General features: G+C 47.1%; 1 protein-coding gene and 2 long non-coding RNA genes across 3 annotated transcripts in view; 2 read left to right on the top strand and 1 right to left on the bottom strand.

Annotated features, from left to right (window-relative positions):
• The window catches only part of LOC129033059 (uncharacterized), a 16,727-nt gene extending 6,147 nt beyond the window's left edge, over window positions 1-10,580 (top strand). The window contains exons 2-3 of the long non-coding RNA XR_008501518.1: window positions 1,532-1,681; window positions 8,280-10,580. This is a non-coding gene — a long non-coding RNA (uncharacterized LOC129033059). The remainder of the gene's footprint in view (window positions 1-1,531; window positions 1,682-8,279) is intronic.
• A 12,097-nt stretch (window positions 10,581-22,677) lies between these two features.
• LOC129033058 (uncharacterized) lies at window positions 22,678-52,456 on the bottom strand. The gene is made up of 5 exons (XR_008501517.2): window positions 52,270-52,456; window positions 49,772-50,911; window positions 28,176-28,392; window positions 27,187-27,314; window positions 22,678-25,733 (listed from the first exon to the last, which is right to left on the bottom strand). It is a non-coding gene; the product is annotated as an uncharacterized LOC129033058 (long non-coding RNA).
• Window positions 52,457-53,851: 1,395 nt separating this feature from the next.
• MAGEF1 (MAGE family member F1) lies at window positions 53,852-55,586 on the top strand. Its single transcript, XM_054481039.2, has one exon. It carries the CDS (start codon window positions 54,126-54,128, stop codon window positions 55,053-55,055), a length of 930 nt encoding a protein of 309 aa, XP_054337014.1. The 5' UTR covers window positions 53,852-54,125; the 3' UTR covers window positions 55,056-55,586.
• Window positions 55,587-71,323: the final 15,737 nt, after the last annotated feature.

Below are 71,323 nucleotides of genomic sequence, written 5' to 3'. Positions count from 1 at the left end.
GACACCACTGCCACAACACACACAGAACTGCTTGTGTGGAGACCTGTATGCCAGGCACTGTGAGACATCCCAGGAGGGAGAGCTCATTTTCCGATGATGGAATCAAGGAGGGCTTCATGAGAGAGGTGACATTTGTTGTGGGCTTTGAAGGCTGCATAGAAATCCAGCAGGCAGAGGGGGTGGGAGTGGCTTTCCAAGCCAAGGGAACTGTGGAGTTGGGAAAACACGAAGCATGTCTAGGCAAGTCCTCCAGTCTAGCTGAAGATAAAGCTTCAAGAAGAGGATGAGAGGGAGGAGCCAAGGGTGGGAAGGTAGTTTGTGACTTGACTGGGTGGGGCCTTGAGTGCCAAGCTGAGGCGAGAAGTAATGAGATTCTACTGACAATTTCTGAGAGGTGGAGGGAGAGCTTTCGGAAGGTCAGTCATGGAGAGGATTGAATGAAAAAGATACTGAGGTCAGGCCGGGCGCGGTGCCTCATGCCTGTAATCCCAGCACTTTGGGAAGCCAAGGTGGGTGGATCATATGAGGTGAGGAGTTCGAGACCAGCCTGGCCAACATGACAAAACCTTGTCTCTACTGAAAATAGAAAAGGTAACTGAGAATGGTGGCACACACCTGTAGTCCCAGCTATTCGGGAGGCTGAGCTAGGAGAATCGCTTGAACCCGGGAGGCGGAAGTTCTAGTGAGCCGAGATCACGGCACTGCACTCCATCCTGGGAGACAGAGCGAGACTCCGTCTCAAAAAAAAAAAAAAAAAAAAAAAGGAAAGATACTGAGGTCAGAAAAACAGTGAGGAGTCCGTGGTAACAGACAGGGCTAGCAAGGACCCCCCTCCTGGCGGGGATATTGGTAGACCAGGAGAACAGGAGGAGTCTCAGGATAGGAATGTGTGCATCCACCCTTTCCAGATCACCACTACCATGAAAACCTTCAGGGGCAGCTGTGCAGATACCCTCAGCTCCTCACCTGAGAATGGGTGCCAAGTGAACTCCATCTCCAGAAATTGTTTGGGGAAGTGAAAGAGGAAACTGAACTCAAAATAAGGGTGCCTGACTCACTGTCTCTCAGTGACCATATGCAGAAAAATCCTCTGAGCCTGCCGCCAGCCACCTCCTCTGTCCACACCTTACTTCACAGGAACTCAGACACCAAGAGGGAGTCCCACACATGAAACACCTGGAGATGTGAAGAAACAGACTCAGCCCTACCTCCCTCCTCCCTCGCTGCCAGGCCTTAGGCAATCACTGACATATTTCCGGGCCTCAGTTTTCTCATCTATAAAACGATAATAATAACCATCACTACCCATTTGTGGGAATTTTATGAGATCAAATAGCCCAATAAACTCAAAAATGCTTAAAGCTCTTTGGAAGAAATGCAAGGTGTAATTGTTGAAGTTGTTATGTAATTGGATATTACTATCGCCACTACCGCTATAAACTTGCATATCTCTTTTCTCTGAAGAGGTCAAATGCTGTTCATGGTGTTCTTCTTTCATGAATAATTTCCAAACACCTCCTCTTGTTTACAGGTGGGCCCTACACTAGAAGGTTCCACAGATACTGCCGGCCTAAAGTGGATCTTGAGTCAGATCCTACGAAAGCCAGAAGGAGGGCATGACGGAGAGCACCTTGGAGAGGCAGAAAAAGGGGAGCTGACTCAACACTGCTCTGTTGGGAAGGTGCGGTGTCCCGGGGAGGGAAAGGCAGGTGACTCAAGGTGGAACTTTCTGGGCACAGAGGAGCTGGGATCTCTCATCCAATTCATGCAAATCCTTGGCTGCATCAACCCAGATCCCACCCCTCCCCATACGAGGCTACCTTCTGGTCTCACTGCCTTGAAATCTAACAGTGCAGCCAACGTGACTCACCAACCATGTGGCTTGCAAACATCACTAAGCTTGTCTCATTTTCCTCAACTGTAAAATGGTTTAATAATCTCTGAGCTGCCTGCCTTCCAGGGCTGATGTGGGGAGGAGGAACCCATGGACTGAGGATGTAAGAATGCTTTGGTGACTATGAGGTGTTGTACCAAGGTAAAGGGTTGTTTGAGGGAATGTTTTAAGATGATTTCTGGGTCAGGTGCGGTGGCTCACACCTGTAATCCCAGCACTTTGGGAGGCCGAGGCAGGCAGATCACCTGAGGTCAGGGGTTCGAAACAAGCCTGGCCAACATGGTGAAACCCCGTCTCTACTAAAAATATAAAAAATTAGCTGGGCGTGGTGGCGGGTGCCTGTAATCCCAGCTACTCGGGAAGCTGAAGCAGGAGAATTCCTTGAACCCGAGAGGCAGAGGTTGCAGTGAGCCAAGATCGCGCCATTGCAATCCAGCCTGGGCAACAGAGTGAGACTCCGTCTCAAAAACAAACAACAAAAAAAAGATGACTTCTGGCCTGGGGGTGGTGGTGGTGGTGGCAACTGGAGGCTGCTCTGGAGTGGTTAGGGGAGTTGTTGGGGGAATCCCAGGAAGCCAGACCCAAAGTTCCAAAGTAGGGAGAATTCTCTTGAACATAGGTTTAGAGTATCTCTTAGTATTCTGGTACAAAGTTCCTTCTTCCCCCAAAAAGCAAATCACAAGACCAGGACAATGTGTGGGGATCACGATCTTCCAGCAGCCCACAGCTTGGCTGTTGCACTCTACCTGAATGCCTCTGGACTTTCTAGACAGAGGCACGGAGCTGGTCTGTGACAGTCCCTCCAACCGGACTGTGATCACACTCCCAAACTCAAGCCCACCAGGCTGACTGATGTTGACTTCTACCAGTTGAAGGCCATCCTTAGCCACACTTTCCCTCCTTGGTGTAGTGGCCATAGACTCCAGAACTAGACTGTCTGGGTTCAAACCCCAGGTTTACCATTAGCCAGCCATGTGTGCCCTTGGGCATGTTATTAACCCTTCTGAGCCTTCACTTCCCCATCTGTATTTGTGGCTAATAGTAGGGCCCATCTCATAGCCTTGTTTTAAGAGTCAAATGTATTAACAAAGTGCTTAGCACAGTGCTTGCCACCAAATAAGCAGTATTTCTGTACTGGCTCCTTCTGCCAAGATTGGACTGAAGGTCTGTTTTTTGTTTTTGTTTTTGTTTGAGACGGAGTCTTGCTTAGTCGCCAGGCTGGAGTGCAGTGGCGCGATCTCGACTCACTGCAACCTCCACCTCCTGGGTTCAAGCGATTCCCCTGCCTCAGCCTCCCGAGTAGCTGGGACTACAGGCACACACCACCACGCCCGGCTAATTTTTCTGTATTTTAGTAGAGATGGGGTTTCACCATGTTGTCCAGGATGGTCTTGATCTCCTGACCTCGTGATCCACCTGCCTCGGCCTCCCAAAGTGCTGGGATTACAGGCATGAGCCACCACACTTGGCCTTAAGGTCTATTTTTGAGAGGCCTCTGTGACTGCTTTCTGCTGTATTGCCTTCCTCCACAGTTGCCTTTGTCCCTTGTCATGTTGGTGCTTCCTGGTCACACAGAAGCAGAGAGCCAGCATTCATCCTTCTTGGGAACTCTGGGTCCTCTCCACTTGCCTGGGTTTGAGATCCTCCTCTACAAAGTCATGTCCCTCTCATCATTCAAAACTCTGCTCAATACCCACGTCCTTCATGAAACATGGCAGTGGTGGCCACAGTGGGAGAAGCATAAACTCTGGGATCAGACAGACCTGGGTTTGAATCCAAGCCTAACCTGTCCCACCAGCTGGGTGACCTTGGGCAATTACTTTACCTCTCTTAGTCTCAATTTCCTTACATGTAACATGAGGTAAGTATCTCTTCCTCATGGATGAAGATGAGGATGACACCTGGGGCAGTGATGGCACATAGTAGGTGCTCAACAAATGTTACTCTTCCCTCCTCTCAACCTTGCTCTGATAGCAGTTTCTTCTCTCTCCTCCAGCCCTTAACAACATTTTACAGCCTCAGTAAGAGGTGGAAACATACATACACACCGTGTGTATGTTCTTAGATATTTATCATGTGTTGGCTCTTCTCTCATTCATTCAACATTTATTAGGCATTTGCTATTTGTCTGATGCTCTGCTAGGCCCTGGGGAAGACTAAGACTGAATCCTTTCCCTGATGAGCTCACAGAAAATTGAGAGGATCATCCTAAAGTCAGGAGTTCGAGACCAGCCTGGCCAACGTGGCGAAATCCTGTCTCTACCAAAAAAATATGAAAATTAGCCGGGTGTAATGGCAGGCGCCTATAGTCCCAGCTACTTGGAAGGTTGAGGCAGGGAGAATTGCTTGAACCCGGGAGGTGGAGGTTGCTGTGAGCCAAGATCATACCACTGCACTTCAGCCTGGGTGACAGAGAGAGACTCCGTCTCAAAAAAAAAAAAAAAAAATTGAGAGGATCAAATATATGTATGTTTAGATAATCTCAGAGTCTATGGTCAGTGTTCTAGTGGGGGCGTGTCTGCACGGCACTTTCGATTACAGTGTATGGTGCAACTAACAAGGCTCCTTTCAGCAGTCAAAGGCCTTCAGTTCAACTCAGCCAGTGTTGACTGGGCCCCTGCTGTGTGCCAGGCACTGTATTAGGTACCAGGGGTTCAGGATGAAGAAGACAGTGCTTCCACCCTCAAGGAGTGAAGGATCCAGTAGGAAAGACAGACAGAGGATATAAGGGTCACACCATGTGGACAGTGCCTCTATGCCCAGGTGTGGTCATGCAGGAGGGAGACAGCTAAGCGTGAGGGGTAAGGACGACTTCCTGGACGAGGTGGCATCTAAGACTTGGAGGGCAAGTAGGAATTGGCTAACAAAGGAGGGACAGAAGGTCTTTCCAGGTGGAGGGAAATAGTCTGGGAGGAGCCAGGCCGGGCCTGGGGCTCAGGGAGTTAAAAGTAGTTCTGTAAGGTTGGACGCATGCACAGGAAGCTTGGAGCCTCCAGCAAGATCCTCTTTTCTTCTCTTTCAGCCCCCAACACACTTTCCCTGGTCACATCCCTCAGCCCCAGCTCCAGAAGACTCCTTTTCCAGAGGCTTCAGCCTCTTTGATGCTAAAATCTATCCTACCTTGGGGGCTATGCAGCCCAGGCCCTTCTGGAGGGACAGACAAGCTGTGGAAGGAAAACGGGATGGGGAGCTGAGAGTGGGCAAGAAAGAGGAGAAGTCCCCACCCCTCCATGCAGGGACACTGACCAGCATCCGGGGTGATCCCTGTATTGGGTCACTGCATACTCGTGGCGACAGCTGCTGGGTGTCAGGGGAGATCCTGCTTCCTTGGCTGAGGCCTCCCCACCCCAGCGCCTGCTCACCTGTTCTGTGCTAAGCCTCCACACGTCCCCTCCTCCTGCCAAATCAGTTTCCGCTAATTAGGTCAAGGTGAAGGTCATCTCCCCTCCCTGGAGTTTGACCTCGCAGCCAGCAGCCCAGGAGAGTTCTAGCACACCCCACACTTGCCAGAGGACATGTGTGCAGTTACCACACTCACGTGCACACATGCGCACACCCCCTCCCACACGCCAGCTCACAGTACCCACGCTCACACACAGACACTCACACCACTTACCCACGCATCTGCTTAGAGACACACTTGCACGCACGCCAGAGGGCCCAGCTTGCCTCTGCTCTATAAGCTCCCTTGGGAGAGAAGCAGACCTCCAGAAGGTTCTGGGCCTCCAGCCCAGGGATGTCAAGCCCCATGCCAGAGAACCCTCCTATCTCTTGCTGAGAGGTTACCAAAGGGTTAAGAGAGAACATTTCCAGGGAGTTTGCCTCTTAATCAACACAGTTAATTCTTTTCCTTTTACAAATATAAATTCTTGGCAGTCAGTAACCAAGAAAGAAAGGAGAAAGAAAAAAAACTTAACCCAACATTAGTCAAATCTTTGCCTCTTCCTATTTTTTTTCAAGTTAAGACCCAGAGGAATTCAAAGCAATGAGACAAATCCCAGCCCAGATGGAATGTTTTTGCTAATATACGTCTGCAAGTTATTTAAATGTATGTTTAAGTGTGTGTGTGAGAGAGAGCGAGAGAGAGAATATGAGAGCAGGCAAGCATCATTGAGCGGTGTGTGTGCCTCTGTGTGTGTGCGTGTGTGTGCACACATGTGTGTGGCTAGAGCACACAGCAGAGCAGAGGAGCCACCAGAATCCCTGCCTGAGCCCCAGCTACCCTCTGGCCCTGGCTCTCTGGTCTGGACCTGGAGCAGTACAAGGGCATTGCCCGGAAGGCTGTCCTTGTCCCTCAACGTGGGGTCTCCTGGGACAATAGCCCCTGTTCCTGCCCCTCAGCCCCAAGGTGGCCTCAGTGACACATTCTGCTAAGGAAAACCCACCCACCATACGCATGTCTTGCCCTCGTTTCCTGCTTAGCCAGAAGGTTTGGGGCTGGAGTTTCCAGGCCTGGAGGGGAGGGATAGTTGAGAGGACCAGGCCCCACAGCGCAGAGCTGCTCCCCACACACCCCCTCCAAGAGTGGACCTGCCTGGACTTGAAATCTAGGCTTAGACTGTGTTCCTGGCCTCTGTGTATCTCCTCTCAGACCCCTCTCAAGATCTTCAGCCCCCTGTGGTATTCCCTCTCACCCCAACAGAATCCTCCATGGATGACGGGGTCAACCCTTACCCACGGACTGCACCTCAGCAGGACTCCCCACCCCCTGCCCCTAGAAGCACCCTCAGTCGGGTTCAGGGTGCAGGGGCCTTGCAGACAACCCCTGAGCTCCCCACCTGCCCCGGGCTCCCTCTCGTCTGCTCCCTTCTGAGTTGACTTTAATTCTTTTAATCTTTCCTCTGAAATCGCTCCTCTGGCCTCGCCATCAGCTGTGTGGGTTCCAACTTCCCGATTTCCATAGGGAGATTAAACAGCTTTCTCCATCCAAGGCAGTTTGGATGTCTGGGCCACCCCCTGGGCTGGCTAGACCCCTCTCTGCCGAGGGGGCTGCTCTCGCTCTTTTGAGCCCTGGCCCACCCTGAGTCCCGGGCCTTCCACATGGAACTTCCCACGCCCCCTCCCTGCCCCCACAAGAGATTCCAGCCCTCCCATGTCTTCCCTTTCACAGAGGCCTCTCAGCATCTTGAGCCAGGCCCAGAGCCTGGAGTGCAAGACTTCCTCCATCAGCAGCTCTTGGGAAGCAGGCAGGCGGAGAACAGGGTCTGGGATCCGCAGAGAGGATCCCCTGCCTGGATACTCTCCCCATGCCCCAGCCTCTCTCCAGGCTTCTCTGCTCCTTCCACCACTTGTGCCCTCCGAGGTCCTTTTCTGAGCATGTGGCCATCCACCGTCTGTGCTGGCTGCTGAGGGGACAGGACTCACCAGCTCTCAGTGTCTTCTGCTCTGCTCATCTGTGGGTGCCAGCTCAGGACCTGGTGCTCAGCTGAACCTGGCAGGAGACAGAACAAAGTGGAGTCAGGTTCAGGGGACTAAGTAGGAAGGGGGTTTGGGGAGGGGCACAGAGAGGGTGTCCAAGGGAAACTAGAAATTTTTTTTTTTTCTTGAGACGGAGTTTCGCTCTTCTCACCCAGGGTGGAGTGCAGTAGTGCAGTTTTGGCTCACTGTAACCTCTACCTCCCAAGTTCAAGCGATTCTCATGCCTCAGCCTCCTGAGTTGCTGGGATTACAGGTGCATGCCACCACACCCGGCTAATTTTTGTATTTTTAGTAGAGACAGGGTTTCATCATGTTGGCCATGCTGGTCTCGAACTCCTGACGTCAGGTGATCTGCCTGCCTTGGCCTCTCATAGTGCTGGGATTACAGGCGTGAGCCGCCACGCCCAGCCTAGAAATGAGTTTTGGATGGCATGTCATTTGAGCTTGCCCTGAAATGTAGCTAGAGGATGGGGGAAGCTGAGATCTGACTTCAACATGGGAGGAACAGTTGCTTAGAAAGGAATCTCTGAGGCAGAAAAGGGGAAAGAAGACCTTCTGTGGAAAGTGTCCTGGAATGCCACCTTGTCAGGGCTATGATTTGCCTCTGAAATGAGTGGGGTCCTGGGGCCTCCACACATGGACACCAGCTTCCCAAGGCCTAAAGATGCCAGATGGACTCTTGGGTCTGTCCTAGACTGAGGGCTTCCGGGAGTCCATGAATCTCCTGACGTTGTGTGCAAAGTATTGTGGATCTGGGCAGCATTACAGGACTTTAATCATGTTCTCAAAGGGTCTCTCATCTCAAGAAGCTAAAAACCACTGTGCTGGAGGTTAACACAAAGGTGACCCTTGAGGCTGGCCAGAGTGACCCAAAGGTCACGCCACAAGTGGCACCAGATGACTTCTGGCTGAAACAAGTAGACTGGGTCAGGCTCAGGCAGTCACATGAGACACATCTCATTTCTAGATGTGGGGAGAGATTCTGGAGATGACCTTGGCTCCTGGAGATGGCATCTTAAAGCAGATCTCTGCCAGGCGAGATCCCGTGGCCCATGGGACACACCTTCACTGGGCCTGAGCTGTCTGTCGGCTTCATGTACTGGGACACTGGCAGGTATTCACAAGTGAGACAGCAAAGGTGACCCACGGTGGGCCCCAGGTCTTCCGGTGTCGGTGAAAAGTGCACAGAAGGGTCTGGGCCTATAACTTTCACAATGTGTATGAAGGTCATCTGTCTCCAAGGGAAAACAGCGGCCAGTCTCCAAGGAGCTATGAGTGTGCCCAGTGCTGATGTGGGCAGCTCAGGGGATCAGAGACAGGGCGGGGAGGTCATTAATGCCAAGGGGGCCATGCCAAGGAAGCAGTGCTGCATAGTGAAAGGCCCTCAGCCCACCTCCACACTAGCCTCTCTGCACGGCAGCTTCCTCCTGGGGGAGGATGGAGTTGGCCTACAGGGTTTCTGAGGGCCCCGTCAGCGCCACCATCCTAGGTTTTAAGAAATGTCCCTCCTGGCCGAGTGTGGTGGCTCATGCCTGTAATCCCAGCGCTTTGGGAGGCCGAGGCAGGTGGATCACCTGGGGTCAGGTGTTCGAGACCAGCCTGGCCAACATGGTGAAACCCCATCTCTACTAAAAATACAAAAAATCAGCCGGGCGTGGTGGTGCATGCCTGTAATCCCAGCTACTCGGGAGGCTGAGGCAGAAGAATTGATTGAACCCGAGAGGCGGAAGTTGCAGTAAGCTGAGATTGTGCCACTGTACTCCAGACTGGGTGACAAGAGCGAGACTGCCTCTCAAAAAAAAAAAAAGAAAAAAAAAAAGAAATGTGCCTCCTCCAGCTCCCTGGGCTCCTGTTTGTGGGGTGGGGAAAGTAGAGATTATCCAAAAGCCACAGAAGTTTCCCAACCCTCTCCCCATTGCACTTCAGGACCACCCACCCAGGGCCTGCCCTGGGCTCCCTCCTCCCAGAAAGTCAATTTCCCTACAAAGGAGGCTGGGGAGCGAGAAGGGCTTTCTGCTTTCTCTTTTGGTTTGCTTGTTTGCTTGCTCTCCCGCTCACATTGTGCATACGCAGGGGACTAGCTAGTTCTCTCGGTCTCATAAGAGGAAGAGTGGTGACCCTGGCTCAGACAGGTGTGGAAGGAGCATCCTAGCACCGAGGGACATTGGCTGCTGAGCCAGACAAGGGGCAGGGTGTGCACTCTCCTCTGGGCCTGCAGAGGCAAAGTCCAGTCTTTGCTGCTCTAGAACAGACACACTGCAGTCCTAGATAACCCCCTAAGCTCTCTTTCTAGAGCCCGATGGCTGCAGAATGTTTTCTCCTGGCCGATGCGTGCCTGTGTAGTTTATATACATGTGCGTATGTCTGTAGATATGTGTGTGTATAAATATAGATAGACGGATATAAATCAAGGGTTTAGGAGGTAGGCGGCAGCGCTGACGGCAGCCAAGCCACTGCTAGTTCTTCCAAGAGGGCAGCTCGGGTGTCTCCCTGCACTCCTCTCCCGTCACTTCCGCCTGTGGCTCCTGGTCCCCACTCCCAAGCGTCAAGCTGTCATCATCACCAACTCCTCCCTCACTTCCCCCCACAGGCAGGCTGTTGCTATATCCTCACTCATTCCTCCGCAGCAACTCTGAAATCTGTTTCTTTCTGGGTCTCACCCCCTCCCTCAGCAGCCCCCTCATTGTGTCCCCATCTCTCTTTCTGCATCTCCTTGCCTCCTGGCCTGTGTTTCCTTGGCTTTTCACTCTCTCTGACTCTGAGCTTGTCCATCGCCCTGACCCGCTCCTCTGTGCTTATTCTATGGACACACCGAACTCCCAGCCCCCTCTGGATCCTGTGCTCCTTCCCTTCACTCTGCCTGTCTCTCTGTCTTGTCGTGTGTGTTTCTCTCTCTCTCTATTCATCTCTGTGTCTCTCTCATCAAGTAACACAGCCAGGCACTTTCGTTGGGGAAGGTGCGTTTCTAACCTTTTTTCTAGCCTCACTGTCAAGTGCACGTTTGCCCTGGCCTGGGCTCTGAGCAGGGGCAGCACAGGGAGGAGAACGGCCCCATGGCTCCACCTCACCAGCTGTGAGAATCTGTGGGCCTGGGGAAGAGCAGCTGGGCCAGGAACCAGTGATGCGGCCCTCTCTGTAATGGAAACAAGACACAGGCCTGGCTCATTTGCATGTCAGGTCTCTTTTACATAAATCTGCATGTCAAGCTGGAGGCCCTGGAGCCAGGTAATGCAAAGTGATGCAAAATAAATTAATCAGTGTGCCCTGCTGCAGGTGTAAGCCGGCCCTTTCTTCCAGCTGACAGAGCAAAGCCAGATGAGCTAGTGTCCTTATAAGGCTGGAGGTGGAGGGTGGGGTGGAGCAGGGTGCTAGCCCTGAGCTGCTGCACCTACCAGCCCCACTCGAGTGGCTCTAAGAGAGAGGATGGGCCCCAGTGGCTGACCAGGACCCTGAAGCCTGCTAGCCTGAAAAGGGGGGATTAAGGCTCACCTCCTCCCGTGGGGAAACCTAGGTGCAGGAAGTAGGGGAGGAACTTTTCCAAGGTTACCCAGCTGCCTGTGGCTGTGCCAGATCAGAAGCGTACACTTTGGCTCTCAGCAAAGTAACCTTCCTGCTTCTTACTGCTGGCTAGAAGCGGGTGAATTTCACCACTTCATTTGAGCGTCTTCAGTGACTTTGGGGGATCAGAGATGAGACTCTTCCCTTCTCCTCCAGCCCAGCCTTCAGGGAGCACTGCCCTGACTCTAACCACTTTGGGATGCCCTCCAGCCCTTCCTGGCCCACAGACAGGGCCCTGCTTCCCCTTTAGGAAAAGGCAAAGTGTGAAGGAGCTACTAGTAGGTTTTCCAGCCTCTGGAAAGTGTGACTTCTGGGCTTCTCTTGGATTGGGAAATGGCTCATGAAGGTCCAAGGCTTCCTCCACATGAGAACAGGAGGGGCAGGTCATGAGCTCCAGAGCCTGCTCCAGAGCCTGCCCCAGACCCAGCTCTATTCCTCCCATGTCAGGCAAGGATGAGCCAGCCCTGGGAGCCCAAACACTCCCAAAGCCCTCACGCTTCTCCAGATGGAACCTGCAGCTTGTTTTGAGGAGATCCGCAGCACATGGCATGTGTTCTGTGACTGCTCTCACGCCCCTCTGCTGCAGGAAGCCGACCAACAGAACCTCTTCCTGCCACTGGAGAGTGTAGGCTGACTGTGTGTGCCGATGGCCATCTCAGGAGGCAGGGCAGCCGGTGGTCTCAGCCAGGGGCTTTGAAACGAGCCACACCTGTCCTGGTGCTACCACTCGCCAGCTGTGTGACCCAGGGCAAGATGCCTGGCCTCTCTGAGCCTAGTTTTCTCATCTGTAAAATAAGAGTTTCTACCTCATAGGGTTTTTTTGTTTTTGTTTTTGTTATTTTTTTTTGAGACAGAGTCTTGCTCTGTCGCCCAGGCTGGAGTGCAATGGTGTGATCTCAGCTCACTGCAACCTCCACCTCCTGGGTTTAAGCGATTCTCCCACTTCAGTCTCCTGAGTAGCTGGGATTACAGGCTCTCGCCATCATGCCTGGCTAATTTTTTATTTTATTTTTAGTAGAGACAGGGTTTCACCATGTTGGCCAGGCTGGTCTTGAACTCCTGACCTCAGGTGATCCACCTGCCTCGGCCTCCCAGAGTGCTGGGATTACAGGTGTGAGCCACTGCACCCGGCCTCCTCATAGGGTTCTTATGGGGCTTAAACAAGACAAAGCATGTACCATGTCCCACACTGTGCCTGGCGCCACGTAAGTGTCTATTAATGGTAGCCATTGTCATTGCCCCTGCAATGACAATGTGTCCTCACAACCATCCCAGCCTAGGTCAGAGGAAGGGATTGGGAAGCAGAACTAAGCCTACTTGGAGTCTCTTTCTCCCACCCCACCTTCTTCTCCCACCACCTTCTTCTCTCACCACCTTCTTCTCCCAACACCTTCTCCCATCACCTTCTCCTTCTCCCATCACCTTCTCCTTCTCCCACCACCTTCTCCCACCACCTTCTCCTTCTCCCACCACCTTCTTCTCCCACCACCTTCTCCCATCACCTTCTCCTTCTCCCACCACCTTCTTCTCCCACCACCTTCTTCTCCCACCGCCTTCTTCTCCCACCACCTTCTCCCATCACCTTCTCCTTCTCCCAACACCTTCTCCCATCACCTTCTCCTTCTCCCACCACCTTCTTCTCCCACCACCTTCTTCTCCCAACACCTTCTTCTCCCACCACCTTCTTCTCCCACCACCTTTTTCTCCCACCACCTTATCCTTCTCCCACCACCTTCTTCTCCCAACACCTTCTCCTTCTCCCACCACCTTCTTCTCCCACCACCTTCTTCTCCCACCACCTTCTCCTTCTCCCACCACCTTCTTCTCCCACCACCTTCTTCTCCCACCACCTTCTTCTCCCAACACCTTATCCTTCTCCCACCACCTTCTTCTCCCACCACCTTCTTCTCCCAACACCTTCTTCTCCCAACACCTTCTTCTCCCAACACCTTCTTCTCCCACCACCTTCTTCTCCCACCACCTTCTTCTCCCAACACCTTCTTCTCCCACCACCTTCTTCTCCCACCACCTTCTTCTCCCAATACCTTCTTCTCCCACCACCTTCTCCTTCTCCCACCACCTTCTTCTCCCAACACCTTATCCTTCTCCCACCACCTTCTTCTCCCACCACCTTCTTCTTCTCCCACACCCCTCCCCATCTAGTCTCCACACTTGCACCAGAGGAAACATTCTAAAACACAAACATTATCATGCCACTTCCTAGCCTTTACTCCCTTCTGGCTCCCTATTGTGTTCAGGATAAAGCCCAAGCTCCTCGACACAGCCTTAGAAGGCATTTTGGGATCTGGCTTCTGCTTATCTCTCGAGCCTCATCTCTTATCTTCTTGCAGCCCAGCCTTCCAACACGGTTGGCATGTTCATGTTTGCACTCACCTCCAGGCCCTGCCTGGGCTGCTTCCTGACCCAGCTACTCACTGCCTCTCCTCTTAGCGTAGAAGCTGCTTCCTCCACAACGCTTCCATTCCCGTTGCTAAGGATCCAAAGAGAAGGGCCTACGGGGCTCCCAGTCCCAGGAGATTGTGCCTGAGAGGTCAGTGCAGGAAGGACCCCTGAGATCATCTAGTTCAACCTCTCCTTTGGCAGAGGAGAAAACCCAGGCCCCTGAGGGAGGGGGTTTCCTCCAGGTTCCACCCAACCCCTCTCCACAATTAGCACAAGAGGAAAGCCAATCAGTAGGCCTCCTAGGCACCACAGGCCATTCATCCAAATACATTTGCATTTAATCTCCTCTCCCAGGGAGAATAAATACAGAGGAAAGAATTGGAGGCCCAAAGGAATCAACTGCAAACCCCAAGAATAGACTCCAGGTTTGCCTGTCACTGGGGGCCGGGCTATCTTACAGCTTCCCTCAACCATCCCTGGAGAGGTTACTCTTCTGTTTTTTTTAGACAGAGTCTCGCTCTGTCTCCCAGGCTGTAGTGCAATGGCATGATCTTGACTCACTGCAACCTCCGCCTCCCGGGCTCAAGCCATTCTCGTGCCTCAGCCTCCAGGGTAGCTGGGACTACAGGTGCTCACCACCACACCTGGCTAATTTTTGTATTTTTAGTAGAGACAGGGTTTCACCAATGTTGGCCAGGCTGGTCTCGAACTCCTGACCTCAGGTGATCCACCCGCCTTGGACTCCCAAAGTGCTGGGATTATAGGCATGAGCCACCACACCCGGCTGAGAGGGTCACTCTTTTTATCTCTTCATGAGATACCATCCTGCCTCCTCTGCCAAGAGAGCTGGACCTGTGACCCTGGGACTAGGGCAATGAAGGGGCCTTCTGGGGAGCTGCTGACTTACGGGACAGTCAAGTGAGATCCAGTCCAGGCCACCAACGGCCTGTGGAAAGCACACAGGCCTGGAGTCAGAAGACTTGTGTTCAAGTTCCACTTCCTAGCTGAGCAAATGGGCAAGTCACTTAACCTCCCTGAACCTCGGTGTCCTCAGCTGTAAAATGGAGGTAAAGATAGTTTCCTCCTCACCAGGCTGGTATGAGCTCATGTGATAGAGGAGAGAGTGTCCCCTAAACAGTTCAACTTTCAAACATGCGTTCTCCTTAATGAGACAGGACGAACACCGGGAGTTTCTGATCAGGAAGCAGCCCCCCTCTGCTCTTGCTCACACTCTGTGCCTAATCTGCTATGGACCGAAAAGTGTTGGGCTTATAAATATTTGTTCCTTATGGCCAGACTTTCATGAGTTTTATCAGCCTAGCTGATAAGATAATCCTGGCCTGTTGGGTGAGCTCTGGCACCTGGTGTTCTGCATCGCAGGTGACCGCTCAGACCTCACTTTTTAATACCTAGCAAGTCAATAGACTCTCAACTTACAGGCTGGAGAGGAGGGGCATCTGAGGGGGCCTCCGAAATTAATTCTCTTTGTTTCTGGATCTGATGTCTAGAGTGGACCGGAGACTCCGAGTTAACACCTTTCATGCCAGATGGTGACTGGGTCTCCACTGGCTCCACTGAGCTCACAACCAAAATGGTTTTGAAAAGACTTGAACTGAGCACCCTTCTCCTTTAATTAAGCGCGAAATCTCCATATCTATTTCAGCCTTTGAAAACCGAAACCCAGGAAGGCAGGTTCCCTGGACAGAGAGAAGAGGTGTGCAGAATTAATATTCCATCTCGACTTTTCCTGTGTAACTTAATAAGTTGCCTAAGCTTATCAGGGACCCTGGCTGCATATAGCTAAGGGGCTGGCCTGGATCACAGGGCCGCGTCACCTTCCCAGTTGACAAAGCTCACATTAGCACGGTTGACCGGCCAGGAGGGCCACAAGGTGACGCAAAGTGAGCCAGGGTTAAGGTGAAAAGCTGGGACCCATCTCACCTTGCTGAGTAGCACGTTACCATTTGGTAACATGTCCCTTCTCTCTCAGATGTTTTAGTTGGATCCTCCCAGAGTCCCCCCCGGCCCACCCTCCATGCAGCCTGAGCTGTACCTGCTTTCCTGGGCGCTGAGTTTGGGGCCTCAGATTGGCCCCACCTGCCTTCCACTTCTCCCAGGTTCATTTTTTCTAGAACTATTCTGGGACTGCCCCAGCTCTGTACATCCAAGAGGACAGGCAACTGCCTGGACTAGCTCCATCCTGACCACCAGCAGCCTCTCCCCCAACTTTAGTCCCTCCTCTGCATCCAGAGGCCAAGCCCAGGCTTGCTTCTCTCTGGAGCTGCAGGCTCTCAAGGACTCTGTTTCCCAAAAGGAAAGGTCTCATAGAAAATCAGTGGATCCTTGCAAGGGAATCCTTAGAACCAGTGTGGGAAAGGCTCCCCTAGGCATTGACCTCTTTTGGAACATCCACTGAGCTTAGGATTCTCTCCAGAAGAAGCACCTGCTCAGGGGAGGGGAGGAAATGCCAAAATCGAATTTTCCCCATAATAATAGAATTCTAGAGCCAGAATTCTAGAGCCAGAAGAGATTTCAGACACCAACTAATCCAATCCCACTTTTTAACAGATGGATAGACCGAGGTTCCAGGAGGGAAAATGGTCTTTCTAACGAGTTCTAATCACTAAGGCAGGACCAGTGGGGCTTTAGCTCAGGACATGAAAAAAACACAGAGAGAAGAATGAGAGAAAGAAAGAGAGAGATGCAGAACCCCTCTGCTACAGGAGTTGGCCCACATGCCCGGATCACAGAGAAAGTGGCACGTCTTGGTCCTCTGCGACATGCCCCCTGCTGTAGGACACCTCTGTGGTCTTGGTAGAGTGTCTGTCCCTTTGAACGCCCGAACAGGCACCGTCCGTGTGCTCCTGCCAGCGAGGGGTGATGCGTCCCGCTAGAGGGGTCAAAGGCAAGGGCTCTGGGGTCTGGCAGACTTGGGTCAAATCTTGGCTCCACTACTCGGTTGTGTCTGTGAGACTCAACCAAGTTATTGAACCTTCTTTGTGCCTCAGTTTCACCATTTTAAGGATGGGGATAATAGAAATCACCTCATATGGTCCATAAATGCAATAATGTGTGTAACATGCCTGACATATATTACACCTGAACATAAGCACCATGAAGGCAGACACTTTATTTCCTGCCATTTCCTCAGCATCTAGAACATGCTATATATATAGAATGAACGGATGCAGCATATGTTCTTTTATCAATTATTTTCCTTAATGGTTATTGTTATCATTATTACTGCCCAGAATATCTTTTTCTTTTCTTCCTTTTTCTTTTTCTTTCTTTTTCTTTTCTTCTTTCTTTCTTTTCTTTCTTTCTTTCTTTCTTTTCTTTCATTCTTTCTCTTTCCTTCTTTTTCCTTCCTGTCCTCCTTCTTCTTTCTTTCTCTCCCTCTCTTTATTTTTTCCTTCTTTCTCTCTTTCTTTTTCTTTATTCCTTTTTCTCTCTCTCTTTCTTTCCTTTCCTTTTTTTTTTTTTTTTTTTTGAGACAGGGTCTCTCTGTGTTGCCCAGGCTGGAGTGTAGTGGCATGATCACACAGCTCACTGCAGCCTCAATCTCCTGGATTCAAGCAATCCTCCTGCCTCAGCCTCCCAAATAGCAGGGAACACAGGCACATGCTACCATGTCCAGCTAATTTTTTAATTTTTTTGTAGAGATAGGGATCTCATTTTGTTGCCCAGGCTGGTCTTAAACTCCTGGGCTCAAGCCGTCCTCCCGCCTCAGCCTCCCAAGGTGCTGGGACTACAGGCATGAGCCACTGCTCCTGGCCCCAGAGTATTTTCTGGTTCTACTTCATCCACCTTTTCTTTCTTACCCTGGACTGCTTTCTGTTGAAGCCAGTTTTGCTCACACAGTACTTACTACTTGCATCAGTGTGTGCATGTGCACCCCAGCAGCCACACATATTCACACCCGCGCATCCTAAGCTGCTGTTTCTGACTCTCAACGTGTCTCTTCCCACCTGCAGGGGGAGAGGGAGAACCATGAGGCTGAGTCCCAGCCCTTGCTTTCCCACCCAGCCCCCTTTCCATCCAGTGTTCACATTGTTGCCCGCTTCATGTACTTTACAACCCTGGCTACCCTTCTCTAGCATACTTTGTGCTGCCTAATAAGTCGAGGGTGGTTAAAAAAAAAAAACTTCCCACCACTGTTTCTTCCTTTCCAAAGAAGGCTGTCCACTTACTTCTGTTTTGTCTGATTCAAAACTGACTGATGTAATTCCCTTCTGCTCTGACAAATGGGGACCTCAGCAAAGAAGGAAATAGAGCCAGAGTGAAAAGAGAAGGGGTCAGGGGCTTTCTGGAGATTTATGAAGTTCCCGTTCGAGCACAGGCAGCTGGACAGCTCTCCTTGTTCAGGCCTTGAGTTTCAGAAAAACACGACTCTGAGACGCGCCTTCACTTGAGTCATTTGGGTGGAGTTGGTGTGTTTATCTGTGCTATCTTCCCATTTCCCTCTCCTTCTTGAGTTGAGAACAGTGAGTGGTGAGAGGCAATGTCTGCTTTCTTCTATTCTTGGGGTCCAGGACACTGGGGCAAGATGCAGAGAGATCATCCTTCAGTTCTCAAATCCCATTCTAACCCCCTTTCCCCACCCCCGAGTTTAGAGTTTTAATTCACTCTGTATGAATGATAATCTGGAGGGGAAAATGTGTAGGAAATTGATAGACTAGGTCAGCCATGGTGGCTCAAGCCTGTAATCCCAGCACTTTGAGAGGCTGAGGCGGGTGGATCACCTGAGGTCAGGAGTTTGAGACCAGCTTGGCCAACATGGTGAAACCCCATCTCTACTAAAAATACAAAATTAGCCAGGAGTGGTGGCACGTGCCTGTAGTCCCAGCTTCTTGGGAGGCTGAGGCAGGAGAATCACTTGAACCTGGAAGGCAGAGGTTGCAGTGAGCCAAGATCGTGCCATTACACTCCAGCCTGGGTGACAAGAGCAAAACTCCTTCTCGAAAAAAACAAAATTGATAGACTAGATAGTAATACAGCATGAATAACTCAACCATGCAAATTAACACAGGCCCACAGCCTAGGCCTGAAAGAATCAGACCACTTATTTGCTTCTATTATTAAATAAGAATTTGCTTAATAATAGAAAATAACAATAATTTAAAATAAGGCCTACGGCCTTTTAACACCAGTGGTCTGCCAGAGACTGGATTGGTGTGACCTGAAGATACACTGTACAGTGAAATATTCAATCAGACAAACCTTAGGAGTTTGCTTGTGTGCCTCCTTAATGTACACAGCCAAAAAACAGATTCTATTTACTTTCTCTTTTTTTTTTTTTTTTTTGAGACCAAGTGTCACTCTGCCACCTAGGCTGGAGTGCAGTGGCGCAATCTCCCCTCACTGCAACCTCCGCCTCCCAGGCTCAAGCAATTCTCCTGCCTCAGCCTCTAGAGTAGCTGGGATTATAAGCATGCACCACCACGCCCAGCTAATTTTTATATTTTTAGTAGAGACGGGGTTTCACCACGTTGGCCAGGCTGGTCTTGAACTCCTGACATCAGGTGATCCAACCGCCTCAGCTTCCCAAAGGGCTGGGATTACAGGCATGAGCCACCGCACCCGGCCTCATCTTCTTTTCAAATACTTCACTGAAAAAAGGTCTCAGTGTACTAAATTAATGGAAATGTTGGCTCTGTGCAGATAAGTGGTTTCCATCCTTTGGAGGCTGGCCTCCTTCTGTCTGTCTGAGCTCAGGTCTCATTGGGCATGGTGCCTGATGCTGAGTTAAGTGTCCAGCAGCCCCTGCCCCAGCCAAGCAGGGAGGCCGGGCGAGGTGGTCCCCCTAGTGGGGCGCCAATGGGCTAAGGTAGGTGGCAGGAGTGTCTCTTACCATGATCACAGGCCCTTTGAGGGGAGGGAAGAACCTACTGAGTTGAGAGTAGGCGTGTGCATCGAGTTCAGCAAATTGACAAAGCAGGTTCCAGTGCATTACTGGAGTAGGAGAATGTGAAGTTGCATCAAGGCTAGAGTGTGGAGCCAGGGAGTCATACAGCTGAGGACATTCTCCCCTAGCCCTGCCTCTGGTCATAAGAGCTGCACACAAGGCACTGCCGGCTCATCAGTTCAGTGTCCATGGCTCTGCTCTGCCCCAGATATGGGCTCCCTCTTGGCCCCAGGCTCTCTCCAGTACATCCTTCCTGGCTTGTCCTACCTAGACTTGGGCACTGGTTCTATCTCTGCCTCATGACTGTCTTGGAAATCCCATTAGTCTCAGCCATCAAGAACTGCCCCTCTCCCTAGGCGCCAAAACCTACCTTGGTCCCTGCAGCTGCACCTGACTCAGGGGCCTGGGACACCATAGCATTCCAGACTCCTGGCCTGGGGGGTGGAACGGGAAGGTGGTGTGAAGAAGGGGTGGGAACTAGAAAATAAGAGACAGGGTTGAAGTGGACAAGGAGAACAATTTGAGTGAGTATTAGAAAGACAGCTAAAAATATTCTCCCTGGGTGCTTGGGGCGGGGGTGGGGGAGGGGGGGAGTGGGCTGAGTGGGCTGAGTGCTTTACAGGCCCAGCGGTAGCAAGATTGCGACATTCAATTCATTTCCAGTACCCCCGGGGATAAACTGAGAACCCCTGCTGTCAACCCCAATGATGTGGCCTCAGCCTGATTCTTTGGCTTTCAGGTATGACCTCTAAGGAATGACAGAAGGGTTGTTTAATTGGAGAAAAATGTTTTCAAACTCCAAGCAGTGTGCTCAGGCACTTTTTTTGTCCGCTCTACTTTTGCTCCAAGAATGTCTTCTTTTTTACTTCTGGAGGTCTTGATGCTGACAGCAAGCACCTGGCTTTTTCTCATCTGAGAGTCCTGTTTGTCGCCTCACAATGGGCCTTGCTTCTATTTTATGATATCCTCTATTTCACACCCTCAGCGCTGGTCAGCAGAGGACATAGGAAACAATCAGCTCTATGAACTGGGCGCTATCAGTATTTGCCTTCCGGCCTCGTCATGGGTCACAGGCTCTGACGCAGGCGTGATGCCGTGGGAGACTTTACCTGGTTATCCAGCCACTCACACCCCCAGAGGTGCACAGTGCTCGTCACTCAGATCCATCCAAACAGAAATCTTTCCTTCGGAGTCACTCTCGCTTCGCCTCATCTTCCTCCATAAACCCAACCTCGGAAAATTTTCCTATCCAGCTTTAAAAACAATTAGTGACTACCTGAATGGCAACACAGGTGGCATATTTATCAAAATTTCAGATGATACAAAATCAAGTAGGAAATCACGAAATAGGGTAACAGAGTAAGGTTCCATGTCAGCCTTGATAGGTTAGAACAAGGAACTTAATTTAACAAGATGAAATTTATTGGCAGTAAATGTGAAGTCCCGCCCTTGGGCTTAAAAAACAAACAAACAAAAAAACCCAGCACAGCTGCACAAATTCAGAATTTGGAAAATGAAGCTAAAAGTGCTACACATTGATTGCAAACTCATTGTGAGTCAAGAGTCAAAAAACCTAAGGCGAGTTTAGGCTGCATCATTGGAAATGTAGAATATGAACAAAGGAGATAAGGGAGGTGATGATCCTGCACTCAGCATTGCAGGACCACACCTGATGTGCCGTGTTTCATTCCTATATCGCTTTATTTTTTTATTTTTTGGAGACGGAGTCTCACTCTGTCGCCCAGGGTGGAGTGCAGTGGCACGATCTCAGCTCACTGCAACCTCCGCCTCCCAGGTTCAAGCAATTCTCCTGCCTCAGCCTCCCGAGTAGCTGCGACTACAGGCGCCCGCCGCCACACCCAGCTAATTTTTTGTATTTTATTAGAGACGGGGTTTCACCGTGTTGCCCAGGCTGTTCTTGAATTTCTGAACTCAGGCAATCTGCCCGCCTCGGCCTCCCAAAGTGCTAGGATTACAGGTGTGAGCCACCGCGCCCGGCTCCTACATCGCTTTAAAATGAACACTGGTAAGTTCTGGTGCTTCAGAGAGAGGTGGAAACAGGGAGATGGAGAATCTGAGAATCTGGAAATTAAAAAAACAAATGAAGACCATGGCCATGAAAGAACTAAGGAAGTTTAAGCCAAAAGAGAAAAAAAGATTTAAGGGAGACATGAAAGCTATTTTTCAGGCCAGGCACGGTCACTCACGCCTATAATCCCAACACTCTGGGAGGCCGAGGCAGGTGGATCACTGGAGGTCAGGAGTTCGAGACCAGCCTGGCCAACATGGTGAAACTCTGTCTCTACTGAAAATACAAAAATTAGCTGGGCGTGGTGGTAAGCACCTGTAGTCCCAGCTACTCGGGAGGCTGAGGCAGGAGAAACGCTTGGACCCGGGAGGCAGAGGTTGCAGTAAGCCAAGATCACACCACTGTACTCCAGCTTGAGTGACAGAGCGAGACTCTGTCTGAAAAAAAAACCAAACAAACAAAAACTATTTTTCAGCACTTTATGGACTGCCCTATACCAAAGGGACAAGGCTTCCCCTGCTCTGCCGCCCACCCAATTCTGGAAGACAAAGCTGGTCCATTTAAGTTAAAGGGAGCTAAATTTCAGTCCAGTTGGAGAAAGAAAAGAGCTTTCTTACTCTCTTTCTTTCTTGCTTGCTTGCTTACTTACTTGCTTGCTGTCACCAGACTGGAGTGCAGTGGCATGATCTTGGCTCACTGCAACCTCTGCCTCTCAGGTTCAAGCAATTCTCCTGCCTCAGCCTCCTGAGTAGCTGGGACTACAGACAGCGTGCCACCACGCCCGGCTAATTTTTGTATTTTTAGTAGAGACAGGGTTTCACCATGTTGGCCAGGATGGTCTCGATCTCTTGACCTCGTGATCAGCCCGCCTCGGCCTCCCAAAGTGCTGGGATTACAGGCTTGAGCCAGCGTGCCCAGCCAAGAGCTTTCTTTTCTAACAGTGAGAACAGCCCAAAGTTGGGATGGTCTGCTGGATTAGGTAATGAGCTCCCTGACACTAGAGATATTCAGCCAAAAGCTGGAGGATCATGTATCAGGGACGCTGCAGAGAGTATTCTTGTATTCGTCAGAGGATTAGATCTGATGACCTTCAAGGACGTTTTCATCTCAGAGATGCTCTGATTCTGGGGGAACTCTATTACAATTTATTATACCATCCCCTACATGAGAATATCTAATTCCTTTTCGTAAAGCAATAAAGCTTGTGAATTTAGGCAATATTTCCCAGTTCTTTTCAGACTCGGTTTTGAAATTTCAGATAAAAAGCATAGACTCTAGAGACAACTGCATGGGTTTACACCTTAACTCTGTTACTTATCAGCTGTGTGACCTTGGGCAAGTCACTTAACCTCTCTGGGCCTCATTTCCTCATTTATAAAATAAGGATAATTATAGTGCCTACTTCATTGAGATGTTATGAGGATTAAATAAATTAGTATTTGAAAAGCACTCGGAACATTGCCACTACATAGTATTATAAATGTGTTTATTACATTAAAAATAATGTAAAATAGTTTAAAACAAGTACTAGGAACAGTCTCATATGGTTTAACAAATGGTTTAAGGAGGTCCTCCTTTACGAACTTATCACCAGCAGCTCTGGAGGTAAAACAGCCAAGAGTACAGGGGTAGAAAAAAAAAAAAAAAAACAAAGCAAAATCATATAGGCTCCCTATGCTCTCAGAAGGAAGAAAAAGCTTCCTGCTGTTGGTGTACAGTAACCTCCACAAAGGCCTGTGTGTTTAATGACACCAGATTATCCCTACCTCCCCCATCCCTCCTCTCCCTTCTTGGAGTTGCTAGGAGGCCAGGGGTGTGCTGCAGTGTAACAAAGCTGTGTCAGGGAGGCTGGAGGCCAGAGCCTGTTAGATATACAGGGCCTGTTCGAGGGAGCTTAATATCCTCTTACTGGAATAACTATTGTCCCAGCTTCTCAACAAATACCAACCGTCATTAATAAAAGGACTAATAAAAGCATTTATTGCACTCAGGCACTGGTCTTGCTTTTTGTAGCTCCAGGGCCTTGGCAGAAGCAGCCGTTGAGGATGAGGGCTGGAAAAGCTGAGGCTCCCCCTGCACCCCAGAGCTCAGCCCAGGCCTCCAGCCCAGCCCATCACCCTTCCCAAGGCCAAAGGCAGCAATCGGTGAGATCTCTCGTCAAAGAAGAGCTGGGCAGTCAGACAGTGGGAGACTGGAGCATGAAGATAATGTATCATTTAGGCATCAGACTCCTGGGTCATTGTAAATAGTGACTATAGGGTGGTGAAAAGGAAAAGGTTGCTTATCACGACTTTATTTCAAGAAGCTGAAAGCACATCATCTTGCAAGACTCTTTCCCACATTTTACAGAGGGGGAAATGGAGGCACACAGGCATTTAGGGGCTCACTCAGTCATGTGATATACGGCATCCTTGCCAGAACTGACAAGACTCCAAAAGTCCTTACTCCCAAAACCAGCACCACACTGATAGAAAAAGGAAGTGTGAGGCTGTATCTATCTCTGCCCAGTCCCGGATTCCATGAACACTGTATCATTGCCACTGCTTCTCTAAATTATTATTGTTATTATTATAATAACTAGTGGGCAGAGTTGAGTGGGTGGTGAGTGTCAGATAATTACTAACACCCCAAAATTAAAGCGGTTGAGTCCTTACTTTTCCACGGCTGCTCAAGATGAAAATGAAAGCTGGCCTCCAGGGGGCCCTGGGAGGAATCCTAATCTTGAGATAGAGGCAGCCCAGGTGGGGAAGGCAATGGAGGAAGAACAGGCCCAAAAGGCCTAGGAAGCCAGACTTGGAAACTCTAGATCCTGGATTATAGGACCCTGAGTGAGAAAGCACAGTCAAACCAACCTGGCTTCACATCTTGGGCCTGCTTCTCCTTTGCTGCATGACCTTGGGAATTTACCTAGCCTCTCTGAACTTCAAGTTCCTCATCCATCAAATGAGGATAATAATCATAACTAGTCCCTAGAGCTGTTGTTGTAAGTAAGGGTTAGAGGACAGAGTGTGAGAAATCCAGAAATGTGGGTTGTTTCCTCCCTGAGCCTAGAGCCTTGCCAGTGAGGAGACCACTAACTGTGGGGCTGCAGAACTTTCCTGGCATCAGGGACATTAGGAGGCAGAGTCCTCTTCTCAGGACTAGCAGTTCAGTGGGAAACAACTTTAGCCTCAGTTTCCCCCCTATTTAAGACAGGGCAACAAAATCTCTTGGGCCCTCGGCCCCTCCCTGCCCCAAGGGCTGTCAGATGGATAAAGGAGACAGGGTCCTGGGAGGAAAGGTGGGCGTTAATAACAGCACCCTGGATCTCTATTATTATTGTCATTATTCTGGCTCTGTCCTGTAAGAAGCGGGGACCCAGGTGACTCACTGTCTGCCTGCAGCAGCCCAACATCGGCCTGTTGGGACTTGCCAGCCTGCCAGGATTCCTCCACCAAAGAGGCCTCTGCTTCTTTCTCAGCTCCTGATGGGAGCTGTCAGGGTCCCCATGGCTGGGTGGAAAGGGAGTGGGAGAGGGCATTTGAGACCATAGTGCACAGCTCAGAGAGGCTGGGACACCTGTGCCAACAGCTATGAGTGAGCTTAGGGCATGGAGTGGCAGGAGCTGGGCCTCCTGGAGGTTGTGGGGTTCACACCTGGAGATAGTACCTGATTCCTTCGGAGTGGTCCTGGGGATGGTAGGCCCCAGGGAGAGGGCGGTGAGAGACAGTGACAATTCAGGCCTGGGTCTGACCCTGGGACAGCTCTCCCAGGTGGGATGGGGTGGGCAATGGGATGAGGACCAAGCCCCCTCCTCCTCCAGGGGAGACGCTCTGGGTGGCTGGGGCCTGGCAGAAGAAGCCGGTGGCATCAGCAGATGATTCTGAAACTCTGTAACCCAAATGCCTGGATCCTAAAATCTCAGCAATTGTTGGGGGTAGAGAAAGGGAACTGGGGTGCCTCTGACAGCCACCAAGCCCCCTGCCATGCGAGCTCTCTATAAATGTGATTTGAACAGCTATGACTCACCCGCACACACCCCTGCAGTTCTGTGGTGAGGACACAGCTAATCATAGCTGTGTTTGGGGGAGGAAGAGGGATTTTGCCACAAGCTCCACAACAGTCCCTCCTTCTCCAGGATGGCAAAGCGGGTGTGACTGGCCAGGAGTTTGGCAAGTAGGAGTTTCTGCTTCCCTGGGGATTGGCTCTGCCCAGGGGAAGAGCACACCCCTAGAAGGGCCATTAAGGTCAGGGTTGGTTCCCTGATTTCTGATCAGAGATGACACCAGGAAGATCTGAGCTGGATTCCCTCAGATCTGTCAGTGATGATGTTTGCTTGGGTCTTGTTTTTGTTTTGATTAGAGCTGAAAGGCACCAATTACAGGACACCTAGTTGTACCCCAAACTATCGATGAGGAAATCGAGGCCTCGAGAGGGTGAAATGACTTGTTCAAAGTCATAAAGGGAGAGTCTTAGAGGCAGAGCCACAGCTCCAACTGCAGATCTGTTGTTCTTTCTGCGAATTCTTCTATGTCTATTTTGATTCCCTAAGAAATGACAACAAAAACAAAAATATCAGCCACAATTCACTGACTAATACCTGCCAGTTACTAGATTAGGTGGTTTATGTATATTACCTCAGGCTGCGAATGCAGATGAGGCGTTCAAACATCAGGTTTACTTAGATCAACTCTACATTTTCTTCCAGTTCTGAGGTACAATCATTCTGGGGCACACGCTCTCAAATTCCCAGCCATTCTGGCTGTGCTTGCTTTATTAATTGATGTAGTACTTTCTACATGCGAGGATCTTGACTGGGCTCTGGGAATCCACAGATAAAATAGGACAAGTTTCTTGACAGTGCACTAGGATCAATGATTTACCAGAGTTATAGACAAAGGATCAGGAATACAGACAAATGTGTACTGAGAAGATGAAGAAGTCTTCCAGATTCAGTGACATTTAGGCAGGGTTTTGAAGGGTGAGTCGGAGTTTGCCAGGTGGGGCTGCAGATGAGAAAGATGAAGTACATGCAAAGAAAATCACATGCGGAAGAGCTGGTGGAGTGAAAGTGTTCTGTGTGTTTGAGAACAACAAATAGTTTGAGACAGAGTGTGGTGGAATGAAGGGGAAGGTGTTAAATCACACCACAGAGGCGGGTTGAGACTACCTGAGCAAGGCATTCCTTCCAGGCTAAGGAGGGCACTGCTCAAGAGGTTTAAGCAGACATCTGCTTTGGAAGGAGTCTGAGACTCTCATTCCTAGCTTATGTAAATACATATTCTACCTCTGATAGAGCCTGTTTCTCTCCCGCAGACCTCATTTGTCTGGGCACCTGTGAATATGTTTGTCCACCTGGAATGCTAAGAGGTCCTTCAGTGAGGATGACACGGATTGCCAGCTGTGGTCACAAACTCCTGCTCTTTGCCTCTGCACAAGAACATTCTGGGCGCTCCTCTGGCATTCCTCTCATTGACTGGGTATTAGTGGGGTCTTTACACCCTGGCATACTGCTCGGTCAGGCGCTGTCAGATGGCCCGTGCAGTGGAGCTGGGCCGTGGACCCACAATAAACCCTTCCCTGTCCCTCTTCTTGTCCCAGCTCCTGGCCTACCCCAAACCAAGCTCTGCCCCCGTGAGAACCGCCCTCTTCACCCCTCCACCCCCAACTCGCATCCCAGGGTACTTTAACCTTCCTGTTAGAACACGCTTTCTTTCTCCCGCTTTCTCCCTGGCTGGCTTTCCAGCCCACCCTGGTCTGGGTGCCTGGAATACAGTGGCATTCTTAGTTCTTGTCAAGTTGAAAAAAGGAGCTTTCTTTCATGTGTATTTTCATTTTTAATCTCAGTTAATCATCCAAAAGAGGCTTCCTGACAGAGAGAACAGAAGATGCCTTTTGGAGCCCGAGAGGCTTGAAGCCGGGCTGTGTGACCTTCAGCAATCATTTCACTTCTCTGAGCGCCAATATTCTCATCTGTAAAATGGGAACATCAGCCCTTACCTGGCAGGGATTATAAGAGATAACATGCCTGTCAATCAATCAAGGAAGGGTTGAGTTCAGTTGAGAGACCCGAGCAGGAAGGGACACATTCCTATGCTTCCTCTAAGAACTGGTACCTTTTCTTCCGGCTAAAAAAACACAAACAAAACAGTGTGTTAAATCAGGGCTTTGTGCTGTTGCAAGTGACACTGTAGTGAAATGGGAAGAAGCCCACCCTCGGTAAGGATCCTAAGGCCTCTGCCAACAGGAGGAAGACGCGTCCTTCCTGTTCCTGAGGGAAATGAAAGGCTGCAGTCAAAGCTCTCTTCCAAAGCCCGCAGACAGGTAGCTCTCGGGCTGACCTTTGCCGGGCTGGTAAGCCTCATAGTTTCATTGTTCCACCCGAGCTGGGGAGCTGGTTGGTGGAGTTGGCTTAGAGAAGGATATTTTGTATCTGTCTTTTGGAATGACTAATGAATGAGCTGTCTCCACTGCAGGAGAATTATGCCACTTAAGCAAAACCCAGCCGGGCTGGTCGGCTCTGAGATAGCTAATAGGAAATGCCTGTCAGAGCACTGACGCTTCAAAGCCAAATATATTCTCACTGTGTTCTCTGTTTGCTAAGTTTACTTTATGCAAAATATAACTCAGCTGAAAATATGTAGATGGCAGAGTGCTCGCTCCTTCTCTCTGGAAGAAATTGCAAAGATGGGGAGGAGAGCAGTTTGCAGTTAACCCTACTGGTCCTGCCAGGCTGAGGAAGAGCTGGACCCAGAGATCTACTCGCTAGAAAGTCTGTGCCTCTGATGGGTCCATAGCAACTGCAGTCTTCAAAATAGAGGCAACTGCCCTCCTGCCACATTTCCAGACAATGGGAATACAGGGAGCGTGGCACTGGCAATCACAAACAACCTGTCTGTCAACTTGCCCAGTGTTGCAGGGGCCAATAAGGCCATGTGGGGACTATTGAATTTTTGACCTGTTTAGTGGCCTTGCCCACCAATACCCACCCCTCATCGGTGAGGCACAACATCCTCCAACCAAGAAGCAACCAAAACAGTCAGTGACTCGTGTAACCCCTGAATGGAGCAATAGCCGAGTGGATGCTGAAGCAATGTAATCTATGAGAAGGGCACTGGATGGGGAGTCAGGGGAGCTGGGTTCTGGTCCTTCTGTCTCTTCCTCTGTCACCTTGCAGGAAAGGTCTTCAGGCCTTGGCTTCACCATCTATAAGTGGAGAGATTGGACCAGCTCAGCAATTTCTAGTGTCACATGACGCTAACACTCTGTATTATACACAACAGAATGGAGGCAGGAGTGTGGCAACAGCACCCCATTCTCAATTCCCTGACGCTCTCCCTCTCTCAAGAATTGCCATAAGGAGCTGGGCATAAAGACAGGATCATCTTTATAGAGATATGCGAGATTTCTCAATACCCAAAGTGGAAAAGATCCCCCGAGGCCATGACCGTGGAATGAGCATGTGCAGATCCCTTGCTGAGGAGGAGCAAAGACACAGGAACTCCTGCAGCTTTTGACTTGGAAACATCCTGATTCCCATAAGGCCACAGTCACCAGGCAGCCTGCTGGCAACTCATTCCTCTTCCCAAACACCCTCCCTACATAAAAGGTCTGGCCTCCTTTACGGAAGGCATTTGGGTTTACTCCTCTGGGACAGAAGTGGTGAGGACTGGGCCTAAGGAGCTGTGGGCTTCTCAGAAGGACCTGGAGAATAACCTTGGAACACCTAAGTGTGTGATGCAAAGTAGGGATGAAAATACGCATTAGACATGAAGAGCTCCCTGTTTTGTTGCAAGATGAGAACATATAGAGGAGGCTGGGCGCCGCGGCTCATGCCTGTAATCCCACCACTTTGGGAGGCCGAAGGGGGTGGATCACAAGGTCAGGAGTTTGAGACCAGCCTGGCCAACACGGTGAAACCCCGTCTCTACTAAAAATACAAAAATTAGCCGGGTGTGATGGCAGGCACCTGTAATCCCAGCTACTCGGGAGGCTGAGGCAGGAGAATGGCTTGAACCCGGGAGGCGGAGGTTGCAGTGAGCCGAGATCGCGCCACTGCACTCCAGCCTGGGGGGACAGAGTGAGACTCCATCTCCAAAAAAAAAAAAAACAAACAATATATAGAGGAAACAAAGAATGTTGTAGGGTAAATCACTTGACACTGACATTGCTTTATAAGCACATTAGAAGTTCAGAGAGGTAACGCCTTTGGGCAAGTTGCTGAAATCTCTGAGCCTCGGTCCTCATCTATAAAATGGGGATGGTGACGACTTCCCGTCACTGCAGAGACAATGTATATAGAATGCCCCACACACCACCCAGCACATTTTAATCACTCAATAAAAAGAAACTATTACTATTTTTATAGCCAAGGCTTAGAGGAGAGCTTCTCAACAGAATGGGTTCCAGGTGAGCAGAGACCTGACCCATCCCTTTAGCCCTTGGTTCTCGGCCTGGGGTGTCTGGACCCCTTAGCTTGCCCTTCTCAGGCTGCCAGCAGTTCCTGCAGTGTGTCACACAGACAGTATCCACTCCTTCGTGTGCAAAGAACATTGGGAAGCCCTGACTTAGAGACCTCCAGGTAGGCTTCAAAACCTACAAGGCCGACCAGGCATGGTGGCTCAGGCCTATAATCCCAGCACTTTGGGAGGCTGAGGTGGGCGTATCACCTGAGGTCAGGAGTTCGAGACCAGCCTGGCCAACATGGCCAAACCCCATCTCTACTAAAAATACAAAAATTAGCTGGGTGTGGTGGCGTGCACTTGTAATCCCAGCTACTCGGGAGGCTGAGGCAGGAGAATTGCTTGAACTCGGAAGGCGGAGGTTGCAGCGAGCCGAGATTGTGCCACTGTACTCCAGCCTGGGCAACAGAGCAAGACTCTGTCTCAAAAAACAAAACAAAACAAAATCTACAAGGCCTTTAGTGAGGTGGGAAGCATGGAGGGGCTTCTGCTGCCCTAATAGGAATCAAGGAAAATAGCAAAAACCAGCCACAAAGAGTGAGAGATGGCGGGCCTGAGAGTCAGGGGACAGCTGGGAGGTCTCAGTGCCCTATGCAATGTCTTGCACATGGACCCCCAGCACATATTATTAGGTGAGTCATTGATTCTGCTTTATGGGGAGCAGAGTCCAAGTTGAGAGATGTTGAGGGAAAAGGCTGGAAAATGTCCACTTAAGTGGGGTGAGACTGGGCAAGGGTCATGAGGCAGGGCTTGGGGCTTGTGGGGACATGCTGAGGCTTAGGGGCTTGTGCTACTCAGGGGTCAGAGGAAGACAAGAGACAGGAGTCAGTGCAGACACTCAGGCAGGCATCAGATGGCAGAACAGGGTGGAATGCAGGCATTCAGGTCAGCAAGCAGCCGGGGGCCGCAGGAAGCATGAGCTCTAGTGCTGAGGAGGCATTAAGCCAGGCTCAGCCACAGAGACTGGTCTCAGAAGGCGGGTACCAGGGCCACAGGGAAGAGGCTGTCACTGGTGGATAGAAGTGAGGGAGCTACATGAAGCCCAAGAAGCCAGGGAGAGGTGCTGACACTCGCTTAGCCCACCTTAGAGAGCCGTGCAGGTATTAGAGCAGGTAGCAGCCCATCCAGCTGGCCGATGGTGGTGGAAAGAATCACACGAAAACCTCTCCATGCACATGGCAACCGCCACAGACACCAGAGGGCAGGGTTGGGGACTGGAGGAAGCTGGGCCAGAGAAACTGACTTGGCTGCCGCGTGGCCAAGCACAGCACTAGAGGGGCACAGAAGTGTGCTCCGTTCAGGTGGGGCTGGGAGGCTGGCCCATCAGGCAGGTGGGGTGGAGCCAGTGGGAGGTCAGTAGCAGGAAGGCAGCTGCAACCTGGTTCTGGGTGGCTGGACCCCAGCTACAAGCAGGGTTCCCAAAGGGGAGCAGACGACGATCAAAGTCCAGCCCTTGTCAGACACCCTTAGAAGGAGTAGTATAGCACACGGGTTTCGGTCTCAGACAAGCCTGGTTTGAATCCTGTTCCCCCCCTTTAGCAGTTGTACAACACTGGCGGTAACACTTAACCTCTCGGTTTCCTTATCTGCAAAGTGGAGAGAATCCTAGCACCTACTTCACAGGGATGAAGGTTAAATCAGGCCATTTGTGGAGCTTCTAGTATAGATAGATGCTCACAAAATTGTACCTATTCTAACCATGATGATTAGCTCCTGAGATTGTCAGGTCCCCAGAAATCAGGAGGGCTTCCCAGGTTAGATGGGTAGAACACAGCAGAAGCCCAGCCTGTGTGAGAAGGAAACATCACAAAGGCTGCGACCACAGAGAAGCCCCTGTTCAAATCCCTGTGGGTCCTTAGCAAGTGACGTAATCCCTTCAAGCCTCAGTTTCCTCTCCTATAAAATGGAGATACTACTGTGTGCCTTTGGGGTTGTTGTGATGGTTAAATGAGATAATATAAGTGAAGAGTCCAGTCCAGTAAGAGCTTAGTGAAAAGCTACTCTGTGGACTAGGATGATACAGGAGGGAGGTGAATGAGGATGGGACCCCGGGGGTAAGTGGGGGCCCAGGGCTTACCCTCTGTACTCCAGATCCCAGATCTCTCACAGTAGGGATACTTTCTCCCTGCAGAAGCAGATGCAGCCAGAGCTAAGGGGGCCCCACAGGAATGCAAATGCGCTCACATACTTTCTGATAGGATTCCTCCTACCTGGATGGAATTGACTCAGGAACCAGGTAAGCCACATCTGATGATGGAGACAGCTTGTGGCTGTAGCTGGGAAGGGAGAAGAGAAAGAATAAGGGGGATATCGGGGGGGGGGGTGGCGCTGGTGGAAGAAAGATATTTCCATTGACTCTGTAAGTAAGTAATTACTTGCGCACTTTCTACAGGTCAAGCCCTATAGATACCAGGGTGAACAAGACTGTCACGGTCTCTGTACCCTCAAAATTGAGCCTAGCAGGGGAGCCTAGCACGGGAGCAACGAAAGGGGAGCTTTGGGGCTAGGTACGGTGGCTTATGCCTGTAATCCCAGCACTTTGGGAAGCCAAGGGAGGTGGATCACTTGAGGTCAGGAGTTTGAGACTAGCCTGGACCAACATGGTGAAACCCCATCTCCACGAAAGATACAAAAGTTAGCCGGGCATGATGGCATGCACCTGTAGTCCCAGCTACCGGGAAGGCTGAGGCAGGAGAATCGCTTGAAGCCAGGAGGCAGAGGTTGCAGTGAGCCAAGCTCAAGTCACTACACTCCAGCCTGGGGGACAGAGTGAGACTCCATCTCAAAAAAAAAAAAAGAATGAAAGGGGAACTTTAGGGAGATGGTTCAGTGACCACATTCTGGCTGGAATGAGGTGGGGGCTTGAGCAGGTAGGAATGTGTGCTGTGATCAGGTGAGAGGGGGTGAAAGCGGTTGAGGATGCGGGCTGTGTCACCTGGTGGAAAGAGCACTGTGTGTCACCAGACCCCACGTCATCGCAGCTCTACCTCTTACCAGCTATTTGGTTCTGGACAAGTTAGCTTTGGGGGCCTTCAGTTCCCTCCTCTGTAAGATGAGACTTTGCTAGTACCTGCCTCACGGGGTTGTTGGTGACTATTAAATTAGGTGATAAATAGAAATCTGGCCTCTTAGTAAGTGTTCAGCACATGAGGGCTATGGTTAATAGGAACATTAATCACAAGGAGAATCTAAGAGATCACTGGAAAGCATAAATGAGGACTTGGGAAATATTTTAGTGGATAACTGGGCAGCGCTAACGTGTTGAGCATCTTTTGCGGGTATAGAAGAGTTTGGACCACAGCAGGGTGGGGAGTCTGGCTCCTCAAGAGGGAGGACCCCCAGGGCAGCTCAAGCAAGGGGATAAGGTTCAGTTGAGGAAAAAAGCACTTGCAGCCAGTGTCTAGGTTAAACGTTTCCACCTTTACTTTCTCCAAGACATGTCCCGGAAGGGCAGTTGGAAGGATGGCCTAGATCCCCAGAGCCAGCGTTGGGCTTGACCTGGCCAAACTCTGAGAGAAAGATCCTGGACCAAAAGTGTAGTGTGAAAAGGAAATGGCTGCTCAATCGCCATCTTTCTTTTTGTAGCCAGAACAAACCCTCAATAAACATGTTACCTTTGGTTTTTTAAAGTGGCAGTCCCGTTGGAAGCAAAGGACTTACAAGACAAGGTCCTTGACAGGAACAAGAGTCACCCCCACCAACACTCTTGCCAGAAATGAGCTGAAATTCTTGGAGAAGTCTCGGAGCCAAAATTCTCAGGGAGAAGTCCCAGAAGACTGCCCATCAGGCAAGGAAATGTAGGGAAAATGTAATGTGTAAAATGATGAGCTGGAGAACCATCCAACAAGCCTGCACTGAGCTATGTCTTAATGAGGCGAACTCCAAAGACGCTTTTCCTTTAATCTGGCATTTGAAACGAAACACTGCTAAGACGCCCCCACCTCACCCACCCCACCCTCATGCGTTGCCATGACTACTCAAGTTCTTAGACCATGAAAGAACAACCTCAGCATTTTCCTCTGCAACAAAAGAAAATTATTCCAGGTTTCTAGGTAAAGAACTCCAAGGAATGGGACCTGTTACTGGATAGCAGGTTCTTCAGAATTGCTAGGGATGAAATCTGAGCCTACAGGGACCAGAGCTTTCTGAAAAGCCAGTGGAAGGAAACTGAGGGTGACAGGGCCCCCACTCTCGCCCAAGCTCACACAGCCCATGCTCTGTCGCCATGGCTGGTTCCCTCCCCTCAGCTGGACCTCATTTGCTCCTGCAATGAAGCAAGTTAAAAGAAAACACATCCCCTGTCCATATGGGAAGGGGCAGGGGGTGGGAGAGGAGCAGGTCCCGGCTCAGTAGGTCCCAGGGTGGCAGCAAAAGGTGACTTTGCCTGCTCTCTAGTTTGGCGTGCTCTTGAGACAACCAAGGGAGGCCAACCTGTGGCATGGCTAGGAAGTCCCTCCAAGGCCCCCTTGAAAACCTGAGGTCCTGCTAATGAGGGCCAATCTAAGCTTTCTCCCAAATCCAGAAAGCAAAGCCGAGGAAGCAACAGCTGGACAGGCAACCTGCTCCCTCACGCTCCCTCCCCAGCCTGAGCTTCAAGTGGAAACCCAGACACTGCTCTCGATGTCTCCCTTTCCTTCATCCTCCACGTCCAATCCTTCATCGCCTTTTGAGACTACTTCCTAAACATTTCTCAAATCAGTCCACCTCTTTCTCCATCACCATTGTCTTGGTTCAGGCCTCACCATCTCTAGTCTGAAGTGTTCCTCCAGACCACGTCCACACTAGGACGAGAGTGGTCATTTCAGAACACAAATCTAATCAGGTCACCTCCTGCCAAAAACCCTTCAGTGGCTCCCATCGCCTTTGGGATAAATTTTCACATTCCTTAGAAAGACATGCAAGGCCTTTCATGATGGACGCCCCTATTCCTACTCACTCTACTCGAGACATAAAGAAAGCATTTCCCCAACTTATACATTCTTGCATACCTCTTGGCCTTCACAAATGGTTCTCCTCTTCTTAGAAAGGCCTTCCCTGACCCAGCATGCTGGATATCTTCTACTTACCATGCCAGATCCACTCTCCAGCCTGCTCTGTGCCCCAAAGTCTGCCCTGTATAGATCACATCAATCAGCTCCAGTGCCCTCTGGCTCCTGGTTGGGTTTGGCCAATGGGGACCACCAGCAAGAGTTTGGAAGACAGGAAAGAATGAGGTCAAGGCAATTGATTCCTTCCTTGTAAGTTTGCATCAGGCTGGCTGATTCCCTAGAGGGAAGGTGACCTGAATGACACGACTCTCCCTCTTTCCAGGGTACAGGCTGCCCCTCTCCCATGTCTTCTGGCCTAGGGGTGGAAACAGCTCTGCTGTCGCTGGCCCTGAGTTTCTGTACTATCTTGTGTTGTTCTCCCACACTCTGCCCAAACCTTTGCAAATAACCTCTTTGTGCATAAACCTTCCTCAAATCATCCTAACTTAAGGGGGCCTGTTCCCTTTTAGGACCCTGACTAATGCACTCATCCTTTGTCTTTGCCGAATCATAGCCATTCCTTGGGACTACACTCAGGCATCCCCTCCTCCAGGAAGTCTTCCCTATTCTCCCCAGGCTGGTTCAGCTGCCCGTCCCCATGGGTTCCCAGAGCTTCTGTATGCTCCTGTCACAGCTCTTCCCACATTATTGCAAAACCCAGTCATTTGTACTAAATCTGAGTCTGAAGAGGGTGACTGAAGTTGAGTATCTTTTCTGGGTCTGAGGGGAAGGTTTGGAATGGGATAGAGTGGGGAGTCTGGCTTCTGCTGAGGGATGGCCCCCCAAGTCACCCCCAGCAAGGGTATATGGTTTAGTTGAGGAAGAAAGCACCTGAGATCAGTGTGGGATGGGGACAATGCGTCGTTGCTCATCCCTGCACCCCAGAATCTGGCACAAAGTAGGCCTTCAGAAAACATTTGCTGAGTAAAGGAAAGAAAAAGTTGTAGCTCAGAGTGAGACCCTGCCAGAGACCCACGGGGAAAAAGTGCAGCATCCCTTTGTGGTTGTCAGTTGTAGGAGCTGGTGTTCCTCAGACCAGGACACAGGGGGTCAGTCAGATCACAGACCAAAGGGCCAGAGGAAAGGCTGTTATTTGAAGAAGACCCCCGCCGGGTGCGGTGGCTCACACCTGTAATCCCAGCACTTGGGAGGCCGAGGCAGGTGGATCATGAGGTCAGGAGATCGAGACCATCCTGGCTAACATGGTGAAACCCCGTCTCTACTAAAAATACAAAAAATTAGCCAGGTGTGGTGGTGGGCGCCTGTAGTCCCAGCTACTCGGGAGGCTGAGGCAGGAGAATGGCGTGAATCCGGGAGGCGGAGCTTGCAGTGAGCCGAGATCGCACCACTGCACTCCAGCCTGGGCGACAGAGCAAGACACTGTCTCAGAAAAAATAAAAAAGTAAAAAATAATAAAAATAATAAAATAAAGAAGACCCCCAACTCCAGGACATGAAAACCACGTCAGTGTGCATGGGGAGACAGCAAGGGAGATGTGCTGATCCGTTTCAACAGCTGGGCTTCCTGAGGAAAAGGAGTGAACAGCCTCCCTCAGCCTGCGGGGACACAGTGGAAGTGTTCCTCCTTGTCCTTGAGCTGAGAGCCCTGCAAACCCCAGCATCAACCCCAGGGAAACTCACATTAGTTTGCTGAAATCAATTATTAAAAGCCCAGGGGTTGTTCCAAAGGACCAAGCAGTACTCTCCCCGATACGTTACCAAATCATTCATTCATTTTTTCAGCAAAATTTATTGGGGATCTGCTCTTTGCAAAATTCTTCCCTTTTATTTATTCTGTTAAAATTCTATCCAAAAGGGAAAAGTCATTTTTTTCCTTCCAGTCAGTGTCCCCAGTGGACCCTGCAAGAAGCCTAGCAGGGGCCGGGCGGTGGCTCATGCCTGTAATCCCAGCACTTCCGGAGGCCAAGGCAGGCGGATCATCTGAGGTCAGGAGTTCAAGACCAGGCTGGCCAACATGGCGAAACCCCTTCTCTACTAAAAATACAAAAAATTAGCCGGATGTGGTGACGCGTGCCTATAATCCCAGCTACTTAGGAGGCTGAGGTAGGAGAATCGCTTGAACCCGGAAGGCAGAGGTTGCAGTGAGCCAAGATTGTGCCACTGCACTCCAGCCCAGGCAACAGAGCGAGATTCCATCAAAAAAAAAAAAAAAAAAAAAAAAAAAAAAAAAAAAAAAGAAGCCTAACAGGGGCAGAGGATGGGCTTCCAGGTAGAAAGGCCCTGCGGCACCTGGACAAATCATGGAAGATGGGGCAGACATGGTGGGTGGAAGGTGGAATAGTGAACTGGTATAGCAAGAGGGCTCTAGAGCTCTAGCTCCCCGCTTTTCTAGATATGTGGCCTTAGGCAAGTTACCTCATGTCTCTGTTACTCGGTTTCCTCCAGTGCAGAGTGGTGATCATAATAGGACCTAGCTCAAAGAGTTGCTGTGAAAATGAGATAAAATCAAATATTCTCCATGAGGTCACCTAGAGCAGTGGGTCCCAAACCCTATCAGACCCAGTGCTCCCGTTTTTACATCAAATATTTTGTAAGTCCACCTTGACTATTCCGAAATGAAATTTATAGATGATATAACCCATCTATGCACATATTTTTTAGAAAATCAGTATACCACCCTAACTATAAGATAATGAACAAAAAGGAAAATAACTTAGAATAAACAAATACACATTGTGATCTAGAAATGCTTGGGCATAACTACACTAGAAGAGATAATGTAGTCAAAGGATTGCACCTATTTGTAATAAATAAGTTTGAATGTAAGAGAGGTAAAATAATATTCACTGGAACATTATGGGTACTTCTTTATATTTGGTGTTCTGAAACAAGACTAAGTAAGTATTATACAGTCATACAGATATGTAGAATCATTACTCATCTATAAATGCAGATGAATAGAGGTGTGTTGTTTTGACAACTCAAATACTATGAACATATTATTGTTGGTATTGTGGTTTTCTGAAATGGTAAACAACTCCAGGGAAAGATAAAATACAGTGTTCTTTCCATTTATATGATGGTAGCATTCATTAAAAATTCAGTGCATATTAAAATTTTACCAAAGGGCCGGGCGCGGTGGCTCACACCTATAATCCCCGCACTTTGGGAGGCCCAGTCGGGCGGATCACTTAAGGTCAGGAGTTCAAGACCAGGCTGGCCAACATGGTGAAACAAAAATACAAAAAAATTAGCTGGGCATGGTGGCAGGCACATGTAATCCCAGCTACTAGGGAGGCTGAGGCAGGAGAATGGCTTGAACCCAGCAGGTGGAGGCTGAGGTGACCAGAGATCGTGCCACTGCACTCCAGCCTGGGCGACAGCGAGTCTCCGTCTCAAAAAATAAATAAATAAATAAATATACAAAATTGTACAAAAGTACTTTGTGTTTATATACAAATTAGAATTAGGTCTTCTAGGCTCAGACCAATATGAAGAGGTTTTCTACCTACGTGAACATCTGGTGGGGCATTCAAATGTCAGGAGACGTGCAGGAGACATCTTCATTGTACAAGACTGCCTTGCCTAGGGCAGGGAGTCTGGCTCCCCTCTGACTCCACCTCAGTAGTGCCCCCAACCAATGTAACAAACACCACACGTTTCTAAAGTGCCTCTAGGGGGCAGCACTATCCCCATTGACGATTAGTGGGCCAGAGTTCATGGGGTTATCCAATAGGTAGCCTACAGAGGAATGCAGGATGACAGGCTTACAATCTCCAGAAATGCAGAGCAGACAGTCAGCGTTAGGGAACTCTATCAGCACTTCACACTCTGACTCTGCTGTTTTGCTGTGTTCTGCTACGTTTTTGTTTGGTAGGGGCCATAGGGCAAGGCCATTCCCCAATGGACAGTGGATGAGATCTCTCCTGAAAAGAGTGAAGAAGAAATCAGCACCAAAACAGACAGAGCTGTCGCACAGACTTCCAAGTTAAAAAAAAAAAAAAAAAGTCTCTCCAAACTGATACATCCTTGTATTTTTCTTCCCTGGACGATTATTGGGAGCTCTTTGAAAAGAATATCATCAGCATTCTTTGCAAATAACCCTCAGTTTGCTCACCTCTTGCTCCACTGTGAACATCACAGAGTATTTCACAAGGTTGTAACATTTTGCCTCTCAACTGAATGTATCTAAAGAAAAGCCACTGTCTTTTGTGGATATAAAACTGCACTTCTCTAGCAAGACCGGTCAAGGCATTGGGGTGACGTAGTAAGCTAGTGTTTGCTCACCCCATTCCTTCTTGATGCAGCCTTAATGATCAACAAAACCTTACTTGAATCTGAGGCTTATTTACCACCAAAAGAAGCAATCATTTCTAATCATCCCAGGAAGAGACAGATCCTCAAACAGAACTCTGGGATTCAGATGGTGACACCAGACACAAGGGGAACTCTCATCTCCTTCTCAGCTTCATTCTTTATTTAGTGGGTCCATCTGAACTTTCAAGAGCACAGCTGTCCCAGCTTCTGCCCCGAGGCCAGGGCTGGTGCCATGGCACTGACCATGCGGAGGCAGCCCCCACACTGGTGAGGGCAGGCCCTGAGCCCTCACAATCAAGTCGTATCTTGTAAACAAGATTTTATAGGCTCATGTTACTCTGTTTATTTCTGTTGTTCTCCCCAACCAGTGGTAAAGGCTGGTCTGAGGAATCCAGCATGGTCTCAGCTACCCTGTGTGTGTTGAAGGGTGGGGATGATGGGTGAGAAATCTCAAGGGGAAATTCTAGTCACCCCTCTCCACATACAGACTCTCCCTTCATTGCTAAGCTTGCAGGAATTGGCTTTAATTCATTAGAAAAGGTGGCGACTTTTCCTCCGCAGGATCTGGTGGAGCCAGGGAGGCCCTAGTTTTAGATGAACCAGGCAAAACACCAGGAAGGGGTCTCAAGCCCATGGGCTAAGCCCCCTGGCAGGTTATCAGAATTTGACAATAGCGTGAAGGCTGACTTTGTAGCAAGGAACTGTGACGTTGGTGCCCAATTTGTAGGCTGTAGGGAGCACATTTGGTATCTATTTGCCAGGAGACAAAGCGGGTCCACTAATAGTTGATGGGGGTAAGTGTACCTTTGGGAGATAGTGGCTCCATCCACAGATAGAATGGATCCAGCAAAGTTGGGAACCAAGCAGGCTGGACGCATGTCACCTACTGTATTAGTCCATTTTCACCCTGATGATAAAGACATACCTGAGACTGGGTAATGTGTAAAGAAAAAGAGACTCACAGTTCCATATGGCTGGGGAGGCCTCACCATCATGGTGGAAGGTGAAAGGCACATCTTACCTGGTGGCAGGCAAGAGAGAATGAGGGCCAAACGGAAGAGGAAACCCCTTATAAAAGCATCAGATCTCATGAGACTGATTCACTGCCACGAGACCCGTACGGGGGAAACCTCTCCCATGATTCAATTATCTCCCACTGGGTCCCTCCCACAACACATGGGAATTATGGGAGCCACAATTCAAGTTGAGATTTGGGTGGGGACATAGCCAAACTATATCACCTACATACGTTTTTGAGGACAGAGAAGGAGCCAAGAGAAAAAGAGAACAAATACCCAAATAAACAAAATAGAAATAAAATCTAAAGGTGTTTTCTCAAGATTTATTTCTCATTATCTCCCACTCTCCTCAGGAGTCAAAGTCGGCATGGTCCCAGGAAGCCCCTAGAGGCAGGGGAAGCTGCATCAGGACGGGGACTAAAACAGCTCCATCTTAAAGAGAAACTGACATAATCTCCGAAAGCCCTGAGGAACGTGCTCTTACACAGACCTGAGTGTTGGGGCCGCTCACTTTAGCAAGCACAGCAGCAGCCTAAACATCACTGATACCTCCACCATCTGGCCTTCAGCTCCACAGAGCTGCTGCCCCAACTTGGGGCACACTTCGGGAGAGAACCAGAGGGAAAAACCTCTCAGTAGTAAATGTGGATCTCACAAAGCCTGTGCGTGCGAGCAATGGTTCTCAGCCCTGAGTGCACTTCAGAATCACCCGTGGAGTTTTTAAACACACCCATGCCTGGGCCCCACCACCAGAGGTTCTCATTTAATTAGTCTGGAGTAGGACCCAGGCATGGATATGTTTTCAAAGCTCCCCAGGTGATTCTAATGTACAGCCAGAGCCGAGAACCACCATGTTATACAATAGGAGAGGCCCTCAGGCTCTCACTCAGATCCCAGTTACTCTTAATTTATATATACTTCGAACAATCCTGTTGTCTGGTTTTCTAGCTGTTATAAGATTAAAAGCAGTACTTTTAGAAGGGGAGAGAAAGGCTGCTAATGAAAAGACACTAAAAGCAGCAAGACATAACACATGGAAGTCTGATCACAGTGTAAAGATAGAAAACCTATAAAAAGCAAGCACAGCATCCAACCACTCCCCACTCCAGCATATCCTATTTACAGTCAAGGCCTGAGGGCTCACTTGATGGGGAGGAGGGAGCAATGATGGCTGCAGTGTGAAGGGCAAGTGATAAATATTGACTGTCCATGATGTGAAAGGCGTGTGTAGACAGTTGCTACAAACGTTAGCTCATTTAATTCTCATTACAGCCCTATAAGTATTATTATCCCATTTTATAGGTGAAGATACCAAGACACAGGGAGGATCATTGGTTTGCTCAAAGTTGCACCAGCAGTGAGCTGCAAAGCTAGGATTTGAATGTCAAATGTCAATCCGTTTGATTCAAAAGCTCACACCTGTTAGAAAGTGCCACATCTGCCTGTTAAGCTGATATTTCTGCCTGTTAAGTTGATATTTCTAATGATGACCCAAAGTCTAGAGCTGCGTTACCTTCAGTGTCCAGCTGTTCAAGATGTTCACTTTAGGAATAGTTACACACACACACACACACACACACACACGCACACACACACAAACATATGCTTTTTAACAGTGATGAAAGAATTAAGTACCCATCCGGGAAATAAATAAATAAATAATACACGTTATTTCCCAGCTCATGCCATTTGTCAAAATGAATACCAGATGGATAAAGATGGAAATGAAATCATAAAGGTACTAGAAGAAAATATGAGTGAATATTTTATAATCTTAGGATGGGGAAGGACTTTCTAAACATGTCAACAAAAGCAGAAACCATAGAGGAAAAGATTAATAGATTTGACTACAAAAAAAATCAAAAACTTCTGTACATCAAAACCCACCATAAATTGAAAAAATATTCAGCCTCACTAACATTCAAAGGAAAGAAAATTAAAACGGCAATAAGAGACCTTTTTTGCTGATCAGATTGGCAATGATTAAAAAGAATTATCATACTGAAGAGTTGGCACGGGTGGGGGAATTTGCACTCACTCACGGTTGGAGGGGGTGTAAACTGGTATAAAGGCATTTTGGCAATATGTATGAAAAAAGCCTAAGAAGGCACATATCTTTGACCCAGAAATTCCATGTATAAAAATGGAAAGGACAGGATTGATTCACTATGCACACAAATGCATGTGTGCAAGGATTTTATTCACTGATGCACTGTTTGGAATATTGAAAAACCGGAAGCAACCCGAAAGTTTAACAAAAACAAATTAGTCAAATAAATTATGCTACACATAAAAAGCAATATTATATAGCTATCAAAAATGGTGCTGTATAGACAGACCAATGGAACAGACTAGGAAGCACAGAAACAGACCCAAGGAAATACGAGAATTTGGTCTTTGAAAAATATCAAATCAGTGAGACAAAGATAGATTTTTAAATAAATCGCATTTGGCTAATTGGAAAAAGATAGAAGCTGGATCAATATTTCTCACAGTACGCCAGGATAAATTTCAGCTGGACCAGAGATATAAATGTGGAAAATAAAACCATAAAATTGCCAGATTAATAATAGAACTCTTTTATAATCTTGGAGCAGTGAAGACCTTTCTAACTGATTCAAAAATCAAGAAGTCATGAAATAAAAGACTGAAAAATACATCTACAGAAAAATCTTAAAACTCCTGCATGGCAAAAACCCCATGAGCAAAGTAGAAAAATAAATGGTTAACTGAAAAAAATTACAACTCATTTCGCAAAAAGTTAGTCACTCTAATACATATTTGTTTCTATAAATCAAAACCAATATCCCAATAAAAAGGTACCCATTTTCAGAAAAAAAATACAAACGGCTTTTAAGCATATGAAAGAATGTTCAACCTCATCTATAATAACAGGAGAACAAATTATATAGGAGTTGCAATGATATACTCACTTTTTACCTATCAGATTTGCACATATCCAAAATATACTCACTTGCTAATGTTGTAGGGAAACAGATACCCTCATTCTTTGCTGGTAGGAGTGCAACATGGTACATCCTTATGAAGGGCAATTTGGTATTTTCTATTGATGTTACTGCTAATCTATTTTCCCCTTGATTCATCAGTCCTACTCTCAGAATTTTTCCTGCAAATATATTTGCACATAGACAGAAATGACATACGTACATATTATAGAATTATGTATAATAGCAGAATATCAGAAATATTTCAAATGTCCAATTATATGGGTTGGTTAGATATTATGATCCATCCATACCATGAAATACCAGGAAGCTCTCTCTATATACTGATATGAGAAGTCTCCACTATATGCCATTAAGTTTTTTTGGTTATATATTTTTTTGTTTCATTTTGTTTTGTTTTGTTTTTTGAGACAGTCTCGCTCTTGTCTCCCAGGCTGGAGTACAGTGATCCAGTCTTGGCTCACTGCAAGCTCCACCTCCCAGGTTCACACCATTCTCCTGTCTCAGCCTCCCAAGTAGCTGGGACTACAGGTGTCTGCCACCACGCCCAGCTAATTTTTTGTACTTTTAGTAGAGACGGGGTTTCACGGTGTTAGCCAGGATGGTCTCGATCTCCTGACCTCAGGATCTGGCCACCTCGGCCTCCCAAAGTGCTGGGATTACAGGCGTGAGCCACTGTGTCCGGCCTTGTTTTGTTTTTTTAAGGAAGGTGCCAGACGGGAGGGATGAACACGTGGACACGGAGGATTTTTAGGGCAGTGAAGATACTCTGTATGATTCTGTAGTTGTGGATATATGTCATGAAACATTTGTCCAAACTCACAGAATAAAAAACACCAAGAGTGAACCCTAATGTAAAATATGGTCTTTGGTGATAATGAAGCCAATGTAGGTTTATCAACTGTAACAAATGTATTAATTGTATATTAATTGTATATTAATCCCCCAGCAGTTGATACATTTGTTACAAAAGTTGACACTTTTTTACAATCAATACATTTAACAAATGTATTACAACTGATACATTTCTTCTTATTATTTATTATACATTTGTTAATACATTTAACAAATGTATTACATTTGTTACAAAAGTTGATACATTTGTTACAATTAATATATTTACCAAATATATTACAATTGGTACATTTATTACTGTTACAATTGATACTTTTTAACAAATGTATCAATTGTAACAAATGTATCAACTGGTGGGGGATGTTGATAAGTGAAGGAGGCTATGCATGTGTGCAGACAGGATACATATGGGAAATCTCTGAATCTTGCTCTCAATTTTTCTGTGAACCTAAAACTGCTAAAAAGTAATAGTCTCTACAAAAAACAAAAACAAAAAAAGTAAGGTGCCCAATAGCATATACAGTGTGTTATCTTCTGTGTGAGAAAGGATGGGGAATATATATTTGCATTTGCTTGTAACTAGGAAAAGCAGTGACCTATGGGAAGGGAAGGCAGAGAACCAAGTGAATGGGGATGTGTGGGAACGTATGCTTTTCAATGTTGTTTTGATTTTTGAACTGTGTAAAAGCATTATCTATTTTTAAAATAAAATTAATACATAATGGTACAGGTTCATTTGTGTTGACATAGAAAGACTTTCAAAATCAATTTAGTGCATAAAGTAGGTCACAATTATATGTAGAATAATCCCAATTTTAAAAAATATGTCATACTTATATGGTCCTACTCATCTATATTGGGAAACAGGAAAGACTAGCAAGATACAGTCTAAAATATTAATAGTGGTTATCTTTAGTTGGTGGGATTTAGGTATTTCATTTTAATTATTTTTCTTTTTATCTGTATTTTCTAATGTTAATAAAAATCATGTTTTATTTTTATAATTATGAAAATAAAGAGGAAAAAACTTACCTCAAACAAGTCCCAAGGAAAAATGAATAATCCAGGAAAGATATTTGCAACATGACAAAAAAATTTCATATCTTTACTATTTAAAGAATCTTGCAAAAAATAAGAAAAAGAAGAACGGTCCAGGAAAAACTCAAATAAACAACAGGATGAGTGTTAGACACTTACCCAACGTATTATTAGAAAGCAGTAAAATGATAATATTGAACTCTATTTAATGACAAGGATGGTCATTATCTATTAAGAAAAAGCAGGCTAGTATTGTTTTAGCAAAAATATATTTATACCAGACTTACAGACTTTACTCAATGTATCTATTTATGTATAGATATAAACACATGCAGAGAATTAAATCTGTGAGGATAGGCACTGAAAGGTATATAGATATGATTTCTGAATGGTAACATTTCAGGTGTTTAATTATTTTTTGCCTTAACTTACATTTTTCAGCAATAAAATGATTATTTGTATAAGAGAAAATATTTATAATATTGCTGTGTGAAAAATTTTGCCACAAATAAGTTCCTCACATTGTATTTAAGAATGAAAAACTGAAAACAAACTAAATCTGTAACAATAGGCATTAAAGGTGACATGGGGTCCATGGGCAACTTCAATCACAAATAATTACCTTATAGGAAAATATTAATTAGAGTGAAAGTTTCAAGGTATGTGAAGAAATATATGTTATGCATATACAAAGCCACAGTATACATGCAGTATACACAAAATGACTCCATTAAAAAAATAAAATTGTATGTGCTTAGAAAAATTGGAGGAGGACACGCACCAATGTATTTGTTTACTGTAGTTACCCCTGGGTGGTGGAATTATAGGTGTTTTTCTGTTTTTGTTTTTTTCTTTTTGATGGTCAAGATTTTATCAATTTTCTACAATCAATAGTATCTTCTAAAAATTAGAAAAAAAAGCACTAAGCTATCTTGTAATGGTTTAAAAACAAAGATGATTCAAGAAACAAATTATGAACTACATAAGAACTGGCTCCTCCAGAAAGACCCATATGAGTTAGGGATTTTGGCTAATTGAGGTGGGCTATCTCCATCTACTGATGACAAGCAGAAGTCAAGCACGGCCTTGGTCCTCAGCTGGGATGCTTATCCCCCTTTCCTCCTTCCCTTGAGTCTCTCTTGACCACAGGGTGTTGGCCACCACACTAGGTAAAACAAAACTGCCCACCAGTGTATGAAGGCTAGGTGCTGCAACAAGGCAGTGCTCCCCAAGAATCACTGGTGCAGCCACTCACCTTCCAGCAGGTAAGTCAACAGACCTGTTGGGCCAGAAGGTGGTTGGAGGGCAGCATCGTTGATGAAGAGGCCAGGGCACGAAGGTTCTCTGCAAGACTTGTTCCTGGCCCAGACCCTCCTTTCACTGCTTCTGCTACAGCCTCCTTGGCCATCTTAGTCTTACTGCTGAGTTTGTTAAAAGAAAGGAGCTGCCGGGCTTGGTGGCTCATGGCTCTAATCCCAGCACTTTGGGAGGCTGAGAATAGGCAGATCACCTGAGGTCAGGAGTTTGAGACCAGCCTGACCAACATGGCGAAACCTCGTCTCTACTAAAAATACAAAAATTAGCCAGGCATGGTGGCACGCACCTGTAGTCCCAGCTACTCGGGAGGCTGAAGCAGGAGAATCGCTTGAACCCAGGAGGTGGAGGTTGCAGTGAGCCGAGATGGTGCTATTGCACTCCAGTCTGGGCGACAAGAGTGAAACTCCATCTCCTAAAATAAAATAAAATAGAATAAAATAAAAGAGCAGCTACAAGGTGGGTGTCTCTTAGGCAGCCCCCTCCAAAAGTGCCAGGGCAAAGAGGTGAGCTCTGAGACCCAGGCAGGCCCCAGGCCCTTTATGTCTCTGGAGAGTTTATTGCAACAGCCTCCTAACTGGCCTCTTGCCCTCAATCCCTGCCCTGCCCAGCCTGTCTTGCAGGCCCCTGCCTCCCATCTTGAAATACAGCTATCGATTCTATTCCTGGGATCAAAACAGTTTGTGCAAAATCAGTGCTTCTCAGTCTTTACCACTGAAGCACACCAACAGTAGACAAAAGAAATGCCTTATGTTCCCCCCGGGTACTGCAGAGCCTGAAGCTCCTGCCAACACACCCAAACTCTCTTTGAAGTCTCCTGTTTTCTCTTAAAAATTCATGAGAATTTTGCATTCTACTCCATGATATATCTGAATTTCTTTTAATATGAAGATGTTTAAAATTATTCACCTCAAGGAAAACTGATGTTCCTGAAAGAAATACTGTGTTTGTCTGGAGGCTTCAAGTATCCTCCTTGGAGAATTATCTGCAGGATAAAATCCAAACTCCTGACAAGCAAGGCTCTTTAAAATTTGGCCTTCACAAACCCTTCTACTTTTCTCCTCCTCCACCTCGGCACACACTCCAGCGTCTGGGCCACCTGGACTCTTGTCATTTCCTGCTATGCCAGCTTCTTCCCAGTCCCTGTGTGTGTTTTTGCTTCCTTTGGGACCACACTCCCTGCCTGTTGACAACCCTATTCCTAAAGGCCTCAAGGGGGATCAAACACCACCTCTCACAGGAAACCTCTGATCGCCCAAGACAGATATGATGTGAGAAGTGCCATGAAAATAGCCTGTGTTTTGGAATCAGAATGCTGGTGTTCATCCTGTCTCCAACTCTTGACAGTGGAAACATTACCTAACTTCTCTTAGATTTCATTTGTAAAATGGGGAATAATTATGCTTCCCTCAAAGGGCTGTTCTAGGGATTAAATAAGGTTCAAGCAATTGTGCAGTGCCCAGCACATACTCCCTTCTACCCCTCCAAATTCCCACAACACTTTATTGATACCACTGATGTCAAGAGCAGACATTTACGTAGTCATTCTTTTTATGACAGCTTATTTCCCCTAACTAGATCAGTGGTTCCCAATGTCCCAAAAAGCTTCTTGTATTACCCCCATGGTCCCACAGCTTGAAAGATTTTGGTTATTAAATCAAACACATTTATGAAATAATAGTCTGCTTTTCTCAGTTCTTGATCCTAGTAAGCTTTCTGAACATTGAGAGCACTGCCAGCCTTTCCTCTCATACCTAACTCTAGGGACTTGGAGTTGGGAGCCACCCACCAAGACCATAAACGCCTTGAATCTGCAGCTCTGTCTCCACACTTCCCACAGCACCTTACTCAGCGCCTTGTGCTTAAAACACACTAGTAACTGCTTGTGGCATAAACAAGAAGTTTTACACACATGACAGGGGGAGAAGCCCTCTCCAAATGAGCTGGTTGGTGTGCAGAAAGGGGTCATTGTTACGGGAGGCAGAGCTGGAGGCGAGCCCTTCTCCCTCCATCCACCCGGGAGCAGCACCCCCAATTACACCAGCTGGCCTCCAACTTCTGTGTGTGAGCCGATTAAAAAGCACCCTCTCTTCAGTGTCTGGAAACTCCTGCAAGGAAAGTTTGCTGCCCAAAGTTGGCTTTTGACTAGAGTCTTAATAAGAGGCCTCAGCAGGCTGCGGTTAGAGAGACAATGTCACTTAGAGGAGCAGCTTGAAGCAGCAGTTAGGAGAAGAATTATTTTAATGAATACATTTCCTTTCAATTGTATGGGAATATCAAGATCCCATTAGAATGGGGAAGCAATTAGAACTAATAAAGATGAATGCACAGTGCTCTGTGCCTGCGGAATAACAAGCAGCCCACAAAGGGGCTCCGGAGAGGCCGCTCTAATCCAAGCAAACCGGCGGCCAGCAGAGGGGAAACGGCTCTGTTCAGCCGCTCAAAGCCCCCGCGTCCTGCACATTCTGATCACGGCCTGCGAATGGTGTGAGGTGGGCCTCGGAGGTGGGGGTTGGGCCCCCCGACGTTGCCCAGCCTCTTGGGGATTGAGATGAGCTGTTGGCAGCCCCTTGGCAACAGCCATTCAGAACAGGGCCCTGGCTCCTGGCCAGGCTCTCACCCGCCCCTTGCACTGGGCCTCATTGTGTCCAGGTGGCAAATGCCTTCTCGCCAACTCTCCTTCGAGGTTTAGAGAGGGGGTGGGACAGTAGAAGAGGGAGAAGGGGATGAATGAGTAGGGGGCCCTCTGCCCCCTGCCATTCCCCCTCCCCGCCAGCCAGGGTCTGCTCCTCCTCTGGGTTTGGTGTTATATTACAGACACTGGTGAGTCACTGGCAGCCAAACACAGAAGTACTGTTGCTTACACAATTACTCTTCAAACAGTAACAAACAATTTTCATTACCCAAGTCAGATCGAATCATCCGCCTGGCCATCCTGCCTCAATCCCAGCCCCACAGACGGGACCCAAAGCCTCACACTCTGCCCATTCTGCTCTGACAAAACCAGCTTCAATTTGTCCTGGCCTAGGGATAGGGACAAAGCTCTTCCTCTGATCCCTGTTTGGAGCCAGATCAGCTGCACGGCTGTCAAGACTGTCAGGAGAAATAGGGAAGACACAAGCACCCATGCAGCCTGGAGGCCATCAGATCTGGGGTGACATGTTACTGAGCACCTGTGTGAAGAAGGCATTCAAGAGTTTGGAGGACTCTATTGCCAAGTTTAGAAGGAATCCAGCAAGATAACCCTGGCTCTGCACCAAAGTATTCACTGGCCTCAAATGGAGTGTCAGTACTTGACATTTCTTTATTTAATCTTTTTTGGCCAGACAGTTTTTTCAACGAGGAATGTGTAAGCTATTCCGAAATGTCTGTCTAAGAGGCCAGTCACCCTCATTACTGGGATTTTTCCACCATGTTTCTTTTAGAAAAGGGTCTGTAACATTTTATATTTATTTCTTAATGGTGGAGCACTTTAAACGCATATTTACGTGTATAATCTTGATTGAACTTCAAAATAACTCTGTGAGGATGGGCAAAACAAGGGTTGTCGGGGCCTAAAGATGAGGAAAAGGTGGCTCAGAGAGGTTCAGCGTCCTGTGCAAGGTCACAGAATCGGCGAGTACTGACCTGGTTCAGCACTGTGTCCCAGGAAACCTCCTCCGCGTCTCCACAGAGTGCTGGGCATTCCAGGACAGCTCAGCTGCAATTCTGCTTTTCCAGTGGAACATCCTTCTCCCTTCCACGTATGAAACTGTACGAAGCACTGTGGGCTTTTGAAGACTCTAGTCTAGGCTAAGGATCCTCTCTCAAGAAGATTCCAACCCAATAGTCATTAAAGCATATGTTTCGTCATCTCCCAAACCAAAGACATATATCTTTCGTCCCTTTTAAAAGCTTAGGTAAGGAATGTGTTAAAAGTCTGCCTGTTGCCGGGAGCGGTGGCTCACGCCAGTAACCCCAGCACTTTGGGAGGCTGACGCAGGCAGATCACGAGGTCAGGAGGTCGTGACCATCCTGGCTAACCCGGTGAAACCCCATCTCTACTAAAAAAAAAAAAAATACAAAAAATTAGCTGGGCGTGGTGGTGGGCGCCTGTAGTCCCAGCTACTCAGGAGGCTGAGGCAGGAGAATGGCGTGAACCCGGGAGACGGAGCTTGCAGTGAGCCGAGATGCGTCACTGCACTACAGCCTGGGCGACAGAGCGAGACTCCGTCTCAAAAAAAAAAAAAAAAAAAAAAAATTCTGCATGCCCAGTTACATGGTGGACATAAAAAAAAAATGGGAAAAATTATTGTTTGCATTCCTTCCACTATAACATGGAAACATCTAGCGATTGGCAAGTGGTAATGCAGAGTCCATTCACCTTTCTTACTCCTTGCCTCCTCCCATACCTAAAGGGCTGTTCATTTTTTAAAATCCTTTTTTATTTTTATAAATTTTGAGGTATGATTCATACACTATAAAATGCATACCTGGCTGGGCATGGTGGCTCACGCCTGTAATCCCAGCATTTTGGGAGGCTGAGGCAGGCAGATCACTTGAGGTCAGGAGTTTGAGACCAGCTTGGCCAACAGGGTGAAACCCCGTCTCTACTAAAAATACAAAAATCAGCCAGGTGTGGTGGCAGGTGCCTGTAATCCCAGCTACTTGGGAGGCTGAGGCAAGAGAAGCACTTGAACCTGGGAGGCAAGGGTTGCAGTGGCAGGGGTTGCAGTGAGCTGAGATTGTGCCATTGCACCACTCCAGCCTGGGTAACAGAGTAACAGCCTGGGTAACAAAAAAAAAGAAAAGAAAAGAAATGCATAGCTATTAAGTGTACAGTTTGACAAGTTTTGACAAATGTATATCCAAATCAAGACACAGAACATTGCCATCACCACTGAAAGTTCCTGGATACCCCTTTCCAGTCAACACCACCCCAGGTCTCCACTGTCCTAATTTCTATCACCGTAGATTAGCTTATCCTGCCTTGAACATCAGATAAATGGAATCATATTATATGTATAATCTTTTGTATCTTTCTTCTGTCACTCAACATATCCGCCAGACTCATTCACATTGTGTCAGTAGTTTGTTCCTTCTCATGAGTAGTATCGTCATTTATTCAGTTCTTAAAATCCAGCCCTATTACTACAGATTTCTCCCTCAAAATTCTTTTCATTTAATATATCTTCTGCATGCTCCTTTCCATGCATATATCTCCCGCATATCTCCCTGGCAATCCTTGTAGTGAGGAAAATATGTAAGTGGACTATTTTATCTCTAGCACTGTCCTTTTAAGTATGGGTGGCTCTCTCTACCTTCAGGAAAAACAGATAACCAGGCAGTCTTGCTTCAGAGTTTACAGATCTGGGTTTTCATTTTTTGTCTAGCACTTAACAGACGGGTGGTTTGGGGCAGGTGACTTAACCTCTCTGTGACTGTTTTCCCATTTGTAAATGTGGATAATAATACCTTCTTAATGGGGATTTGTAAGGACTAAATTATATTGTACATAAAATGTTTGGCACAATGAAAACTAATAATAGCCTCGAGCTAGGCTATAATAAACATCCTCTCCTGCTTCATTCACATACTTCCAGTTTTTGTAAGTCATAGGATACAAATGAGTATATATTTTCAAAAGTTTTTAAAAGGAAGATTTCATATTTAGATTTAGAAAAGTCTGTCAGATATTTACTTAAAATAAGTAACTGTTATTTCCTAGGGAAAAAAGTAAAGCCTTCTGTCATTTATTCATTGGCAATTATATATCGAGTATTGACTATGAGAAGCTCTTCAAAAGAGTTAAAAACATAGCCCTACCTTTTAGGATGTTTGGTTTGGGGAGGGTAATAAGATAAGCACAACAAATTATAATACAAAGTATAGTAAATGATAATAATAATAATAATAATTAACATCTATGAATGTAGTGGTTAAGAGCACGGTCTCTGGAGTCATACTATATGGGTTCACATCCCAGCTGTGTGATGTTGGGCAAGTTACTTAACCTCCTTGTGTGTAACCTCACCTGGAAAATGGGGCTAATAATACCACTACCTAGCAGGGCTACAGTATCAGAAAAAAGTGGCCCAGGGTGTTCGAGAATCCTATGCAAGGTCACAGAATGGGTGAGTACTGACCTGGTTCAGTGCTTTGTCCCAGGACACCTCCTCCGCATCTCCACAGAGTGCTAGGCATTCCAGGACAGTTCATCTTGCAATTCTAATATTGTATATTGCATATAAAAATATGCAATAATTAACAGCTAACATTTATTGAATATCAGTATGTACCAAGCACTGTGTTAAATGCTTATGTGCATTACTTCACATAATCTCCACAATGCTGCTACTACTATTATACTCATTTTACTGATAAGGTAACAGAAGGGCAGAAGTTTAGGTAACTTGCCCAAGATTACATAGCTAGTAAGTAGCAAAATGTGTCACAGAAAAGATACAATCATCTATAAAATGGGGATGATGGTATTAGTACCTACATTAGTGAGAATCCGATGAATAAATATTTGAAAAGTGATTAGAATGGAGCCTGGCACCTAATAAAGTCTGTATATGTGGATGTTAACAAATTGCTAAAGTGATTCAGAGATGACAGTAAATAACTTCTATGCGTGGTGACTAAGGAAGGCTTGGGAAGGTGATATTTAAACTGGGCCCTGAATAGTGGACAGGATTTGGAGAAATGGAGGTGATAGAGAGGGCATTTCTGACAGGGAAGGAAGGGAGGGAGAGAGGGAGGGAGGAAGGAAGGAAGAGAGGGAGGGAGGAAGGAAGGAAGAGAGGGAGAAAGGAAGGGAGGCAGGAAGGGAAGGAGGGAAGGGAGGGAGGAAGGAAGAAGAGGAAGAAGGAAGGAAGGAGGGAAGGAAAGAAGGAAGGAAGGAGCAAGAAGTGGAAGAAAGCTCAGTGTGTAAAAAGAGAAAAAGAAAAATACATGGGAGTAGTCAAATTTGACTTGTGCAAAAAAAAAAAAAAAAAAAAAAAAACTTCCCCTTTCTTCCAACCAGTCCCTATTGCTGCTGTACTTCCTCAGTATTTTCCTCTTATCCCCATGGAATCTGCTGTCTTTACTCCCTCATCATAATGATCCACTGAATATTTATTGAGTTCCTGTGTCAGGCACTGCTCTAGGCACCGAGGATACACCCCAGTAAACAGGCCAGGTCCCAGTTCCTAGTTTGCACTATAATAATCCTCCAAACTGGATTCTAGCTTTTAGCTGGCCGAACTCCAATCTATCTTCCACAATACCGCCAGAACACGGACACAGATCTGGTCTGGACACTCACTTGCTTAAATCCCGCTGCAGTATTTTCTCTTTACGTCCAGAATAAATTTCAATCTCCCTAGCATCCTTTACTAATTGGCTCGCACAGTCTTACCTCGCAGCCTTCACCGTGCACTCTGCACTAGAGCCACGGTAAAACACTGAAAATCCGAGATATACACACTTACAAATAGGCACTTGCAGAAAGAACGTGAGTGGCACTCCATCCCTATTTCATCCCTTGTACACTGAAACATTCCCCAGTCTGCATACCTTGGATGGGAGAGTCCTGGTTACATTCCCCCGCCCCCGACTTTTCAAGCCCAAAACCCGGCACAGGGTGCACCCTCCGTCCCCACCCTCCAGGGCACTTCCACTTATAGCAGCCTGGGCACACCCCTAACCCAGAGGGACCGGAAAAGGAGGGGCTTCGAGCGGCACTAGGGTCGCCATCCTGGCTGAGGTGGCCGGAAGTGGCCCCTCGCGCGGGCGCGGACTGAGGCTGCGCGCTGCAGGTTCCGGCTGCTGGCGGCGTTGCGGCCGCAGGTTTGACTCCCGTGCGGTGCCGCCTAGCAGCCACAAAGCTCCCGCTGCCATTGCTCCTTGTACTCCCGCCGCCACAGCCGCTGTCCAACCCCTCCCCCGGGGCTTGCGCGGCGGCTCCCACACCCCTCGGCCCGTGTACGCGCTCTGCACCTGCCTGCCCGAAAACATGTTGCAGACACCAGAGAGCAGGGGGCTCCCGGTCCCGCAGGCCGAGGGGCAGAAGGATGGCGGCCATGATGGTGAGACCCGGGCCCCTACCGCCTCGCAGGAGCGCCCTAAGGAGGAGCTTGGCGCTGGAAGGGAGGAGGGGGCTGCGGAGCCCGCCCTCGCCCGGAAAGGCGCGAGGGCCTTGGCGGCCAAAGCTTTGGCAAGGCGCAGGGCCTACCGCCGTCTGAATCGGACGGTGGCGGAGTTGGTGCAGTTCCTCCTGGTGAAAGACAAGAAGAAGAGTCCCATCACACGCTCGGAGATGGTGAAATACGTTATTGGAGACTTGAAGACTCTGTTCCCGGACATCATCGCAAGGGCCGCAGAGCATCTGCGGTATGTCTTTGGTTTTGAGCTGAAACAGTTTGACCGCAAGCACCACACTTACATCCTGATCAACAAACTAAAACCTCTGGAGGAGGAGGAGGAGGAGGAGGAGGATCTGGGAGGAGATGGCCCCAGATTGGGTCTGTTAATGATGATCCTGGGCCTTATCTATATGAGAGGTAATAGCGCCAGGGAGGCCCAGGTCTGGGAGATGCTGCGTCGGTTGGGGGTGCAACCCTCAAAGTATCATTTCCTCTTTGGGTATCCGAAGAGGCTTATTATGGAAGATTTTGTGCAGCAGCGATATCTCAGTTACAGGCGGGTGCCTCACACCAATCCACCGGAATATGAATTCTCTTGGGGTCCCCGAAGCAACCTGGAAATCAGCAAGATGAAAGTCCTGGGGTTCGTGGCCAAGCTGCATAAGAAGGAACCCCAGCACTGGCCAGTGCAGTACCGTGAGGCCCTAGCAGACGAGGCCGACAGGGCCAGAGCCAAGGCCAGAGCTGAAGCCAGTATGAGGGCCAGGGCCAGTGCTAGGGCCGGCATCCACCTCTGGTGAGGGTTGATGAAAAGTTGGCCAGTGGGTCCCCGTGAGGACGAGCTACTGTCCTGAGTCATAAGTAATATAGGTGGGGCGAGGGTCTTATTTCTGTAGAAATCGTGTGACTTTAAGGATTTAGATTTTGTATCTTATGCTTTGTTACATTTAATAATTACTGTTAAAATGCTGTTTGTAAATGAGATTGGTTTAGTTTTTCCTGTAGGATTTTGTTGTAGAGTTTTGCTGGTTTTGTAAAATGGATTGAAGAACTTTGTATTTATACTGTGATTTTGAACAGATTATGCAACATTGGAAGGAAGGCTGTACTTTGATGGTTTGAAGGAACTCAGCAGTATGATGATCTGGTTCCAGGGGAAAAAAATAGCTGATTGGTGTCTAGCCCCCCAACACTTTTGTCTGTTGTGTATAAAAGAAGAAAGACTGGCATGTACCTCCATTTGCTTAGCTATTTGAGTATCTAGAGAAAAATTAAAATGCAATGAGTTAGCAGTATACCCTGGTACACTTAATAAATTAAATATTTGTGGAGCGTCTTGTTTTCTGTGATGCACTGTGTAGGCACTTGGGGATAGAATACTACACAAGATAAAGGTCCTACTCTTTTTCAGAATTGAAGAGTAAGTAAATAAACAAGAAATTAGCAGTGCAATGAGTTGAAGTCTACAAAGGGATACTTAACCCAGCTGGGATGATTGAGTGAGGTTTGCTGTAATCCCAGCACTTTGGGAGGCCGAGGCGGACTGATCACCAGAGTCAGGAGTTCAAGACCAGCCTGGCCAACATGGTGAAACCCTGTTTCTACTAAAATTACAAAAATTAACCAGGCGTGGTGGCACACAGCTGTAATCCCAGCTACTTGGGAGGCCAAGGCACAAGAATCGCTTGAATCTAGGAGGTGGAGGTTGCAGTGTGCCGAGATCATGCCACTGCACTCCAGCCTGGGAGACAGAGCAAGACCCTGTCTCAGAAACAAATTAGAAATAAAAATAATTTCAGATCACAGCTACTCCTCAGTAATATGAGCGGACTTGATACATGGCAGATCTGGAAAATACTCTACCTTTGCCAGTGCTGTCTTTCCAGACCAGATTGTTAACAGTGCACAAAGATGGTGACTGTCAACTTTTTGGCCCTTTCTGTCTCCTTTTCAGCCTCCACAGGGTTCCCTCCTCTACCAAAGCCCTCAGAGATCAAATAAGGTAACACTTCTGGAATATTAATGTAGTGTGGATGAAGGGTACATAAATCTACTACTACCAAGAAGTTCCACTTCAAGATTTCTCCTCTGGCACCAGGAAGCCCAGTTCCCCCTTCCATGTTTCTGCCTGCTGCTTTCCACCTGCCACCTCCCATTTAGAGGAGACTTAAAGGCATCCCTCCCCTTCATATTATCCGTGGAGAGTCATCTGTAAGCAGTTCTGGCTTCTTCAATGCCCACCACCTCCTGCATGAGGATAAATCCTGTAGAAAGGGTACTTAGAATAATAGGGAATTTAGAGAAGTGATTCCCAAACCAGAGAGTGGGTGAGGGTGGGGAGGCAGGGTGAGCAGATGGTGAAACTGTTCCCCTGCAACTGCCATAAACAGAAGAGCCGCTTTCTTTTCTCTTACCAGTTTTTTCTTCCAGTTGTGTCCAAGTAACATCTCTGAGGATGTTAAGGTTGGCATGGAATACAAACTACTTTGGGACATAGGGATCCAACAAATCAGATTGGGACAAAAGCTACCAGTTGAGGGGCAAAAAAGTTGCTAATGGTTAAAAATACAACTTCTGGGTAGTTTATGGTTCATTAAACATAAATATTGAGTGTCCACTCTGTGCTAAGAACTTTGATGGGTACCAGAACTATTAAAATGAGAAGACTTGGCCAGGCGCGGTGGCTCACGCCTGTAATCCCAGCACTTTGGGAGCCTGAGGCAGGCGGATCAAGAGGTCAGGAATTCGAGACCAGCCTGGCCAGCATAGTGAAACCCTGTCTCTATCAAAAATACAAAAATTAGCTGGGCATGGTGGCACATGCCTGTAATCCCAGCTACTCAGGAGACTGAGGCAGGAGAATTGCTTGAACCCAGGAGGTGGAGGTTGCAGTGAGCCGAAGTCATGCCACTGCACTCCAGCCTGGGCGACAGAGCAGGACTCCGTCTCAAAAAAAAAAAAAAAAAAAAAAAAAAAAAAAGAGACTGGTTTTACCCTCAAGGAGCAATAACAATAATTTCTCACATTTGTATTTTCTCACAGTGATGAGAGGTCCGATTACTTGGTGATTTGCCTAAGGCCTTTTGGTTGGTAAAATGCAGTACCAAGACTAGAACCCAAGTCTGTTGCCCCGAAATCCAGTGTGTTTCATTCTAGTGCATTGTTCGCCATTCTTAGCCTTCAATTTTAGTCATGACAACTCCAAAAAACAAGTGAGGCATGTGTAATTACCTCCAGTCACCACTGCAGTTATGGGAGTGAGATAGAGTAGAAATAAATACTCCCCGTCTTACCAATGACAGAGGTGGCTTTGCTCAGGGTCAAACGTGTAGTGGTGCATGGCAAAGACAGGACCATTTCTAAATATCTACTACAGGCCAAAGGCATTCTTTTTCTCCTTTTCACAGGCACATTGCAAATATCTCTATTTTACAGATACTAATGATAGTTATATTTGCCAATTATTTAATACCTAAGATGAGCCAGCTTTTTATGCTTTACATGTTTTAACGATTTTTATAACAGAAGATATCATCTGTTCCATTTTGCATGAAGCAAACAGACTCGGATGCTGTAAAGGTCTCACAGATAGACTATGACAGAACAAGGATTGGAGATGAAATCTGAGTCAAGAGGTTGCACTTTTCGCTATTACACATTTCCTTCTTGAGACTCCTTCCAGACTTGGGTCATCTGTCTTCTGAATCATCTTCTTTCTTCAGACACTGCTGTCTCTGGAGATACAAACAAGGGCTGTGTAGCCAAGGTAATTATGATAAGACGCTGGCCAGCAGGTAAAAACGAGGCTAAAATACAGTTGGGGCATTATCTTTGAATGCCCAGCTCTACCTACTCTCCTCAGTGTTCTCAGAGTGCTGGCTACATGTAGAATGTATTTTTGCTCAAACTTAGCATATTTTGCCCTTACAAACTGTGTTTCCTCAGCCTTTAGTCTGCCCTGTCCACTAAACCTCAAATTCATCTTTCATGCCATGGAATAATCAAATAGCATTTGTGGATCTGCAAATGTGATTCCCAACACTGTTTCCAAATAATACTAAGGGCTGGCAGAGCTGGTACCCTTGCCTCAGGATGAAAGACCTCCATTGCAGATGTCGTTATCAGCTTCCCAGAAGTGCTAGAATGTGCCTCTGGACCCATATGTGGAGCAGACATTGGCCATGTTAAGGTCAAGACATAGATTCTTCTGTTGCTTATGGCCACTCACATGAGGGAGAAGGAAGGCCTAGATCCCCCATCCTGCCCCCTTCAGACACAAACAGAACTAGAACTTCCTGGGCGAAACACTGTGTGTTTGGGGCAGGGAAGATTTGGTTGAGGGAGTGTTGGCAGATAGATTACTCCAAATCATATTTATTATAATACAACTAGGAAGCAAAGTCAGTGAAGGAAATTCCCTTGAAAACTATGAATCAGAGACTGATTTGAGTAATAATAAAACTCTGGTCTCTTGCACAGCCGGCTCTGCATGAATTACTCTTTCTCTATTGCAATTCCCCTGTCTTGATAAATTGGCTGTCTGGGCAGTGGGCAATGTGAACCCCTTGGGCAGTTACAAATTTGGGGGCTCATCCGGGATTCATCACTGGAAGGGGCCCAGTGAACCACGGGCAGGTAGCCCCCCTCCAGTGATGGATCCAGAAGCCAGCCCAAGCAGCCACCTAGTTCTCTTGGACTGGGGCTGACTCCGGTACTCTGTACTGGCGGGGCACTGCCAACCCAATGTGCATGGATTTAATTGCAATGGAGAAATAGTTCCAGGGAGACATCCTTTAACTGTAGCCCTATCACAGGATGTCTATCTGTAGCCCCATTGTGGGGTATCTGGTTGGTGAGTATCCTAGGCGCTGCCAGTGCCTCCTTCCTTCTCCTGACTGGTTCTGTAGCCCTATGGTGGGGTGTCTGTCCCATTGCGGGGTGTCTGTAGCTCCAGCATGGAGTGTCTGTGTCTGTAGGCCCATCGTGGGGTGTCTGGCTCCTGGGGGGGGGGGTCTTGGTTGGCTCTTTCTTTCTAGTAGGAAGAGTCCTGGTTGGGAGACTTCTCCTCAATCAGGAAGATTTTGAGGAGGTTTCTCAGATGGAGAATAGGAGAGTAGTTTGGAAAGGATACTCTTGGAGTTCTTGGTTAGGGATCTGATTTGGAAGGCCGTCTGTCCATCTCATCTTTGTGTGTGTTTGTGTATGTAGCAGGCATCTCAGAGGGATTGCTGATGAAAGTCCAGCAGGCCTAAATCAGAGAACCCTCCTTATTTGTCTGGCCACATTCAATGAGCTCTAAAGAAGGTTCAACAGGCCTCTCGGGGTGACTATCTGCTCTTCCCCTTGCCTAGAGACCCCATTGTGAATTAGCATTCAGAGGTCATCCATCCCCACCTGGAGTGGGTCAAAGATAACAGGGACCAATGGAAAAATTTTGAGCTTTGCCAGGCTGATATTGGGTGCTGCACAAGGTGACTAATGTCTGTTTTGTTATGTGTATTTTGCTGGGATGGAAAATATTAATTCAGTTCCCCATGCAGCCCGTTGGGCAGCATCTTGCAATTTGAGAATCTTGTCTATGGTTCCATAAAGCAGGAAAGGGTGATTTTCTCTTGTAAAGTGGCTTAAACCCCACGGCTATAGCACAAGTGAGCAGGGTCATCAGAAGCTGCTTCATTCTTCTGGAAGCTCCAGAGAAAGGGAACGCAGAAACCTGGTATCCCAACAAAAAGGGCAAGAAATTCTTACCAACCAAGTTTCTGGTCTCTCTCTCTTTGTCTGGATAAACAGTAAACTATTTGTCTCCTCTGCAAGGGTTTGATTAATAGAAAAAAGGACTTGTGAGACTAGTCTTAGGCTGTAACACATCTGGTGTATTTTGTGCAAAAAATTTGTCTTTCTGTGTTCTGTAATGGAGACAGGAGTATCACAGGATAGAATGTGGGTTTAGGACCCCTATAAGCCTGCTTTTCAAGTCAGCTTGGCAGGCTGGTCACTTACAAACTTTGCTACGGGTCCCTGAAACCAATACTGTATGAAATTTCTCTGTCTTGTTTTGTGTCCTTAAGAGCTTAACCTTGTGATCATGTGCACATACTTTCTTTTGGTTTCCACAATCCAGAGCACAGGAATTTTGGGGTTCATGTCATAGTCCTAAACGTTTTTCTTGAGCAGTTAAAAGCCTTGCAAGCTTGAAATTGGCTTCTCTAGGCCCCTTCTGGGAAAAGCAATAGAAGCTGCTCCATGCTGTATAACTCAGTAGCTAAGGCTTTATCTTTTGACACTGGTGGCCTGGGTTCAATTATCGGCTTCTGGAATGATTCCTTTCTGGTTTGTTATTTGTGTAACTTTGCCATTTATTGAGATTTTTTTCGCTTATAAATAGCTTCTGATTTCCTCTCTTGAATTTTCCTTTCTCTGAACTACCTTGTGGAGATTCTAAATCTTGTAAAAAACAATCAATCAGACAAACAAACAAACAAAAACCTGCTTACTGTGTCTTCGAAGCACGTAGGAGGTTACCTTTGGTAAAGTTCAGAAGCTAGAAATATTGGCCACTTGGCATGCTAAAATTGGGTAATAATAGTTTTGAAAAGATTTCTTTTTTAAAGAGCACTATGGTTTAAAGTCAGCTTAATTAAAAGTGGATAAACAAGCTATAGATGTATTTAAAAGACCTTTATGTGTTTCTGTTCTTGGAACTTGTTTTTCTGGAGAAATTCTTTCTTCTCAGTCGGCTAAATTATTTTTCTTCATTTTTTTTGTCTTGCCACTCTTAATGCACACATGAGAGGCCCTAAGATAACTTCTGGTAGCCTGGGACTCCTTAGGAAAAACAGAGGAGGCGCCACAGACCCTGTTTTGGGAAAACAAAAACAAAAACAAAACTTCTGTTTTCCTCACGAAACACCGGGAATTAAAAACGGATAGATCCCTCTCAAAATCAAAGGCTCTGTTCTGTTTTGCACTGTGTTATCTGATGGTTTTGAGTTTTGGGGGTATCAGAAATTACTTCTCATGAGAGAGCTTTGGTGTGTAATAACTAGATAGGAAGTATACTTTAAGGGATGGCTAATAGTAGTTATGGAGGGATACTTGACTGTTTGCACACATGGATCAGAGAAGCATGCTCGTGGACACCTGGAAGATAAGGGAACATCCCCACCCCACAATGGAGATGAGACTCCCATGAGGGATGGGCTGGTTGCAAAATGGGCTGATTGGCTTTGGGCTGCCTTGCAAAATGAAATGCAGAGTGGAAGTACTGCACTGTCTTCTCCCATTAGTATTTCCCTCATTTTGGGGATTCAGGAACCAGTATAAAATGGCACCCTTAATTTTGGGGATCTGTCTTTGCCTTCAGCTGCTTATTTGCTGCTTATTTGGCCCTGGAAACGCATGTTTCCTGGTCCTGTTCCTCCACAGGCTCCACCCTGAAGCCAGTCATCCAATTAAGAAACTGGCAAATGAAAAACATTACAAGTGCTGAATCTTCTGTCTGTTTGTATAGTTATATGTGTTGTATGTTTATATATAAAAGAACTCTGATTAATTGGCTTAGAAAAATAAGTGCTTAAATCAAATATTTTGTCAGAAAAATAGAAACTTTAATGTCTTTTTGTTCACGTGACTTTAGTACTCTTTGGGAAATAAAGACAGTTTTAAAGATTATTGGTAAAATAAAATGTCTCAAAAATGTAGACATTTGGTCTAAATTAAGGTCAGATATCAGATTTGCTAGATACTTTAAGGTCAAACTGTTTCTTTGACTTTTGAAAATTATTCAATTTACCTACTTTGGAGCATTAGATTACAGATAAGGCCTGGGGACATATGGAGAGCCATGGCCACTAACTATGCTAGAAGGATTCAGACCTTATCTTCATTTCTGTCTGATGTCCTAGGCTCCACCCCTAGTACATAATTAAAATTACTTACTTATCAGGTTTTTCAGTAAAAATTAAAGTTGCTAAGAGTTAACATTGTAACATGTAGTTGAGACCACTAGAGAAACAGTTTTACACACAAGGTGGGTAGGGAATGTGTTTTTGGTAAAAGATTATAAGAAGGCATGGGAATATGGCTTCTGTTAAAGGGAATGTAATTTTGTCTAGTTCAGAGGGTTTTTTTTTTTATTTATTTATTTTTGAGACAGAGTCTCATTGTTGCCCACACTGAGCACGATCTCGGCTCACTGCAACCTCTGCCTCCCAGATTCAAGCAATTCTCCTGTCTCAGCCTTCCCAGTATCTGGGACTACAGGCACATGCCACCACACCTGGGTAATGTTTTTGTATTTTTAGTAGAGATGGGGTTTCACCATATTGGTCAGGCTGGTCTCGAACTACTAACCTCAGATGATCCGCCCTCCTCGGCCTCCCAAACTGCTGGGATTACAGGCATGAGCCACTGAGCCCAGCCCAGAGGGTTTTAAAGATTGTCTTAACCTAAAAGAGTAATGGAACAAAACTGAAGGTTTAAGCAAAGTGAAAAGGGCTTGAAAAGTGTTGATCTTGTAAAAATTCTGTGGGTGTAAACAAGTTGGCTAAGATTTAAAATAAACTGTTTAGCTTTTTTCCGTAGGTTAAAACATTAAAATCATACTGATGTGGGGCCAGAATCTGGACCCATTTGTCAGAATAACAGGGTTTTCTTAGAAAATTGATCTGCTGTTTGATGGAAAATTATAAAGGGTTCTAAAAAGTTAATGAAAATCTTACCTTATGGTCAAACTAATTAAAACTGGATAGAGATATAAAATGTTATTTTAAAAACTAACTTTAACATTAAAGATGCACTAATGCAAACATGAAATTTGGTTTTCTCTTTTGAAGACGATTTTTATGTAATGTTAAAAGATAATGAAAGGGTTTTGTTTTCTCCTTTGGGTTAATGGCAGGGGAAAAAAAAGAGGGGAGAGAGAAGAGAAGATTCAGTTGGTCTCCTGCTATCTTCACTGGGTCTTGTTGGAAAGCTAAGTCTCCTCTATCAGAGTAAAGGTTTTTCTTTTTTTTTTTTTCTTTGAGATGGAGTCTCGCTCTGTCTCCCAGGCTGGAGTGCAGTGGTGTGATTTCGGCTCACTGCAAGCTCCGCCTGCCGGGTTCACGCCATTCTCCTACCTTAGCATCCTGAGGAGCTGGGACTACAGGCGCCCGCCACCATGCCTGGCTAATTTTTCGTATTTTTAGTAGAGACAGGGTTTCACCATGTTAGCCAGGATGGTCTCAATCTCCTGACCTCGTGATCTGCCCGCCTCAGCCTCCCAAAGTGCTGGGATTACAGGTGTGAGCCACTGCGCCTGGCCAAGGTTTTTCTTTTTAAAAAATTTTATTGGAATTATCATTTTGGCCAAATGTATGACTTTATGGTGACCTGGGATTCTATTTTAAAACACAATGCAGTGTTTTAAACCTTTGATATTTGACAAACTTTCCAAAATCAAATTATAAATTACGTCTCTTTCTAACCTAATATTTTAGATGTTAGGTCCTCTAAAGTCCAGAATTGACATTTGGCTTATTTGGTACAAAAATCATACAGGAAGCATTATCCAATATGAAATGGTGTTTGGCTTTCTTTGGTCTATATTTGTGTTAATGTGTTATTGGTATGTGTTCTGAAATTATGTAAAATTTCTATAATTCTAATATGACTTAGTATATGTTATCAGTAATAATTATAATTATTATGTTAACAGGCTGTATGCCACAGAGGTAACAAATTTCCTTGTCAATCATGTCTTTAACTGTTGCTGCCCTAAAATGTTTTTGTCATTCACAGACAATTGTTGTCTTGTTTTGGTCTTCTTTAAAAGATGGTTGTATAATCAGCTATAAAATTTAACAGGTGCTCTTAATTCAGGATTCTGATTAATAACTCTGGAGATTGTGACATTAGAATAGAGGAAAAACTTTCAAATAGAAGAGTGAATGGTCTTTGGTTCACTTTGGACTGCATTTGTATAAATATGTTATTAGTATGTATTCCAAAATTATGGGAAACTTCTATAATGTTGATATAATTTAGTGCACATTATTAATAATTATAATTATTATGTAAAATTGTATGCCACAAGTGGCCGGGCACAGTGGCTCATGCTTGTAATCCCAGCACTTTGTGAGGCTGAGGCGGGTGGATCACTTGAGGTTGGGAGTTCGAGACCAGCCTGACCAACATAGAGAAACCCTGTCTCTACTAAAAATACAAAATTAGACAGGTGTGGTGGTGCATGCCTGTAATCCCAACTACTTGGGAGGCTGAGGGAGGAGAATCACTTGAACCCAGGAGGCGGAGGTTGCGGTGAGCCAGGATTGCACCATTGCACTCCAGCCTGGGCAACAAGAACGAGACTTCGTCTCAAAAAAAAGAAAAAAAAATGTATGCTGTAAGTAATCAAAATTCTTAGTCAATTGTAGCTTTAATGGTGGCTATAGACTTTTGTCATCCACAGACATTTTGTCTTGCTTTGGTCCTTTTCAAAAAGAAGTTTATAATCAAATATAGGACTCTTAACTGCAGGTCTCAGATAAGTTTGATGACTTTAAAAATTGTGCTATTGGAATAGAGGAAAAAACCAAACTTTTGAGAGCTAATGTGTTAAACGTTGCTAAACTTTTTGTTTTCAGAGTCAAGAGAACTTATTTCTTTAGAGCTATTTGCAACTTTTAACAAGTGAGTAAAATGTACTCCTGTGAACAAAATTTGGAGCATATTTGCTCCTCTCTACCTAATTTCTCCAGAATTTGGAAACTATTTGTGAACATTCTCAATTTATGGCAGTATGGTTAATTGCATAAGTGCAAAAAGAATCTGTTTCCTTTTGTAACAGGACACAATTGGAGAAATTGGTTATTTTACCAAGGCTTTGACTGGAATGGCATGCTTCCTTTAAAGAATCAAAGTTGACTTACAGAGCCAATTAAAGCCTGTTGGGGCATCTGGCCTCATGCCTTGTCCACACAGAGTCCCTGTACAAAATTCCTGACCTGTGGTAAGTAAAGAATGTCACTTTCTAACAGGCCAAGGAACCGCAAGTTATCTTGGGACCTCAAGAGGAGAGGAATTTGCCCACCTCATAGGTATCTGAGAGTACAAACCCATGGCTGGGCTCGGCTTCTAAAAAGTCTTATCTGAGAGTCTACATGGAACAGAGTTCTGTCATAAGCCAATTAAAAAAGCTTAAGTGAAAAATAATTATTCTTGCTGTACATTATGCAAATAATCGGTAAGACTAAGGTTTATTTTGTAAACAAATCAGTTCTATAATGATTTGTTTTTAGTAAAAATAGGGACTGGAGAGAGAAAAATTATGCTTCAAAAGAAAAACTGTAGTACACTGTTGTTAGCTTTTTTTTCTGAAGTTTAGACTAAATTCTTAATTCTTTGTGGGTTGGAAGTCCCCAAACTAATGCTTTCACATCTTTGCTTTTAAAATTGGAAATTGTACTCCTCATCCTAGGACTTGTTATTTACCTTATAGTAGGCTGTTTCACTTAAACACTGTAGTAAAACTATAGATGAGAGTGCTAATGTTTTTGCCGTGAAAGCTGACCCAGGCCTGCATGAGTCACTCAGAGAGTTGCAAAGCGGTTCCACTCTTCTCACCTTGGGGTTCACTCCCATTCCCACTACGTCCCCTGTTAGCAAGAAGAAGCCAGAGCAATTGATGGCCTTTTCCATCTTCACATCCTATACCTTAAGATTAAGGTGTTATAAAACCCAAAGGGAGGATTGAAACGGCCTTTGCAAAATTATGACTGAGATAGTGAAAGAGATCTGACTTAATTGACTCCATCTTGCTTCTAACCTCCAAGCTGTCCTTGTTCATTCCTGGGCGTAGGCTGAACTAACTTTGGGAGAAACTTAGTTTATAGTTTAAACAAAGACGGTAACAGCCCTTTCCCAAAGCGGACCTCCTTCTTGCCTGGGGACTAGATTGCCTTTGTAGGACTAACATTAGCCATTAGAAACCATTAGCCATTTCTGACCATTAGAACTTGTGGTTTAGGAGTCATGCAGCTGGAGGTTACAAGATTCTGACCCTCCCTAAACTGCTCCTAAGATCAGTGCTTGAGATATTTTGCAGACCCTGCACTTGATGGATCAGCTGGCACCTCCCAGATCAATAAACTGGCTCATCAGATCTTGTGGCCCCCACCCAGGAACTGACCCAGTGACCAGCTCTGACTCCCTATGATTTCATCTCTGACCAATCAGCACTCCCAGCTCACTGGCTTCCCCCACCCACCAAGTTGTCCTTAAAAACTCTGTTCCCCAGGCCAGACGCGGTGGCTCACGCCTGTAATCCCAGCACTTTGGGAGGCCAAGGCGGGCAGATCATGAGGTCAAGAGATCGAGACCATCCTGGCCAGCATGGTGAAACCCTGTCTCTACTAAAAACACAAAAATTAGCTGGGCGTGGTGGTGCGCGTCTGTAGTCCCAGCTACTTGGGAGGCTGAGGCAGGAGAATCGCTTGAACCCGGGAGGTGGAGGTTGCAGTAAGCCGGGATCGTGCCACTGCAGTCCAGCCTGGCAACAGAGCAAGACTCCGTCTCAAAAAAAAAAAAAAAAAAAAAATCTGCTCCGTGAATGCTCGGGAAGACTGATTTGAGTAATAATAAAACTCCAGTCTCCTGCAAAAAATAAATAAATAAACAACTCTGAATCATGTCTTGGACAAGGGGACGTTCTCTCGGTTCAGCCACACACTCTGCAGGGATCATGACACTCACCAAAGTCAGGACTTTTGACCTGTTGGAACTGAGAGAGCCAGTGTTTGGAAACAGGCTCAGGTTGATTACAGACCCATATCCAGTAGGCACATAGTGCTCCAGAGGTGGCAGCTCATTTGCGGTCCCTGCAAATCCGGCCTCAATTCACAGCCTCAATCACAGTTTCCACTTGAGGTAATTATGCTTCATGCCTTGGTCATGGTGGCAATTGATACTTGTGCAAATTATTCCACAAATTGTGCAGCCCAGCAGAGAGGACAGTTACCTCCCAGCAGAAACAGTGTACTGACTAAGGAGGTTAGCTATTCTGAAAAGTGTCCCAATCAAGGCCTGTTCAAAGTCCACTATGTAACCTTGATCAGGAAAATTCAGTGTCAGGGCTGAAGATCTAGGAAAGAGGTTAGTGGATTATTGGAGTAGGGATCCGATGCCGTCCACATGCCACACACCATCCTACCAGCTGGTTTCAGACTGCCGAGTTCCCAAGCCAGCCATGACCAATAACAGTAGCAGCCAGCATTTATTAAGCTTTGTATGCCAGGCATAGTGCCAAGTATGATAAGCCCATTATCTCATGCATCTGCATGACAGCCCTATGAGGCAGGTTCCACATTTGCCAGCATTAAGATACTCCAAGGAAACCATGAGGAAGGAATAATTTCTTCCATTCTTTCAATGCCCAAGTTAAATGACTTGGACAAGCTCACGACATAACTAGTGAGTGGCACATCCAGAACTTCAACCTAAATCACCTGGGATATTGCTGGCACTCCACCCTCAGAGGGTACTTAGGGAGCAGCCAACTCCCATTATAGAAGCGGGGCTGTGGAGGGAGGAAAGAAAACCTCTGGCAGTGTTCATGTGCATCACAGCCTACAGCTCCCAAACCGGAGGGCGGAGGCAACGACGAGGGAGCGGGGCAAGTTGGCTTCCCTGATTGTAGGGACCTTATTTGGGAGAGGAGCCCATTTTTAAGGGATGATGCCTCTGAGACATCTCCCAGACCTGCTGCAGTAGCCCTGTGGGCCATGCGCTGGGGCAACCAGTGCAGAGAAAACAGCAACCTCTGCCTAAGAAAGACTCGGGAGGGCTGCTGTGTATCGAGCATGGTGATGGACAGCCACATACCCAAGCCACAAAGGTAGAGGACGGCCAGGGGCAGCGGCTCACTCCTGTCATCCCAGCACTTTTGGGAGGCCGAGGCAGGACTGTTTGAGGCCCAGAGTTCAACACCAGTGTGGGCAACATAATGAGACCCTGTCTCTACACAGAATTTAAAAATTAGGGGTGGTAGCATGCACCTGTATTCCCAGCTACTCTGGAGGCTTGGGTGGGAGGATCTCTTGAGCCCAGGAGTTTGAGGTTGCAGTGAGCCATGATTGCACCACTGCACTCCAGCCTAGGCAACAGAGAGAGGAACCCTGTCTCAAAAATTAAAAAAAAAAAAAGGAAGCCTCCTGAAATGGAAAGCTCCCAGAGCAGACGCTCCATTCCCGCTTGCCATGTGATAACAGTGCAGCGTCAGCAGAGTTATCTGACCTTTCTGAGCTCGGTTTTTCTCATCTTTAAAATGGAGATAATGCTACCAACTCCTCAAAACACTGAAAACTGGGGGAGTTACTAACCACCTACCACAGGGTCTGGAGTGTGGTAACTATAAATATTGATTGAGCATCTTCTAAATGCCAGGCATACACATGGGTAGTGCGATTACAGCTGAGAACCCAAAATAGACAAAAACCCTTGCCCTCACAGAGCCTACATCATAAGGATATAGACGATGACGTGTGTCTTAAGGAGAAATGAAGCCAGCAAGGGGGAAAGAGTGCTGGGAGGGTGTACAGTTTTAAATAGCTTGGTCAGTTTTAAATAGCTTGGACCCAATAGAAGGGTCCTTTCCCTTCCAGCTTAGGAAAGCCTCACCGAGAAGTGATGTTGGAGTCACAAATGAAAGCCATAAGCAGGGGCCCAGAAGCTCTCTGGAGGGACTTGGGGGAGGGGAGCTGGCAGAGTTAACAGCAAGTATGAAGGCGCAGGCTGGGAGCAGGCCAGGCATGTTCTGAGAAATAGCTCCAGCAAGCAGTGTAAGTGGGGGGTGGGGCCGGAAGAGGAGAGATGTTCCTGATTGTGAAAGAGCTGGCAGAGCTGGCGCATGTACCTGCAACAAGAAATAGATGCTGATCTGCCCTGACTGCGTGTCAAGCCCCGCACCTGGGAGGTACTGTCGGCATGGCCACAGGCAGCGGGAAGGGGAAGGAAAGATAGAGCATCTTCTTTATTCATAGCTTTTGTTTTTCTAATTACAAATACTTACGGTGGAAATATTGGAAGGTTTCATAAAAATACAAAGAAGAAAAGGAATTCTCTACAATACTGGCACCCAGAGGCAACCATGGTTAACAGTATAGTATGGCTTTCTAGCTCTAGTAATCTTGTTTTCACTTGCCCAGGGTATAAATGACTTATCGCTACTTTAACAGTGAGTTACAATGACACTGAGCCCACCTTGTACGATATTTTCCGCAAATACTTCTGAGAGCTCTAGTGGATGTCTCACATGATGTCACAAACCCATCTGTCCACTGCAGTCATAACTAGGGCTCATGGAGGCCCAGGAAAGGACCCTCTGCTGGGAGTGTGCCTTGAGGGGTCCCCGGCATCCATGACTGCCGCATCCTCTAATGCCAGTGGAGTTCTGGAGAGATGCTGGGTTCCCTCCAAATTGGATACAATGTCCTTTCCCGCAGTCTGTGCCAAGATATGTCACCTAGGTCCCAAAGCAACAGTGCCAGGGCCCTTCAGCCTCCTCAGGAAGGCTGTCTCTGTTTCTATCTCTTGCAGCAACTCTCCCAAATTCAGCTGAAAATAGCCGCCTCCATCGGGACAAATCTAGGCTCCCTCCGTCCATAATTTCTCCCTCAAACCTCAGGGTGAAAAAGAAGGGAAGGCAGACCAGGTTCCCAAGGCAGGGCCATCTCCATCGCTGAACCAGAACAGTTAACATCTGTATTTAGGCTGACAGTAACTATACAGTTTTAGGTTCGTGTTGATTTTCCCAAAACAAAGCAAAAGTCTGACCCAGGGGTGAATTAAATTCTCTACCTCTAGCAAACTGCCAGCAGTTCTGCTCCCTTCCCCCAACCTTTCTTTTTTTTTTTTTTTTGAGACTGAGTTTCCAGGCTGGAGTGCAATGGCGCAATCTCGGCTCATTGCAACCTCTGCCTCCCGGGTTCAAGCGATTCTCATGCCTTAGCCTCCCAAGTAGCTGGGATTACAGCCACGCACCAGCACACCCGGCTAGTTTTTATATTTCTAGAGACAGGGTTTCACCATGTTGGCCAGGCTGCTCTCAAAGTCCTGACTTCAAGAGATCCTCTCACCTTGGCCTCCCAAAAGGCTGGGATTACAGGCGTGAGCCACTGTGCCCGGACCCTTCCCCCAACTTTTCTAGCCTTCTCCTCACCCTGTTTTTAAAACCTTAGGATGCAGCTTAGCCAGGGATGTCACCTAGTGTTAAAGATGGTGAAAATGTAGGGGAAAGGTTAGAATGGGGAAAAGGATTCCAGGGGAGGGAAACAACTACCCCAAAAGCGGAAGGGTAGCAGGAGTGTGCATTGTGCCCCAGGAACAACGAGGGGACTGATTATGCTGGAGCCAAAAGTCTGGAGGAGAGGAGAGGGTGCTGTGGATGGAGAGGAGCCCCTTGCGGAAGCGGTGGAGGGAGGGAGGGACAGCAGTGAGCTCATGGCAATGCTTGAGGAAGATGGACTGGCTGGTTGTGAAAGGGGAGGTTGGAGGCAAGGAGGCCAAGTGGGAGGCCTCTGCAATAGTCCAGATGACAGCTTGACCAGGGCAATGGTGGCAGCAGGAATGGGTGTGGGAAAGGATTGGCTGGGGGAATAACTTGAAATGATTTGATAATGGATGAACTGTGGGAAATGAAACGGAGGGAGATGTAAGGTATGATTCAGTGTTTCCAGCTGAAGCACCTGGAAGCGTGGCGGAGTCACTCGTCAGAACAGCTGGATGCCCGGGGAGATCTGGTTTGGGGGCAGGAAGGTGGATATGGCTTCAGGCACACTGAGCCTCAGTTGCTGAGCTGGACAGCCAATGGACACTTAGAAATGGGGCAGAGGAGGGACACTGAGGCTAGGAGTAGACACTCTGAGTCACCTTCTTAAAGAACATAACCAAAACCATGGGCTTTCTCCTTGGGAGACAGTCTAGAGCAGGGAGAGCGGGAACGGGACTCACCTTTCTTCTCACTCTGCAGGAGGAAGCAAGAATGGTGGGAGTCCTAAGCGGATCATTAAACAATGCAGTTCTGCTCCCACAG

The sequence above is a fragment of the Pongo pygmaeus genome, chromosome 2 (assembly GCF_028885625.2).
Source record: "Pongo pygmaeus isolate AG05252 chromosome 2, NHGRI_mPonPyg2-v2.0_pri, whole genome shotgun sequence".
NCBI classification, from domain to species: domain Eukaryota; kingdom Metazoa; phylum Chordata; class Mammalia; order Primates; family Hominidae; genus Pongo; species Pongo pygmaeus.
The sequence above is the reverse complement of the archived record's forward strand: the minus strand, read 5'-3'. Positions and strand labels throughout refer to the sequence as shown.

Bases quoted from the DNA above. Each gene is read 5' to 3' on its own strand.
- MAGEF1 (XM_054481039.2), top strand. From the start codon at position 54,126: ATGTTGCAGACACCAGAGAGCAGGGGGCTCCCGGTCCCGCAGGCCGAG.